Source organism: Argentina anserina, chromosome 3 (assembly GCF_933775445.1).
Source record: "Argentina anserina chromosome 3, drPotAnse1.1, whole genome shotgun sequence".
NCBI lineage: Eukaryota > Viridiplantae > Streptophyta > Magnoliopsida > Rosales > Rosaceae > Argentina > Argentina anserina.
Genome location: NC_065874.1, coordinates 7,881,679 through 7,933,501, shown reverse-complemented (window position 1 = coordinate 7,933,501; position 51,823 = coordinate 7,881,679). Strand labels below are relative to the sequence as shown.

General features: G+C 37.8%; 6 protein-coding genes across 8 annotated transcripts; 4 read left to right on the top strand and 2 right to left on the bottom strand.

Annotated features, from left to right (window-relative positions):
* Positions 1-267: 267 nt before the first annotated feature.
* LOC126786575 (myb family transcription factor IPN2) lies at positions 268-2,502 on the top strand. 2 transcript variants are annotated; one of them, XM_050512429.1, is made up of 6 exons: positions 268-562; positions 675-751; positions 911-971; positions 1,082-1,148; positions 1,390-1,432; positions 1,560-2,502. In XM_050512429.1, the coding sequence occupies exons 1-6, from the start codon at positions 385-387 to the stop codon at positions 2,229-2,231; spliced, it is 1,098 nt and encodes a 365-aa protein (XP_050368386.1). In that variant the 5' UTR covers positions 268-384; the 3' UTR covers positions 2,232-2,502. The 2 variants fall into 2 exon arrangements, with proteins under 2 accessions (XP_050368386.1, XP_050368385.1); XM_050512428.1 differs by having other exon boundaries at positions 269-562; positions 1,542-2,500.
* Positions 2,503-8,395: 5,893 nt separating this feature from the next.
* LOC126788204 (uncharacterized) lies at positions 8,396-11,018 on the bottom strand. Its single transcript, XM_050514178.1, has 3 exons — positions 10,528-11,018; positions 10,098-10,445; positions 8,396-9,052 (listed from the first exon to the last, which is right to left on the bottom strand). The coding sequence occupies exons 1-3, from the start codon at positions 10,858-10,860 to the stop codon at positions 8,549-8,551; spliced, it is 1,185 nt and encodes a 394-aa protein (XP_050370135.1). The 5' UTR covers positions 10,861-11,018; the 3' UTR covers positions 8,396-8,548.
* An 11,485-nt stretch (positions 11,019-22,503) lies between these two features.
* Positions 22,504-24,240, top strand: LOC126785975 (organic cation/carnitine transporter 2-like). Of its 2 annotated transcripts, XM_050511672.1 has the most exons (2): positions 22,504-23,658; positions 23,764-24,240. In XM_050511672.1, exons 1-2 carry the CDS (start codon positions 22,623-22,625, stop codon positions 24,180-24,182), a joined length of 1,455 nt encoding a protein of 484 aa, XP_050367629.1. In that variant the 5' UTR covers positions 22,504-22,622; the 3' UTR covers positions 24,183-24,240. The 2 variants fall into 2 exon arrangements, with proteins under 2 accessions (XP_050367629.1, XP_050367628.1); XM_050511671.1 differs by having other exon boundaries at positions 22,504-24,239.
* Positions 24,241-27,321: 3,081 nt separating this feature from the next.
* On the top strand, positions 27,322-29,676 carry LOC126785976 (malate dehydrogenase, cytoplasmic-like). The gene is made up of 7 exons (XM_050511673.1): positions 27,322-27,499; positions 27,922-28,080; positions 28,212-28,387; positions 28,473-28,738; positions 28,828-28,963; positions 29,065-29,176; positions 29,319-29,676. The coding sequence occupies exons 1-7, from the start codon at positions 27,361-27,363 to the stop codon at positions 29,411-29,413; spliced, it is 1,083 nt and encodes a 360-aa protein (XP_050367630.1). The 5' UTR covers positions 27,322-27,360; the 3' UTR covers positions 29,414-29,676.
* Positions 29,677-33,809: 4,133 nt separating this feature from the next.
* LOC126787713 (organic cation/carnitine transporter 3-like) lies at positions 33,810-35,600 on the top strand. The gene has a single exon (XM_050513611.1). The coding sequence runs from the start codon at positions 33,910-33,912 to the stop codon at positions 35,476-35,478; it is 1,569 nt and encodes a 522-aa protein (XP_050369568.1). The 5' UTR covers positions 33,810-33,909; the 3' UTR covers positions 35,479-35,600.
* Positions 35,601-43,613: 8,013 nt separating this feature from the next.
* Positions 43,614-47,436, bottom strand: LOC126788637 (uncharacterized). The gene is made up of 4 exons (XM_050514646.1): positions 46,495-47,436; positions 46,220-46,369; positions 44,629-44,814; positions 43,614-43,951 (listed from the first exon to the last, which is right to left on the bottom strand). The coding sequence occupies exons 1-4, from the start codon at positions 47,383-47,385 to the stop codon at positions 43,871-43,873; spliced, it is 1,308 nt and encodes a 435-aa protein (XP_050370603.1). The 5' UTR covers positions 47,386-47,436; the 3' UTR covers positions 43,614-43,870.
* Between the last annotated feature and the right edge of the window lie 4,387 nt (positions 47,437-51,823).

Here is a 51,823-nt window from a genome sequence, read left to right as displayed (position 1 = left end):
CTATATTAATACATTTGATAACTGTATCTGCATCCTCTGTAATCTGACATAAGTGTATTTTCTTAGAACTAGTGTAGAGAGTAGTGAGGGAGAGAAAGCTAGAGAGTATCTTTTGGCAAAGTATCTTAAGGACAGCACCACATTGTAGAATAGGTGTGCTTTAATTTTCTTTTACATTAAAACATTTAATTTTTTCTTTAATACATGGTTAGCTTGTCTCCCATACTTTCTCCCTGAGAAACTAATTAAAGCCCACCTCCTCTCCTTCAAAAACGCACCCTATTCTTCCCTATTTGCATCGCATTTGTTCTCCTGAATCTCTCGGTACTATTCCCAGAGCTCTCCTAGAGAGAGAAAGCAATCAAGAGAGAGAAAGAGAATAATATGTTCCAACAGCACAAGAAGCCATCAAGTATGAATTCCCATGAGAGCCACAGACCCATGTGCGTCCAAGGGGACTCCGGCCTTGTCCTCACCACTGATCCTAAGCCTCGTCTCCGGTGGACTGTCGAGCTTCATGAACGATTCGTCGATGCTGTGACTCAACTCGGAGGACCGGACAGTATGTTCTAGCTCATCATCATCGATCAACTTTCACTCGATCATTTCCTGTATCAAATTATATTTTCATGCATATATATGATGTTAATTCGTTACTCCTATGAAATTTTCAGAGGCTACACCAAAGACTATCATGAGGGTTATGGGTGTGAAGGGTCTCACACTTTACCACCTCAAGAGCCACCTCCAGGTTAATTTTTGCTCTCTGCAACATTTTTTCAAACTTCCTTTTCTTTTCTGTTATAGCTGCTCACTTTTACAAACATTCCTATTTTTGGGTCGGCTAGCTTGACGGTATTTCTTTCCTGATCCTTCTCCTTCTTCTCATCATTTTAACCTACCTGAACAGAAATTTAGGCTCGGAAAGCAACCTCACAAGGAATTCAATGATCACTCGATCAAAGATCATGGTATGTGTGAGACGTACTAAGCTCTCACTTTCTAGGGTTTTTAGAAGCTCTCAATTTCAAGATTTTTTTTATAAGTTCTTTTATGTATTAAATATTATATATCGTGGCAGCATCTCCACTTGATCTCCAAAGAAGTAGTGCATCTTCATCTGGGATTATAGGCCGCAGTATGAACGAGTATGTATTCTTTTTCTATCTCCTCAATAGCTTTTACCTTTTATTATAATGTTTATCATGAAATTTTTCCAATTCAGAAGCTATTCGTAATCTTTCTCCTTCGATCTGAATTTTCTCTTTCTCGTTCTCTTCCTCTCTTTCTATGGTTCATGCTTTGTTTGGGGCTGCTGGGGGGTTTGAATTTTGTTGTTAACTGTATGCGAAAAAACAGTAATAATTACCACATCGTTTATGCTATTAGGATGCAAATGGAGGTGCAGAGAAGATTGCATGAACAATTAGAGGTAATATAATTTATACATACACCTTTGCAAAATGTATCGTATTGCACGGATGAGATGCTCTTGTTCTTCCTTTGAGTTAATATAATTATATCATACAAATAATTAACAGGTCCAAAAACATCTTCAGTTGAGGATAGAAGCTCAAGGGAAGTACATGCAAAGCATATTAGAGAAAGCCTGCCAAACCCTTGCTGGTGAAAACAACATGGCAGCTGCTGCAGCTGGAAGCTACAAGGGTAATATTGGAAATAATCAAGGTGTTAATCATGCTGATATGGGAAACCTAAAAGATTTCAATTCTCCTCTCAACTTTCCATCGTTTCAAGACCTGAACATATATGGATCGGGTGATCATCTTGATCAACTTCAACATAACAGCTTGGACAGGCCATCTCTTGATCACCACAGTTTTATGCCAAACAATGATAACATTAATTGCATGGGATCGAAGAAGAGGCCGAGTCCTTATAACAGTGGTAACAGTAGTGGCAAGAGCCCGCTGATTTGGTCTGATGATCTAAGACTCCAAGACTTGGGAACAGCCGCATCATGTCTTGGATCTCAGGAAGATCATCATATTCAAATTGCACCACCATCCATTGAAAGAGGCACTGATCAGATCGAGTCGATTTCAGATATTTATGAAGCAAAACCGATGATTCAGGCAGACGATAAAAAGTTTGAAGCAGGAAATAAGCTCGAGAGGCCTTCACCGCGGAGAGCACCAATGGGATCGGAAAGGATGAACCCCATGACCAACGCAGGTGTTAGACAAGGAAGAAATTCGCCATTCGGGTGAGCTCTTAATTTTGAAGCTTTGAAGTGTGCTGAAAACGATTTAGGGTTTTTGTCATGAAGGTTAGCTGGTTATCACATTACGGTTCTACTTACGTATGATAAAATGCCACTGATGGCAGACTTATTAAGTTACATTGTTTATTTTATCCGTACATCGATCTGTAACTTAGTGTGATCCTTAATTGTAACTTCTCGATACTCAAAACTGCCACATTCCCGCCATGCATTTTCATGGAAAAATTAATCTTGCATTACATGAATAAAAATTTTATATGGCTCATCATCAGTTGCAAGGTGCAACTTGATATATGTATGATCAAGTAGTATTCTTATTTCGGGATGTATGATCAACAATTGATGTGAGAAAGGGAAGGAAATAGGAGTATCCCTTAGTATATATGATAGATATCTTATCATTTACGTACCTGTCCCTAATCTTGAAAATTATATCGATTTAAAAGCCTATATATAGCCTAAAGATACTAATATCATTTAGGCTTATATCAGACCTGGCCTGAACTCTCATTCTAAAAAGTTGGATTTCTAATAATACATAAAAATTTTAACTGCATTACTCCCGAACTTCTTGTGAACTATTGACTCATACGGTCATACTCTATTTTCTTCTTTTTTTTCTGCTTGGCGGGCATATATAATACATATACAGAACATAATAAATTTCTAATGTTTTACTAAATTATTTCTCCTGCTAAACATATGCAATACCAACCTAACTAAATGTAATTGCATATATTTCTAGCTACGAGCCACCACTATTGTAACTTGTCAACAAAATCACTGAGGAAAGTAAATTTGCATGTTGTAGCAGCTTAATTTATGGTATCAACTACGTACTCATTCGATTCACTGCTTACATAAGAGAATTTATGGAACTAAGAGCATGTAGTTACGTATAGTATCAACGACTCACGTTCACCTCTGTTCATTTTGTCACGACCCCGAAATTTCAAGTGTTAAACTTAAAATCGAAACCATAAAAAACTCTAAAACAATCACAATAAATCGAAATCATCTTATAATCACAGTGTATCGTTACTGAGTTTATAGTACATCTCAGTCGAATTGATTATTACAAAACCGATTTATAATTCAAGCATTATATCAAATGGAAATGTAAAATCCGCTCAATCCTCACCACAAAATGAAATAAAGAAACTTCGAAATCTTCAGAGTAGTCTTTCAATTCTGCTAATCCATAGAAAGCACCGGGGGGTGAGGAGCGGTGGAGAGCGACTATTGCCGAGTGCTTGCATTGCCGGAGGCGGAGCTTGGACGGCGGCAAAGCGCAGGAGCTTCCAGTTGTCGATCGAGCTTCATTGCGGCGTGATTCGTCTAAGGGTGGCAGTTGGAGATCGTGCGGTGCCTTTGAGGCAGGCTGTGAGGGCCATAGAGGCCGAAGTCGTGGAGATCGCCGGAGGCGATTTGAGAAGGAGAAAGGGTCGGGGAGAGAGAGAAAGAGAGAGAGTGATAGCTGCGGGGTGAGAGGGAGAGAGAAATGAGGGTTTTTGGAAACCCTAGTTTTCAAAAATTTCCTTTTATACTTTTTCCAAAATCAGAAACTAACTTTCGTCGCTAATAACTTTCACATACGACGTCCGATTAGAACGTTGACGTGTCCACAAATTCGCATCGACGAGCTATAAAACTTTCGTGAATGAAGTTTTCGGAAACGAGCGACGGAGTACAAATCGACTCCCGCGTCGCGGAAACGTAATGTTTTTCCAATTTAAATTTCCGAAGACGATTCCGTTTTCGATTAGACATCGTCATGAAGTGAAAAAATGCGATTCATTAAATTTTCCAAATTTAATAATTTATAAGAATTCATACAATTTAAACCCTAAAAATCGGGTTATTGCACATTTGTTGATTCAACTACTCATTTAATGCTCGTTCTTACGTAAAACATTATCATCATGTTACCTGCGAATTGGAACTCAAATACACTGTTTTAATAAGTACGAACACTTGATCACTGATACGGTTAACAAAATAAGACTACAAAAGGTCACCTTTTGTATAAGAATTTCAACACCATTTGAATAAAATGAAGTAACAAATTACAAACTAGCGTGCATGCATGGGAGATGTTCTTAATTCTCTTGCAATCTTGTAAATTTGTGTTAATATATGTGCTGCAGGCATTACTGCATATATCCTTCTCGATAAGTCGATTATTATTACAGTGAATTGTCTCTTTTTATCAATTTAAAGAGTTAAATCATCAAACAACCATCTGAAACTACTGGTGCTTCTAAAGTCAGTTGCTCCAAGTTAGTTATTGAAGACAAAACCATTGGGATTATCAGAAGAATACCTGTCTAATTGTAAGTTTGTATCAATTCCCCGACAAAGTAAAAAGATCATGGATGTCTTATGAGGACAATACGTACAGAGAACATGTATTAAAGAAAATGAACTATAGTCATTTGGCACAACGATCTAGCTAGAAAGTGATTACCGAGCATAAGCTAACTCTTTTTCGCGATAAGGGAATATAAATTCCTACAAGAGAAGCCGACCAACCGTATCGAGCTATCTTTGCTGCTCTTTTTCCTTGGGTGTCAAACAAAGAGAACAACAAGTGTCCCTGTCAATATTGTTTCTTTACTCCACAAAGCTACATGACCTCATCCCCTTCGCATGTCATGTATATGTTTAATTTAGCACTACCACTTTGGTAAATGGTGAACTATATACTTGATTCGGATCCAAAAAATTTCCTAATGTACTGTTAATTCAGATACTCGAGTTTCATATCTTGTTATATTTATGTAAAAAGATTTTAAAAATTTATATTAAAAAACACTGTGGGTGGTTGAATTTGTAAGAACTTAGGTATTAAATCTCTATATTCAAACTCGAAACCCTCCGTCGCTATTGAAATTTCAATTTATTCTTGGTTGCTAGGCTCTCGGTATTGACTAGTACGTCTCGAAAATCTTTGAGGAAACCGTGTGATCTCAATTAATTAAAAAAAAATGAACCAAGGCAGGTCCGATCCAACTCTAACAATTACTCAGGTCCAACGTACTCTATCTAGACTGGTAACCTCGGCAGCAGCACAAGGGTAGATGCATATATGCAGATCGAGAGAGATTGAAGTTTCTTTTAAATTTTTTGAAGTAGCACTGGAAAAGAAAGCGGTGCCACTACAACCTTTATTGGTTGCAGAGAACACTGCAAGTTGGACAGGAAATCTTCCCCCAGCTACTCTCTATCTCCACAGCGAGACAGTACTACTCGAGAGAAAAATAGATAGAGATATAGTCTTAGATAGCCCGAAATTAAAGAGAGAAAAGATAATAAAGCCTAAAGGGAAGGAAGAATACAACGCACTCCCACGCGTGCACATATCGAGGAAGCTTCTATCTTTATGTCCTCAAAGTTAAAGAGATCAGGGTATACTCCTACCTCTCTTGCATCAAAAGCTGATGACGATGATGATGCATGGCTCGTTTAGCTTGTTTAAATTCTTGTTATAGAGTACTTTGCATGAGACTGTTTTAGAATCATGATCACTCAGTGATGATTATGAAATGGTTTCCATCTGATTAGGAAGTTGTTATATCCGAGGAAGGCACTTCCTTCTATGAAAATGCAAATCATCATTTGCAGTCATACTTTGGATTCTGTACTTTCATTTGCAAACTTTGGGTCTTTGTAGTAAAGATTTTCCTGCTGCAGATTCTTACTCCCGAAGCTTCTTTTGTCCCCCCCCCCCCCCCCCCCCCCCGCTCCCTCTCTCTCTCTCTCTCTCTCTCTCTCTCTCTCTCTCTCTCTCATAGAACTTGAACTTGTTTTAAACAATTACGTACAATATATCAAAAATTATACAGCTGAAGAGAATTAATGACCTCTCGATCTCATCGTTATATGTCAGATCATCTGAAGAAATGTTTGTTTCTCCCATGAAACTAGAAGAGGAATGCACCCAGTGAAAGACATACGTATATGCGGGTCTGTGTGTTCTTTCCTTTTCGAACTTTATTTGAGAAGGAATACGGAGACAGAACTAGAGGCACCTTTGGTGGACAATGTTTTTAAATTCTTTGCATTAGAGTGTTGGTGATGGTAAAATGATATTTTTTTAGCATGATGCTGTTATTGTTGATTCTCATTGGGTTCTCCTAGCAGATTTTATTTCTTTATTCCCTCAAGCAGCAGAAAAAATTGAGCGCATTGCTCTGCCTGATGCAGACACATCTGACTCTCTTTTATGGCCGCACTCCTCCTCAAGAATTCTGATGGCAAAAGAAACTTTTGTTTTCTTCTCAAATCATGGAGAGCATAAAGATTGGGGTAAAGTGATCTGGAGTAAAGCAATTTAACCCTGTAAAACTCTTGTTGTTTGGAAGGCTCTTCATAGGTGTTTACTAACTGATGATGCTTTACAACGGTGAGGTTTTTCACTTTCATCTCGTTGCTCCTTTTGTTGAAGTCATGCGGAATCGAGTACACATCTTCTTTTGCATTACTATGAAATTGTGGCTTTATGGAAATGAGTTTGCCTTCTATTTTCTCATTCATTCTCGCCTTGGGGTACCCTTGATGAAGTGTTTAATGGTGTTGATGTTTCAACATTCCCAAAACCTAAACGCCAACTTTAGTTTCTGGTCTCCTGTAATCTAATTTGGTTTATTTGGATCACTAAGAATCTAGTGCGTTTCGAATGTAATATTTTTAATGTGTTAGAATCCCAACGTCATCTTTTAGAATTGTTCAGAGAGTCTGCTCTGCATTCTTTTCATCATTACAAGAAGCATCACAAGATGTCTATTTTCTCTATTCTTTGTATCTCACAACTGTCTGCCAATGCTACAAGCTTCATCCCGTCATTTGATTAAAGGTTTATTGGCTGAGTGTTTGCTATTTGCTAGAAGTTTTTATATCTATGATTTTGCATGTATGGGTGTACACATGTCGGATTGAGCTTTTGTTTATCCTCTTTGTTAGAGTTTATCGGACACAGGAGATCATATTTTTTGCCTTCTCCTTTGTTAAATAAATATATATAAAAAAGATAGATCAGTGCCTTTGAACTTTGATTTTACTATGAAAGTAACTAGCTATAGCGTGTATATGCAATTAGTATATGGGATTGGCACAATGGCACATACTATACTTCGTAAATATACTTAATCTTGAATCTCCCGCACAAAACATGTCTACAAATAAGACTTTGTTGGACGCAAGATGTAAGGAGGTGCATGTTCATATGTACTGGGTAAAAATAGGTTAATTTGTAGGAAGATGGTTTTTTTGCCCAAACTCGCCAAACAGATCGAAAGTGTCTAAATAGAATTTGCTGCATCAACGCTGACGACCAAGAAATATATATTGGCTCACCTTGGTGTCAAGGTGTTAATGCAGCAGTTATAGGCTGCTGTGAATTGGATGGCCGGCCTCCTACAGATTAAGATTTCGATTCGGGTCTTATTTATCTCTACGACGAAAACAAAGCTTACAGAAAGATCATATCATTTCTGGTTGGAACGATAAATAATACTGAATTAAAGGGGATTCGATCTATAGTCTGGAGTCTGGAGGAGTGGAGGGAAAGGAAATAGTCTGAATTTATTTGTCGTTGTTCACTTGTTCATGACAAAGGCCAGAGATATGGACAGGTGTCTGGAGGGTAGGCCCAGTAACAATCTATTTGGGCCACATGAATCCACATATGAAATGCCCTACCATATTCATACATAACCATCATTCGGACGTGAAAATAAGATGGTGTGTTTGCAACTTTGTACATATTGGTTTTCAAATATCAATGATCATAAGAATAAGGATTTGGAATCATTTACATCTATTATGCATCTTCAAATAATCTAATTCCACCATGTCTTATAGTGGCAATCTCAAAGCTTTGAGGAATATATGGAGGGAGCGGGCAGTCCTACTTTTCAATCTTGAGGTTATCTTTTTTTTTTTTTGAGGTTATCTAATTAGTTAGTAAATCTTCCGCAAATAGTTTGTTGCATGCATGTAGGCAACTTACAGACAGGTTAAATGTAATAAAAATCAGATATATATAGTCAAAACGGTGCAGTTGATCGACTAGAATAAACCATGATCCCTCTTATTTCATCCCATGCATGCGGTTGAGCACGTTATTTTAAGTTCAGTGACTTCATATCATATTATTACAAAACAGAAAAGCTACATGTTACATAATACACTTGAAGATAGGAGGAAATTAAAACCAGAAAAAAAAAACACTCGTGTACCCGCCAATATTTTTGTAGTTAGAAACAAGCTAGCATCCTAATAAGTCCGGTTCGTTAGAGTTAATCAAGGTGATTGTACAGCACTACTACTATCATATATATCAGCAGGAGCAATGAAATAGTCCATGGAAAGCCCCGGCACATTGAACACAACATCATCAATGTTCCAAACCTCTTCCATTCTAGTCCTGGTGTACTCCATCGAAAGCTCCCCACACCGGAAAACGGTGGCGATGGAACGGCCTTGATGAGCGATCATCACACCATCCACATCTCTGTAATCCGCAATGCTGCTTCCTATAGTGGTCTCCCAATACACCGTTTCGTTTTCTGGGGTTTCGACCCTAGTAAGGTGCGAGTCCTCTAAGTAGATGAGGAGTCCACTCTTCTGGCAAAAGTAGCCGTACAATGCATGCCTAATTACCTCTGCAGGGCCTTCGCTTCGTTCCATCACAGCCTCGCGATCTGCTGAGACTTTTAGCACAAAGCAATCATCGTCGCCGATCCTCTTCTCCCCCAAGCATTGTGCCTTGGAAAACAAGCTTGCTGTGCTCTTTGGGTCTAAACCCTGCAGCAAAACACAATCAAAATATCTATTAATCTAATCAAATTTAAAAATCTACATATTGCAGGTTAAGCCATAAACATTAAGCTAATTTACCCTGATAAAATTAGCTGATTTAACTATTTCATGCACATTTTAAGCCAAATTACAAACTAAATCAACTCAAGAATTTCGGTGTATTTCTCTAATCAAAATGAAATCATAATCACCCGCTATCATTCAGTCTAGTGAAAGAAATATCTTATTATAAGTGTGAGTTTATGAGTTCGACTCGTCGACATAAAAATTTGTTATTCTTAATTTAAAAATAATGAAAACGAAGCAAAGCAAAACGTTCAATTGTGCACTCACGTGTGAGTAAGCTTTCTGGGGCATTATAGCTAGAATCAATAGTAACTACTAGCTAGTGTAGATAAAATTGTGATCAAAAAGAAAATATACCCGAAAGAAGAAAGAGAAAGAAGAAGAAAAAGAAAGGGTAAAGGAGGCATAATGCACTAGATCCAGAAGCATTCATTCACTAAAGTGAAAATAAAGAAAAAGCAAAAGCAAAGAAATAAATAGAGAGAGAGAGAGAGAGAGAAGCCACTTTAGTTCAGAGATTATGGTAATCCCAAGACCATGTACACATATGACCATGGATGACGCAAGAAACCTGCAATCACATGCCATTCTTAACCCTCTGAGAGTTTGAGGTGTTCAAAGAAAAGAAAAGACTTGTAGGGTAAAGCATGGGACAGTTTCTCCATTATTGTCAGCCTCATACCATTTTTATTGGGATTGTGATCTTCTTCCCTCCTCAAATCACTATCTTTGTTCGGTAAAGAAATGAGCCAAGTCCTAAAGGCTAACTCTTTCGAATAATTGAACACTACCGTTCTTAAACCTCAGATTGGTATATGCAATCCAAAAACATAGAATCCATGAATGTCTTCAAACCATGTTCGATGTCAAATATGACTTTCATAGACTTGTTATGTTAATAGATGAAAGTGATCGGTTGTCAATGTTACATGTAGAATGAACAGGTTTGGATTTCTGATCTTACCTGGATGATACGGCGTAATGGGCGTTGAGGGCCTTTGGCAGCATGAGTACCGAGCCAAGGGGTGTGCCTCCAAACAGTCTTTCCATCACTTCCGGCCACCACCTTGTTGCCGCCGACTACCAACTCCAGAGACCACATTCCGGGCAACATTTGCCAAAGAACAAAGCACCCACTTTCCCCACTTCGTGTTCCTAAAGTCTTCACATTTCTACCTGCGGACACTTCAGTCTCGCAGCAAACCATCTTCACCATCCCACTCGCGTACATGTTCTTGTTGCACTTCTGCTGCTTCGAGCAACCGCTTGCTGCCAGATACTGTTGTATAATGTAGTGCGCAGTCGATGTTTCCTGAATCACCATTATCATTCGTTAGTAACAGAAAGAGAGAGCAAGATTCAATTAGTTCAAGATGTTTGATGCTAGCTCTTACAAATGGAATGTCTTTGATGTGTGGCATGGGATGATCAACAGGATCACCAGCTTGAGGAATTGGTGCTAGAGGACATCCCAGAACCCCAAGCAAGAGCCTCAAATCTTGTCTCTTTGCCGGAATAGTACCACCATTACTTCCATAAGCTGAAGTTGATAAGTTACTTCCTTGAGGAAGACCACCCTTTTGTGCTCTGAACCATTCACGTATGGCTTCCCAGGAGCTCTCCTTCTTACCTCCTTCTTCTTGAATCTCTGGGTCCGGACCTTCCATGAGTGGCGTCAATGGCTGCGGAGACCACATCTGCTTCTTCCTCCCCTTCGAACCCATCATCCTGCTGGTTTCGGGAAAGATTGCCGGAAAGTTGGTGAAGAAGAAAGATCGAGTGAGTTGTGTTTATGATGAGGTTTAAGGGTTTTTAAGAGAGAGTAGGGAGAGTACGTGAGAGATTCGAAGGCTAGGATTGTGTGAGAGATATGAAATGAGACAAAAGGGACAGCTTATCTGTCCAACGGCGGAGAATGGTATTATGAATTTAAACACATTCGCATGTTGGCCTGTCTATTACTTTATTCTGCTCTCCTTAAGTCTTTCTCTCTCTCTCTCTTGTCGTTTTTTTCTTTCTTTCTTTTTATGTCTATTATTCTCTTGAGCAGCTCAACGTAGCCACCCCAATTGCCTCTTTTTACATGCATGATTCCAATGAATCCAATAGTAAAAGTCCGTAATGCCATTTTGAAAGAAATTTACTCTCAAACTCAATAATTCGTTAGAAACATCATAATAATTCAAAGTAGTCCATGAGTATAAAATTATAAAGCATTTTCCACATCCGTAACTTCGAATAACTCATAACAGGCGAAACTACTCATGAATTGTTGACCGTCTCTATTGCAACAATATGCACACAAAAGCTTGGATTTAAGTATTTAACTTCATTTTACTTCCACAATTCCGCCATTACTAGGTAGTAATTACTAATATTTCGAGTCAAGTGAAACCATACTGTCAATTATAACGAAGGTATATATCATCATGTGTTTTGAGATCAAGATGACAAAAGACGAATAGGTCTCTCGGAACAGGGAAACATAAAGTCATAGAGACAGTATCCTGGAAATTAATTATAAGTTCTACGATTTTGTGCAGATGAAAATAAATTAGGCAAGGTTATTATAGTCAAGTCGAGTATAATGACTGCAGGCTATGCACCCACTACAACATAAGACAAATCTACCAAATCTTGTCTGCATAATTAATTACTCCGAGTCTCTGATCAAATCCAAGAGATCAGCCACGCCTACTTATTTGGTACTTTAGTTCTTCAGATCTTCCTCTCATGTTTGATTCCGATTTCGGTCAAAACAATGAAACACAATCCCCAAGTACATAATACTCTACTAATTAACGAGGTTATACAACACTGATTAAGGAGTTTAATCTGTTCGACTTTGACGAGGATAGTGGAATATGGGGCCTCATTGGAATTAGGGCAAAGAGAAATGAGCAAGTGGGCGGCAATGGGTGGTGGTGGTGGAGGGTCGGCATCGAGAGGGAATAATGAGGTTGAGCGGCGGATTGGGGATGTGGACGGGAAGGTCTGGGTGATCTTTCAAGCCAAGTTCTCTCTGTTTCTATTCATATGTCTATCTGCGTAATGGTCAGATGTGGCTTTCATTGGTTAGGGAGATGAATAGGATTAATCATTTTTATGTTGTACTGCCACATAACTTAGATCCTTAAGCAATTGTGAACATGTGTCGAGTTTATAATAACAACCCTTGTGTTTTATCGTCGGACGGTTGAACCTACAATTTTGAACAATTTGAACAGCACTCCAAGTTTTTTTTTCTTTTCTTTTTTTGATCGAATAACCAAAGTTTCTTAGTTTGATATAGATTATATAGGTACTGAAGTCTTATAACGTAGAAAAAAATGGTGAGTGACTTATATATCAATATCGACCCCTTACACAATTGAGATCAGACAAATAATATTTTGAACCTTGGCATTTCCCATTTTAAGAGATCATTTCATGATAACCAAATGACACAAGTGATTGACTGGCATTTGCAGTATTTGAGCCAAATGATATTAGATGATGTCATTGTCATATGAGAAAAAAAATATGTTTAGAGATGGTTCAACAGTGACTAAGGCCCAAAACTAGAGGATGATGAACTAAATTACTAAGACATTTGGAAACCCATCAGGACATCATGGAAGTTTTAGTACATAAGCAGCCAAGCTGTTTGCTTATATTTGGGCCTACCCAAATTTAACTTTAATTTATATGTTTGCCACACTTGCACACATGAATGGTTATAGTAAAAATTCCACCAACTTGATTGTAACTTGTAAGTTGAATTTGTCACAATTCTAACAGTAACATTGGTATAAATTATAACAAACTACTAATCAGTACCAGATAATAATTTAGTTTACAAAAAACTCACTTTCTATTTTGATAGAACAAAATAGGGCAAAAAATTACAAATAATGACAACATAATGACAAGATGCCACATGTCATATGATATTTTACTTTTTTATCCCTCTTTAGCCCATCACATTTAATAGAATTCAAAATTCATTCTCACTACCACATATCACATCTACATGTGTACATGATACTGCCGATAAAAAAGCTATATGCTACTGTCGATTAAGAAGTTATCTGCTACTATCGACTGAGAAATTAACTAGCTGCTACTGTCGTTTATGAACCTAACTGTTACTATCTAATTAAGCAACATGTTATTGTTGAATATGAAACTAGTTGTTACTGCCGACTGAGAATGTACCTACTACTGTCGATTAGAAAACTAACTCCTATTGTGTTTTCGGTTAGTAAAATTCGAAATTTTAAAATTTCTAAAAAAAATATACAATATGGTACTTAAATGAAAGCTCATGATGTAAGGAACAAATTTATATATTGGCTCACCTCCAAATTGCCGGTAATTTTGCCAAAAAAAAAAACTTAAATTTGCTGGAAAAAAAAAACTAAAAAATGTGGAGAGTAACACTTATTATATCTAGGAGTGGCAGCTAGTAATTTTCGCGAAAATAATGATATTTTGGACATTACTGCATTAATTACTTAATCAGTTTTAGTCCACTTATTTTTGGGTTTGAGCTTATGTCCTAATTTATATAAAAAATATATAAAGTAAGTTTTTAGTTGATTCAAATATTGTCTAATACTACTAAGTAATTATATATATATATATATACAGTCATTATCTAGAGTGAAGCTTCACTTTGAAATTACAGAGTGAAGTTCCAATTTTGGCACACTTTTCGGTCAAATGTTTTCACCATAAGCTATTCAATATTTAGGTATGTTATTCAAGATCATCTCTACAAAGTTTCATCCAATTTGACAATGGTTTGAGCTTTCAAAATTAAGATTTACACGAACGGTTCACGTTGAACAGTTTTAATTCATTCATTGATTTAATCTAATTTCAATACCTTAATGATGTCCGAAATAGATGAAAATGTGTAGAGATGATCTTGAATAGTATACCTAAATATTGAATTAATTATGGCGAAAACATTTGACCGAAAAGTGTGTTAAAATTGGAACTTCACTTTGTAATTTCAGAGTGAAACTTCAATCTGAATAGAGATTTATATATATATATATATAGGCGAAATTGTCAAAATACACCTCAAATTTGGCTGAAATTGTCAATTTGCACCCCGAATTTGTATTTGAATCAATTTACCTCCTAAACTTGGTAAAAATTGCCGATTTGCACCCCATCCGTTAAATTTAATTGTTTCTATCCAATTTTGCGTCACATGTCATGCACATGAGGGGTAATGTTGTCATTTTCTATTTATAATTTTCTTTAAAAAAATAAAAATATTCTTTAAAATGAAGATTATTTTGTTAATCAAATTATTTATTTACATCTTTTTTCTACATACTTAACCCTACTTTGAATTATATTTTTAACATACCCACCCATTCAAATATAATGTGTTGTGTAGAAATATATTTTTACATGTACACATTGTTGGAGGAGGAACAAAACGTAAATAATAACGACGTAATAGAACAGAACGTAACCGTTTATTGATTGATAATGAGGCCAATATATATGCATTACATAACCACAATCCCGTAGGATTCAGAGTCTTAATTTATTACAGAGATGTGAATCTATCTCTAACAGAAAACCTAATAAGGCTAAGACACACACAATGGTAGAATAGTAATTCTCTTGGAACACACATTTATTTTTAATTTTTAATGTATTTATTTATTTATATTTTTCTAATATCTTTTAAAATACAATATCACATAAAATAATAAATATATAAATCAATAACATGTTTCGAAAAAACAAACATTGTAGCAAGTGTTCATCTTAAGTAATTTTATTAATTTATTTCATTATTAAATATAAATAAATATATAATGACAATACTGCCCCTTAAATGCATGACATGTGACTTAAAATTAGATTGAAAATATTAAATTTAATAGATAGGGTGTAAATCGGTAATTTTTACCAAATTTAAGAGGTAAATTGACTCAAATGTAAGTTCGGGGGGGGGGAATTGATAATTAAGACCAAGTTTAAGGTGCAAATTGGTATTTTTGGCTATATATATATATATATTAATTAAGTCAACCGTCCTTATGGAACTGTCAATTTTCTCTTACCGAAATTGCCCTTCTTAGATTAAATTGTTTTAACAGGAGTGCAATTAACAACATGGACACTACCGTAAAACATTAAAAAAAATTGTTGAAGAACGAAGTAAAATAACCGAGAGCACAAATAAAAAGGAAGTTGCATGCAGTTACTTCACTTTGAAACCGATCAACAACCGTCCACATAGAGATGGGTGAAGGTGGGTGATCATCAGGTTACACGTACATGGCTTTGTCAAGCTCTCTCAAATAGAAGTTTGAGAGAAATTCTATTCGGGTAGGTTGGTACAAAAATCTTAGAATGCGGATTCTATTTGAGTATGTTCTTCGATTTTGATTCTTGATCATACTTGCTCTATGTAAAATTTGGGTATATACCGAATTGAATTTAGTTAAACGATCTTTAAATTCCTTATGTATATTCAATTTTCTCATACTTTTCTTCTTTATATATAGCAGATAGGAGAAAGAAAAGGAAGAAATTTCGGGTGCGCACGAGATCTCTGGATGTTAGGAAAACTGCCGCAAGCCCATATCGCATTTTGATTTAAAGTTTTCAACTGTCGGTAGTTCACACGGTATAATTAATAATGATAGGATACCATTTAGTCTCAGCTTGGATTAGTTACGGAAAATTCTAATATACATCAATATATGTTATACATCCCACATCCGACGGACGATATTATTTTGTAAGTGGGTTAGAAAAATAATATTTATTGTCAATCATTGGATGTGAGATGTATAACATACATATGTTATACATTAATATATAGTAGAATAACCCGATAGTTACATCCATTTACTCTTTTAATTAAGGTCATAAGCAGTAGCTTTTTGGAGTTGATTTTGCAGATGAAGGGTTGGTTGTAAGGTTTCGAGGCTGAAACACTGAGCCGAGAAAAAGATTGAGAAGAACACTGAGCAAAAGCAGCAAGAAGATATCTAAACCTAAACTCTGTGTTTTCATTTTGTTCCAAGATTTTTCTTTGTAGGTTCTATAACGTTTTTGGTATAGATGTAAGTTGTAACATGATTCACTAACAATATCTTTGTAGGGCGTGCAGAAAGGCAAGTATGCATGAAACTTTTCAAGCATATACCACATGCACGGAACAAGATAGACAAATTTCTACGTGTTAGAAGAAATGTTCAAAGTATATCCATCGCTTAATTATTTTCCACCATATATGGTTTTAAATTTGCGAGTTAATAAAATTTCTCTCGTGACATTCATTAATGGTATAATTTTTTTTAAGGCACCAGTATAATGTTGTGAACACTATTAATAATATTAGTATGATATTTCGAGATCACTTATATTTAGCTGTGACTTGACCCTATATGATTTTAATGTACGTCTTGGTTTATATCACATTTTTTGAAATATCAAGTCGACTCAATTGTACTTGAGATAGTAGGAGAAAACTGAACAGTAAATACAAATGTGATATTGTACTATAAAAATGTACTAGGAGTACGGCATAGCTCTTAGTCTAAATGTAAAATACTTATAAATGATTGTTTTATGAAATAATATTAAATTCATTTTAGTTATGTAGGAGACAGATACACTTCAACGAGATGGTTTTTTCAGTTATCCCGGAGAACCATGTGGTAATGTCTTAAAATTTAATTAATGTTCCAGGAGAATTACTATTCTACCCTTATGTGTATCTTAGCCTAATAAGTTTCCTGTTAGGAGATAGATTAACATCTCCGTAATAGATTAGGACTCTGAATCCTACGGGATTGTGGTTTTGTAATGCCTATATATAGGCCCCCCATATCATTCAATAATACACAATTATTTCATCCTGAAACACGTTATCAGCACGTTGCCCTAAAACCCTAACTTTTAGAGCCCTAGAAATTTTTTCTCTTCTCCACCGCCGGCCGCCGTCATCTCCGGCCTCCGGCATCTCCTCGTCGGCGCAGCCCCTGCTCGCCGTTGTTGCAGCCCCCCCCCCCCGCTGCTACCCCCGCAGCCCCGCATTCCTGCGCGCAGCCAGCCTTGCTGCCCCTGCAACTTCTGCCTTGCTGCCCTGCACGCAGCCCCTGCAGGCCCTGCTCGCTGCCCCTGCACCCACGCATGCAGCCCCGCACGCAGCCCTGCACACTGCCCTTGCATCACCCCTGCATGCACCCCTGCAGCCCCCGCATCGCAGCCACATGCAGCCCTGCTCGCTGCCCCTGCACGCACCCACGCAGCCCTGCACGCTGCCCCTGCATCACCCCTACATGCACCCCTGCAGCCCCCGCATCGCAGCCGCATGCAGCCCCGCATGCAGCCCCGCACGCAGCCCCTGCAAGCACGCTCGGGACACCTACAGCCTCGCTCGCGACCCTTGAAGCCCCGCTCGCGACACCTGCAGCCGGGCACAATAGCCATTTGGGCTTCATACTATATTTTCTTTTCCTTTTCCTTTTTCCTATTTCATTATTTAAATGTTCATTGGCACGTTTTTATTTCTAACGATATTTCACGTGCTCGTATAGGAAAAATCATTGCTCGTCGTACTATGGTGATGACATTCATGCCGCGATGGATGATACTTTTGCCATCTACATACGATTTCGATCGTATCCTCTCAAGATTTTTATGTCATCGGACGAAGATCGAAAAAGGAATTCAACAAGCAACTTCATGCATGCCGATCGATTTGCAGAGCAATTTACTTATATGCGGTCTATTTGGCAGACCAACAAGTATGTTTTCCTTAAAGTTGCTGCTTTTGAAGATATATATATATATAAATTATCGGGCGCTATTAGCCTTTTTCATGTCTTCTTTTCCGGCCTTTCTTATAACGCCGATGAGACCAAAGAGGGATATGATTCCCTTCTTGGTCGACGTTTTTCGTGTGACGGTCCTGGGGGAGTCACGTTATTATTTAAAAAGGAAGATATCGATTTCGTGTGGTCGCCTGAGTGCACCGCTGTTTTGGGTGCGATCATGAGAATCGCCGATATGCATCGATTATTTTGTGACCATATACATCACAACCTTCTTATTCCGGTTACATACTTGAATAGTTTCGATTATTTGAAACCTATACAACCCTCGTTTCTTATGGATGCGTCGCCATCGCGACTGTTATTTGAATGTTTGAGTTTTCTTAAACTCATGTCTATAAACGATAATCTCAAGGTCTACGTACTCATTTATTTGAGTTGATTCATTATTCTGATGCAGCACTATTTGCTGACAAAAAGATCCCAAAAATAACGAATTCTATGGGACACACTTAAAAGTGATTTAATGAACGTCTATGACGTTGTATTATCAGAGTTGACATTGATGCATACTCCACATCAAAGAAACGCATGCCATTTTTGGCACATGTATCTATTTTTGAGGGAATTTTGGAGATGGAAACGTAACATTCTTCCATTCTCAAGTAAGCACATTTTTTAGCCTCAGGCTAAGGCTCCGCCCAATCCGATATGCAAGATTTTGTTGCTACAGACTTTTGATTAGTCAATCTATTTTGACTATGTCTTCTGCTTACTATTTTTCAAGTATGACGTTGGCATTGCCATGATTATTGCTCGACTTTAGCTTAAGTCGTCTATTGGAATTGGAAGCTTGTTTGTGTTGTATTAAATATTGGCATATTCTATAAAATTTCTCGTATTTCTTGTTTACAAGATTGACTCGTGAGAATTTTATTTGCCTTGGCTTAGCATGCATGGTCAACGTTTGCAACTCACGTGGTTTTTAAATTGGCCGCTTTTGGGTTACATGGGACCCCAATAGCACTACATTGTGATTTTGGACCTTAAAATTTGGAAAACGGACCTCGGAACATCAAAATTGACGTCGTTTTTCCCGGTTACTGTTCCGGCGTTTCCGGAACATTTTCCGGCGTTTTACCGGCGTATTCGCCGCCTTTCGACCATTTTCGGCGTTTCCGGCACCGCCATCCGGTTCCAGACGGCGTTCTTTGTTGGACCTGAAGTTACGGCCTCCATACCAGCCAGCTCCGGCCGCCGCCGGCCAGTTTTTCGGCAATCGGTGCCGCCGGCTTCCTACGAGTTTTTCCGACGATTTTTTTCCCGTCGGTTCTCGTCATCTTTTCCGCATATTTCAGCAGTTCTTGCTGCCACGTTTTCCCAGTCCAAATTTCACCCGGTTTTGAGTTATATTGACATGGTTTTCCGGTTAATTTTCCGGTTTTCTCCAAGTCGTTTCATAGCTCAAATGATTTTATTATTATTGGTGACCACCCGCACCAAATGGAAGGTTTTCCACCGTAATTGTTTGGTATTCAACTGTTCTAATACCATGTTTTTCCAACTCTTAAGTTGAAGAATGTAGTTCTATTGCCATGTGATACATTCAATGGGATTGCCATTTGTTTCAATCCCCTCTCTTACAATATCCTACGGCGTATTGTGTAGAGAAGTTCACCGCGTCGTTGACTCTCTTAATCTTCATTTTGAGAATGTCCCGCCGTGAAATCGAGTGTCTTGCTAATTGCGTAACCACCCACACTGTCCTACGACGCAGGTAGTTGTTTTACGGATCTCGTGCGGAGATTGTGTTGTATATCTTCGTGCCTTGCTAAGTTTTAAAGGCCATTCATGCCAATGATGAATTTTCATCTTGATATTTGTGTTAAGAATGGTGAGGAATAAATCTGTCTGATTTCATTAACAATATCTTTTTCAAGCTTCGACAATAGCTTTGTTAGCTTGCAGACATAGGTTTGCTTGCCTGCAGCAGTAGTTTATGTAACTCAAGATTCTTTGAATCATGAGTTCGGTTTTACTGTCTTCTCGGTTTTGATATGATCATTTTTGGTCATTTTGAACAAGATATGATGATTCGAGTTCTTTGAAATTCACATTATCATCTATTTTTCATGTTCACGAAGCGATTAGAGGACCACCTCACCCATGTTCCACACGGTGAGGCCGAGCCTATCCGTGCCATGCACGGTGTAGCAGTCGACATTGGTAGCGTAGAGGATGCTTACGGTTCCATCTTGGACCAAAATCAGTCCTTCATTGGTCCATTCCCACATTCTTTTCGCGAAAGACACATTAAATGTGACAAATTAGAATCTGTCCAGTTTCGTAGGTCAACTTTAACGAGACCTACATGACAGCTCGCTCGATGAAATATGATGAAATTAGTACCGTTGTAAAGGTCTATGTGTCTACTTTCCAGGGACATCAACCTTTCGTTCATAGCTATCATATTGAGTGAGTTATGGCCGTTTTAGCAAAGTAGGACAGTCCTGTCCGGAAATTTGCAAGTCAGTCAACTTCGACAGAGCATTGTGAACTGCTCCGATCGGATGAGATTCTGAACCTTAGGTCACTGGAAAGCCACGGGTGTCTACTTTTCAGAACATTTTACGGTTCACTGATACCTATTTTGACGAAGAAGTTATGGCCGTTTAAGTGAGTGAATGTCATTCTACCCAAGAATCTGATTTTCATTGCAAACTCTTGTTTTGAGTTGTTATGCAATCTTGTTTCCTAAGATCTAAGTTTGGCTAAGTATAGCATGTATGATCTAAGGATGTGTGGCTAGATTAATGATTAATCATTAGCCCAAGACTACGTTTGAGAAGCATGTCATGAATGTTGTGTACGTTGTTCTTTGTACTCCATGATTATTGCACTAATCAGGAGGAGTTGTTTCGTAGACTTCAGGGGGAGTCTACCTCACATGATGCTATCAAATGTAGACGGTGCGTTGTGCTCTTTTTCCCTTCGATCAAGCTTTTGTTTTTACCCAAGAGGTTTTTATTTTGCTTGACAAGGTTTTTACCGAGGCAACGATGTGTGCACCATGCAACCTAGGCATGCGACACAAGGGGGAGTGTTCCGGAAGAATTACTATTCTACCCTTGTGTGTGTCTTAGCCTAATAGGTTTCCTGTTAGGAGATAGATTAGCATCTCCGTAATAGATTAGGACTCTGAATCCTACGAGATTGTGGTTTTGTAATGCCTATATATATGCCCCCATATCATTCAATAATACACAACTATTTCATCTTGAAACAATTAAAAAATTATATTTAAGTTATTTTATCAAACACTATCTTGAGTTTTTTTTAAAATCGTATACCATACACTATAATACCATAAACTCTAAAAACATATACTCTAAGAGTTTTTTTCACCAACAGTCCCTCAACTCTGGTGTACCTACCAATGTGATACCTCAACTCTTAATCGTACCAATGTGATACCCAGACTCTAGTATTGCTATCATTGAAGTACTTCCGTCAGTTTTTTTCAACTTCTCCGTCATCTTGGTGACGTGGCAAGTACGTGAAGCCCACAAAGAGGGTTAAAAGACAAAATTAACCCCATCTGAGAGAAGTAATGTTTTTCCCACCCTTTACCTTGAGAAAGACACCCAACAATTCCAATTTTGGCGCTAATTTTCCCTCCATACTCCTTAATTTGTGTCTCTTATCTAAACTATCCAAATTGGCGGTAGTTCTTTAGTTTAGATAAGAGACACAAATTAAGGAGTAGGGAGGGAAAGTTAGCGCCAAAATTGGAATTGTTGGGTGTCTTTCTCAAGGTAAAGGGCGGGAAAAACATTACTTCTCTCAAATGGGGTTAATTTTGTCTTTTAACCCTCTTTGTGGGCCTCACGTACTTGCCACGTCACCAAGATGACGGAGAAGTTGAAAAAAACTGACGGAAGTACTTCAATGATAGCAATACTAGAGTCTGGGTATCACATTGGTACGATTAAGAGTTGAGGTATCACATTGGTAGGTACACCAGAGTTGAGGGACTGTTGGTGAAAAAAACTCATACTCTAAACCCTAAACCCTTACTCTAAAACCCTAAACCTTAAACTCTAAACTCTAAATCCGAAATTATAGTTTAAAATTATCAATACATATAAAGGTCATTTCACAAATAATAAAAATATATAAAATTATAATTTTGGTGTAATAAATCTATGTGTCAAAATATAACAGGCGAGGAGAACCACTGGACATTACCACGTGGTTCTCTGAGAGCACTTAAAAAAATTTCCTTCAACGGGTCGATGAATTAACATTGGGTTACAAATTAATAGTCATTCTGTTATAATGTTTTAATGCAAATAATGTAAAACAAATTATGTTGTTTAAATTTAAAGTCCTAAGATCCTTCACCCAACATCCCAATCAGTTTAGTTTGGTTTGGAACGTTTGGTTTACCTTTGCCTTTGGTTGAACCGAAAGGACATACTAAAGAAATCTTGAATTTTCATATGCACCCAAACAAACTTGTTTTTCAGTTCACTTTTATAATTCATGGATCAAGGACAGCAAATTTAAAATGCGATTGTTTCAACCAAAACTAATGGAAAAAGACAAGCAGATCTTTTGCCCCCAATCACTGTCAAATCTTCAAGCTACAACTCAGTAACCCAGAAATCCTGATCTGCTAGCAAACGATGGCTGATCCAACTACTCTTCTGCCTCGACCCAGTAGAGAAGAAGATCCAGAAACTCCAAGAACCAATCTTCACCACTCCTTAGACCAAGTTATTGAGCAGAGTGAAGCCAGTTTTGGTTGGAACCAATTCTTGCAATCCATCCTTGTTTCCTTAGCATCACTCTTTGATGGAACACAAACCTTCATCAGTGTCTACACAGATGCAACACCCACCTGGCACTGCACCAGTGACACCTCAACCTGCAACACAAGCTCAGACATCTGTGATCTGTCTACTTCTGACTGGAGTTGGGATTCAATTTCCTCCAAGACAATCATATCAGATTGGAACCTCCAGTGCTCTAGCTCATTCATCACTGGGCTTCCAGCCTCGTCTTACTTCATGGGTGGTGTTATAGGTGGGTTTCTTCTCGGCACTCTAGCGGATTCCTCACTCGGTCGCAAGAGACTGCTAGTGATCTCATGCATTACAATGTCTGTTGCTGCGTTTGCAACAATCTTCTCTACAAATGTTTGGATTTACTCTGCATTGAGGTTTGTAAGTGGCATTGGCCGTTCTTGTATTAGTACATGTGTACTGGTTTTGTTAATGGAGAGAGTTGGAAGAAAATGGAGGCCTAGAGTTGGAATCATGCAGTTCTTCTTTTTCACTCTTGGATTTTTGTCACTACCAGCTATTGCATATATAAACAGAGCTAATTCATGGAGAGCTTTATATTTATGTACTTCAATTCCTGCAATGCTTTACTGTTTATTGCTGCATTTCTTTGTTAAGGACTCTCCAAGATGGCTCTTCATGAATGGCCGCGGAGAAGAAGCTGTAGCAATACTTAAGAAATCTGCTGCGTCGAAGCCAATAATTGGTGAACTGGACTCAATGTTGTGTGCAGAAGACTTACGCTGTAAGGCAGTGGAATCTACAAAATCCAGTGATCCATATAAGTCAATGAAGGATTTGTTTGCCAGGAAATGGGCTATGAAGAGAACACTAGTAGTTATGGTGCTTGGTTTCGGCATTGGAATGGTTTACTATGGTATGCCACTAGGGGTTGGAAATTTAGGCTTCAATATCTATTTGAGTGTTATGTTCAATGCTTTGTTAGAGATACCTTCATATCCACTCACATTGATCATACTAGAAAAATGGAGCAGGAAATTCTCAGTGCTTTGGTTTTGCTTGGGGAGTGGGATTTGTGGTGTGGTATGTGCTGTGGTCGGTGACAAGCAAAAAGTGATTAGAATTGCTCTGGAGTTGGCTTCTTTCTTTTGCTCAAGAACAGCTTGGAATCTGATATCGATGTTCACAGTGGAGTTGTTCCCAACTTGTGTGAGGAACTCTGCTACATCTTTGTTGAGGCAGTCGTATATTTTGAGTGCTGTGTTTAGTTCAATGTTGGTTTCAGTTGGGAGCAGCAATGGGTTTCTTTCATATGGAGTTTTTGGAGTGGCTATATTTGTGTCTGGTTTTTTTGTGGCTTTTTTACCAGACTCAAGAGGTGGAACACTTTGTGATACCATGGATGAACAAGAAAGAAAAGAGAATATGATTTTGGGATGAGCGATTTGGATTTTTTTTTTTTGCAATTTGGGAATTTGTTTATCAGGAAGATGTGTCACTTTGTTTTTCTTTTGATAATAATCAAAGTAGATCTTCCTATTTTGTTGGGTCTCATTGTATTGAATAATCTAACTATTGTACCCATTTCTCGTCCGGTTGAACTGCTCTTTAGGTTAATCTGTTAAAGCCTCATTTTAGGTAGGGGTGTTAATCGGTTTGAATGGTTCGGTTTATAGGTGATACCGAACACCAAACCGTTCTATTTATTCGGTTTGGTTCGGTTTGGTTTTTCACTTTTTTTTTCAAAAACCAATTGTGTTCGGTTTGGTTCGGTTTGGTTTTTCTCTGGTTTATATCGGTTTTTCTTTCGGTTATTTTGTAAAGAAAATCGGAGTTTCTTTCTTTGTCTATCTACTTGATTCTTAACGAAATAAAAAGAACATGCGGACAAATTTGCAAAATTCTATTTACAAGATATAGTTGCTTCACAAATGCATACAATTGCAAAAAGCCACTAAACAAGTTATACCACATTAGTAGGCATGTTGTCGTTCCAATATCTAAAATTCAAAATATTAAATTTTGACCGTCAGATGTGATCATCATATTTAAATAAGGATATGGTAAAAAATTCATCTAATGTTGATAATATTTGGGTCTCGATCGATGTGGTCAACATTAACTTAATTTCATCTAATTAAGTGAATTTGTTCTTACCCCCTCCTTCTTGACTAGTTTTGGTGGATTTTTTCATGCACACACTCTCACATATATGTGATGTAGCAGCTCATGTAAAATTTTCAAAAATTTTACGTTCCAGGGATAAGGCTACCGATAGGTGATAATAAGCGTAAAAATGGTTGACCGCCTCGATTGGGACACAAACGTTATCGAAAATTTTACCATAACCATATTTTACTATACGTAACGCATCATGCGGACAAATTTGCAAAATTCTATTTATAAGATATAGTTGCTTCACAACTGCATACATTTGCAATAAGACCACTAAACAAGTTATACCACATTAGTAGACATGTTGTGGTTCCAATATCTAAAATTCAAATTATGAAATTTCGACCGTCGGATGTGATCAACATATATAAATACATATATGGTAAAAAATTCACCGAATTTTGATAAAGTTTGGGTCTCGATCGATAACATATTTAATTATGTATATTAAAAATATCTATAAATAATATAATTTCTTTATAATATATATATATTCGGTTTTTCGGTTCGGTTTCGGTTTCCAAACGTCCCAAACCAAAACCACACCAAATCTTTCGGTTTGGTGCGGTTTTTTTTGCGGTTTGGTGCGGTTTTTTTTTTCTTCGGTTTTTTTCGGTTATGGTTCGGTTTTTTTTCGGTTTTCGGTTTTCAATTAACACCCCTAATTTTAGGTACGGATTTGACTCATTTGAGAGAATGTGAGAGGAAAGGAAGATAAAATGCTGGGGAGGGTGATACATATTTCCTAGTAGTACATTTTCTAGGGAAGCTTTTCCAACCTTACCAAACAATGGAATGCAAAGTTCATTTGAATCTTAATCTCTCATCCCTATCTATAAGATATCCGGCCAACTAATAAGACCACCATACTGTCTCATATGATTCACGAACACCTTAGGAATGAACTGATTGTGAAAAAGAATATGCCACAAATTAAAATAGGAGACGGAATTTTCACAATCTAACATCGCAGACTCTATGGTGCTAACTTTGACACTAAACTTCTTATGCTTTTTATAACAAGGGTATAAGTACAAAGAGAGATTTTTAATGAGGATCATCTTGTTAAGAACTAGTTGAAGATTTTCTAAGTACTTATTTATTAGACCTATTTTTCAGTTACATTTTTTTCATCTTAACTGTTTAGATTTTAGGTATATATATATATATATATATATATTAGTAGATTAGATATACACATTTTTAGCAAATTTAATGATCATTAAGGTATTAAAGTAAATCAAATGAATGAACGAACCAAAATTGTCAAGCATAAATTATTCAAGTTCATAATGAGTAAATCACATTTAAGAATGTCTTAACAATTGTCAAATTCAATGAAATTTTACAAGACGATTTACTTGTATATATTTAAAAACTAAACGGTTGAAATATAATATAAGATCTAAAAGTGTGTAAATTGAAAATGTCCTCAACAAGTGCTCAACAAGATAGTCTTTATTGGAAATGACCCCTAAGTACAGATAGCAATGAACTTGTAGTAGATAAAGTCGAGCCTTTCAACTGATTTTTTTTTTTTGGGAAATTAACTAGTAAATATGACATGGTCATGGAGATCATATGAAATGGATAAAGTGGACTCCCGCTAGTGTGATCAATCTGCATGTAATTGTCACTCTTCCTCGTAACTGTGAAAGTCGGCAGTCTCCATTCTCCCCTATTGTCACGCCTAACTCTATCCTCGATTCTTGCTACTCTGATCTTCTTCCCTTCCTCTATCTTCTCCTTCTCTTTCTCAACGCCCTATCGATGAATGCCTATAAGAACACTGCACCTCTCAACAATCTCATCATCATTCTCACCCCTAATCAACGACCATTTTCTCTATCACAAACCATTCTTTGCAACAATGGCGAAAACCCCAGTTCGAGTTCTTGTCACTGGTGCTGCTGGTACCGTCATTCACTCCCAACTCTTTTTCCATCTGCAGTTCTTCTATGTTAGGTTTTTTTTTGGTCAATGCTTCTATGTTAGGCTTGTATATCAAAATTTCGATAAACAGAGGATATTTTGAAATTTGTTGTTCTCATGTGATCTAGTTTTATTCATGATACAGAAATTGATACCCTTTACAAATCAATATCATTGTTAACTGTCTGGGTTGATATATATATATATATATATATATATGCTATATATATATGCATTATGTTGTATTCCTTGGTCCGTAAGGAGACCAAACAGAAAGATTGGTTCTTTTCTTTGGAATAATTGAGGAAATATATATTCTCTGTTTCCGATCGAGTTTCTTCTGGACTTCGTTTTGGCATCTAACTGCCTTGTGCTGGTGGTTTCCGTGCAGATTCTTTGTTAGGGGTTCGTATATTAAAACAGAGGGGATGGATTGGTTTCATTGGGACTAGATTGAGTGCTTTGATTTTAACAGAAATTGTTTTACAATCTGTTTGTCTTTTGAGAAAAGATGGAGCATATTGAACTGGTTGCAAAATTTTTATTGGTTATAATCACTGTTGCTTTCTTCTGGAAGCTTATAACTCACATGTGGAGCTTCTTGGATGTGGAGAAGGATCCTGTGATAGTATTGGTTACTGGGGCTACAGGCACGCTCCATTTTCTTGTTTTTGGCCATGTTTTCAAGTTAGAAAGTGTTCAAGTATCATTTTCATATAATGATATTCCATCTGTAAAAACAAAATGATTTCTTTTCACGATAGCCAACTATATGATTTTCATAAAATTTGAAGCGCATTTGAATGTGAATCCTTAGTAATTTAAATTTCACTGAAGAAATGTGATATGGAACTTTGCTGGCACTCGAAATTGAAAATGACTTGCTAGTGGTAATGTGGTATATTCTTAGAGCTTTGTCGTTGGTTTATCAGTGTCCCAAAATGATTTTGATTTGTTTCTCCTGTTGAGTTTCATCCTACTGTAATGTTGTATGTAGATCATTGATATGTTTTGTTTGTAATATTCATGCACATATAAGTATATAACATGAAATTCTGATTATGCTCAACAGGGCAAATAGGCTATGCTCTCGTTCCGATGATTGCTAGAGGCGCCATGCTTGGTCCTGATCAGCCTGTAATTCTGCATATGCTTGATATTGCACCTGCAGCTGAGTCCTTGAATGGGGTGAAAATGGAATTGATTGATGCAGCCTTCCCTCTTCTCAAAGGTATGCTTATGATTTATAATCACCGAATGCTACTTTAAGGTGTAAATCTGTGTTGAATACAAAGTTTTAGAAGTAGATGATCAATCTTTTCCCTGAAGGAGTCTTAAATTCTAGTGTGTATACGTCTGTAGGTGTTGTGGCTACAACAGATGTTGAGGAAGCTTGTGAGGGTGTCAACATTGCTGTTATGGTTGGTGGATTCCCAAGGAAGGAAGGTATGGAAAGAAAGGATGTGATGTCCAAAAATGTATGCATCTACAAGGCTCAGGCTTCAGCGTTGGAAAAACATGCTGCTCCAGATGTGAAGGTGATACTGTTGTTTTTGTTCATGCCTACATTCTATAGTTGGAGATACTGGTGCTGTGTTTTAAGTTTTTGCTTCTGTCATGCAGGTTCTGGTTATTGCCAACCCAGCAAACACCAATGCACTCATCTTGAAAGAATTTGCCCCTAAAATCCCAGAGAAGAACATCACCTGTCTTACACGGCTTGATCATAACCGAGCATTGGGGCAAATCTCTGAGAAGCTAAATGTTCATGTTGGTGATGTGAAGAATGTCATCATCTGGGGAAATCACTCTTCAACTCAGTATCCTGATGTCAATCATGCAACTGTTGGAGGCAAACCTGTCAGAGAGGCTGTGGGGGATGATCAATGGTAACTCACGGTTGTAAATGGCAATTCTGACATACATCTTTGTTTTGTGTCACTTGTATATATATGTTGTCCTTGTTTTTTTTCTCCAGGTTGAACACCAAGTTCATCAACATTGTTCAGCAGCGTGGCGCGGCCATTATTAGGGCTCGGAAACTATCAAGTGCTTTGTCTGCTGCAAGTTCTGCTTGTGATCACATACGTGATTGGGTTATTGGGACTCCTAAGGTTTTTTCCATTTATTTACATATTTATTTCTGACTAATGATTATCTTAAACTACTCTGTAGAAATTTAATAACTTTATTTCTTGCTGAAAATGTCATTCAGGGGACACATGTTTCCATGGGTGTGTATTCTGATGGTTCTTATGGAATCCAGAAAGGACTCATTTACTCTTTCCCTGTTACCTGTGAGAAAGGGGAATGGAAAATTGTGCAGGGTGAGTTCATAATTTTGTTTTCTCAATTCAGACATAGTTGTGAAAAAAACCAGAGTATTATATATTTTTAACAATATATAACTGGTCATCAGGTTTATTTTTGTGCATTCATCATTTGGAGTTTGCCTATTTCTGAATGTAGGACTCAAGATTGACGAGTTCTCAAGGACAAAGATGGATGCAACTGCACAAGAGCTCATTGAGGAGAAATCGTTGGCTTACCAATGCCTCAAGTGATAATGAACTTCCTTTCCTTCAGATAATAATAGGAAGTTTAGGAACTTAATAATCCATCAAAGAATGGAAGAACACAAATTGTTGTCCTTGTAGGCAAGGCATATGGTTTGTTATCCTAAGTTGATCAGTTCTTGGGCTGAATACAAATGGCGCCCGAGGAAAATTTTATATTAGTTGAAGTTGATCTGATTGATTTTTTACTTTTTGTATTGAGAACTTAGTTTTCTTCCTTGTAATACCCTGAATTTTTTGGTTCAAATTGTATGAATTCTTGGAACTTATTGAACTTGGAAAATTGAATAATTCACATTTTTCGCTTTCTCGACGATGTCAAACAAAACGGAACCGTCTTCGGAAATTTAAATTGGAAAAACGTTACGTTAAATTGAGAGTTAACTTCTATTTTCATCGTTCGTTTCCGAAAACTTCCATCACGAAAGTTGTAGAGCTCGTCGATACGAGTTCATGGACATGTCACACACCTTAATCAGACGTCGTATGTGGAAGTTATTATTGACGGAAGTTGGTTTCCGATTTTGGAAAAAGTATAAAATGGGACTCCACTGCTCCTTACCGGTGCCACCTGCAAGCGGATTGGGACTCGAATCACGCCGCACTTCATCCTCCACGAAATCAAGCACAGTCGGCGATTCGAGCTCCTCCGGCGACTTCCCGACAGTCCTAAAGCCCAATTTAGGTACGAAAATGTCTCACTTCATACGATCTACATGTTTGATGTTGAAATTGTTGTGAATTGATGTGGTTTCAGAGGAGGAGGTGGTGGCGCACGTGTCGCCGTCTGTGGCGGCGCGTGGGAGGTTTTGGAAGTGTAGAGGTAGACCGTGGAAGGGAGGAGGAGAGGAGAAAAGAGAGTTTTGGGCGGTAGTGGGCAAGCCATGCGCGGGTTTTGAGGTGGCCCATGAGCACTACGCGCACCCACTGTGGGCGACGCGTGAGCGCCACGCGCAGTTGCGGGAGGGTGGCGTGGAAACCCCACGCGCTACCACGTGCGGCGGCGAGTGAACAGTGATTCCGAACAATAATTTTTGAGTTTTTTTCACCAACAGTCCCTCAACTCTGGTGTACCTACCAATGTGATACCTCAACTCTTAATCGTACCAATGTGATACCCAGACTCTAGTATTGCTATCATTGAAGTACTTCCGTTAGTTTTTTTTAACTTTTCCGTTATCTTGGTGACGTGGCAGGTACGTGAGGCCCACAAAGAGGGTTAAAAGACAAAATTAACCTCACTGAGAGGAGCAATGTTTTTCCCGCCCTTTACCTTGAGAAAGACACCCAACAATTCCAATTTTGGCGCCAATTTTCCCTCCATACTCCTTAATTTGTGTCTCTTATCTAAACTAAAGAACTACCGCCAACCAGTCGACCACAATCTGATAAAACCTAGATCAATCTCATTTTCTATTTTTACCCTAGCACTTGTTAAACTAACAGAATAAATATAGAAATTTATATGGAACATCTCATTTCCACAATATCATAAGAATATAAAAACACATAACTTAACGAAATTCAAATACATGTTTAAGTACCATTAGTTGCCACCTTTTATGTTGATCTGCCATGATTTTTGCTTGTAAGAACTAATGGTACATGTAGTTGAATTTCGTTAAATTATGTGTTTCTATATTCTTATGAGATTGTGGAAATGAGATGTTCCATATAAATTTCTATATTTATTCTGTTAGTTTAACAAGTGCTAGGGTAAAAATAGAAAATGAGATTGATCTAGGTTTTATCAGATTGTGGTCGACTGGTTGGCGGTAGTTCTTTAGTTTAGATAAGAGACACAAATTAAGGAATAGGGAGGGAAAATTGGCGCCAAAATTGGAATTGTTGAGTGTCTTTCTCAGGGTAAAGGGCGGGAAAAACATTGCTCCTCTCAGATGAGGTTAATTTTGTCTTTTAACCCTCTTTGTGGGCCTCACGTACCTGCCACGTCACCAAGATAACGGAAAAGTTAAAAAAAACTAACGGAAGTACTTCAATGATAGCAATACTAGAGTCTGGGTATCACATTGGTACGATTAAGAGTTGAGGTATCACATTGGTAGGTACACCAGAATTGAGGGACTGTTGGTGAAAAAAACTCATAATTTTTATAAAAGTAATTTCAGTACTGTAAAATTGTAAAAGTTATTTCAGTACTGTAAAATTGTAAAAGTTATTTCAGTACAGTAAATGTAAAAAGTAATTTTACTGTGCAGTAAAAAAAGTAAAAATAATTTATGTATAGTAAATTGTAAAGGTGATTTCTGAACAGTAATTGTAAAAGTAAATTTCTTAATAGTAATTCAGTGATTAGTACTACATGAACAGTAATACACGAACAATAATACGTGAACAATATCCACATGAACAGTAATGCGTGAACAATATTTATGTGAACAGTAATTACGTAAAAACTGTAATTTACTTAACAGTAAACAATAGTACTAATTCGGCATATGAGGTTTTATGTAACGTTTCTAACCACTTTATTATACAACTAAGTGATCGACAAAACAAGTGCATGATTTGCTTTCGGTATTGTGGAAATTAAGCTCAGGAAAATAAGGTGAGTAAATCTCACTATAACGAGTCTACCCTTGGCGGTGATTCATATTTACGTTTTATTTAAAAGACCGAACTACATGTATATGATATAGTGGGTTGTGTATGTATAAATGGTAAATACGATACATATATATGAGTTACTATATTATATACTGTCACATTCTTATTTCCAAATGAGTTTTATTATAGCACAAATATTTATTTTAATTGAGCATGAGTCGCTTGGTCGTTGTACAATAACATGTGAGGATTGTATTATACGTGGTTTTAACTTTGAGTCATGTTAAAACGTTTTTCTATCTTCGGACGTGTTGGCAGTATCGGAACCAAGCCTTGGCCGGGTGACAGTTACGATTCAGTTAGAGATTTAGTCTGTTTGCCGGTGTAGTGCATGAGGGGTAACAGATGGGTTACCTGGGTCTCATGAGTACCCATATTTTTATGATATTGGATAACAGATGGGTTGCCCAGTATCATACGGCTTACTGCATGAGGGGCAACATATGACTGTATTATAATTGTAATTTGGGTAAACATATGGGTTACCCAATGTCTCATGAGTACACATATTTTCAGATATTATTGGACATCCAAATTGGTCGTCATGTGTCTTATGAGTACATTTATATTTAAATGTCATATAAATTTATTTTGTTTATTATGTGTGTTATACTGTTGATTTACTCATACGAGCTACAAAGCTTACCGGGTTTGTGTTTACAATCCCGGTGCACCTATTTGATGATGTAGGAGATAGTTCTGCATGTGTGGATTAGCAGAAGTAGAGGGTTACTCTGAAGATTTCGAAGTTTATTATTTCTATTTGTGGTGAGAATTGTGAGAATTTTACATTTCCATTTGTTATAATGCTTGAATTATAAATTGGTTTTGTAATAATCAAATCAACTGAGATGTATTACGAACTCAGTTATGATGCGCGGTGACTATAAGATGATTTCAATATTTTGAGATTGTTTTAGAGTTTTCATGGTTTCGATTTCGAGTTTATCACTTGAAATTTCGGGGTTGTGACATTCCTACTAATCTTGAGTGACTGCTTTTATAATTATTATTGTTGCAGGTTAGAATTTATGTTGTGACTTGTGATTTTAAGCACCCTAAAGCTCTATAAGTTATGGCAATCGTCTGTTTTATTTTCCAAATTGCATTCGCCTTCGTTTTGGCCTTTGAAAAGTGAAAACTGCGGCAATGAATTCTTGCAACCCATATGAGACTGACTTGATTGCAAAACCGTGACAAATTAATTGTGCTAAGTATTATCTGTAATGTAAGCAATGAGTCATGTAATCAAATACCACCAATTAAGATTGCTGTCCGGCCTCTGGTTCACATGTCAATTGATGTCAACATGAGTCACTCGGATTGCCAGCCAACACGTATAGTAGTTCTTAATTAATAATGATCGAACTGGAATATTTTCCATATTTGCAATCTGTCCAAGTGTCCTCGGTATTTTTCCATGCCATGCTTGTCTAATGTCTATCACTCTATTTCTATCAGCCTATGAAGGAGGCACATCCGTGCATGGAACTAAAACACAAGTGATTAGATGTTTCTTAATTAACTGAGTTTGAGAAATAATTTGATACAGATTATAGGGTGGGAAAAGAGACGAGCCAATTTCTGTAGAACCCACAATTTTTTTTTTCTGGTAGATATTAAACTGAAAAGATAGATGGTTTTCTAGATGGTTTTCTAGTGAACTAATCAAAGTCCCAAACAGAACCTTATACTGTTGTAGTACACGGTCGATATATCTTGACTATAGCTTGAGTTTTGACCATGCCGCGGATATCCTCCATTCCTCCCTCCTATATAAACCTGTATCAGGATTAACATATTCAGCATTCCATATAAACTTTGATCTAGGTGAAATCCTTTGGTTCTGAAACCAAATGGGCGATTCAACTCCTCTTCTCTCCGAATCCAATTCAGCCCAGTCAGAATCCCCTCTGCTACAAAAACACGTTCCCTCCCTGGACTCCACCATCGAACTTTGCATCGGGGATTTCGGGTGGGCTCAGTTCCTCCAAGCCATCCTCGTCTCTTTTTCATGGTTCTTCGACGCCCAGCAAACCTTCATCACCGTCTTCACAGACGCCGAGCCCAAGTGGCACTGTACTCAACAGGTCACTGACAACCCCAGCTCATGCAGCTCATCATTCTCAAACGTTTGCCAACTTCCTAGATCCTCGTGGGACTGGGATCAGCCAAAACACACCTCTGTAATCTCCGAGTGGGCTCTAGAGTGTTCTGGGTCTGTTGTCACCGGCCTTCCGGCCTCCTCCTTCTTCGTGGGGTGCTTGATCGGCGGACTGGCTCTCTCCACACTCGCCGATTCCTCACTCGGTCGGAAAAAGATGCTCTTCCTCTTGTGTCTTATGATGTCTTTCACCACCCTCCTCACCGCCTTCTCCACCAACATATGGATCTATTCCTTCTTGAGATTTGTCACTGGCTTTGCCCGCGCCACCATCGGCACGTCAGCTTTAGTCTTGTCCACCGAGCTGGTGGGCAAGCGGTGGCGCGGCCAGGTGGGTGTAGTAGGTTTCTTTTGCTTCACATTAGGGTTTCTCTCCCTACCAGCTATAGCTTACACCCATCAAACCCGCTCATGGCGAACCCTCTACGTCTGGACTTCAATTCCTACCCTCTTTTACTCCATTGTCGTCTATTTCCTGGTCCGTGAATCGCCCCGATGGCTATTCGTCCAGGGCCGCAAAGAAGACGCCATCTCAACCCTTAAATGCATCTCACCTAGCATAACCATGAGCTTCTCCAGCTTGTCGTTCGAGCAAGAGGCGTGGAATGTAGACCTCTACTCTGCCATCGCGGCTTTGGTAAGGAGAAAATGGGCTTTCCGGAGACTCTCTGCTGTTATGGGAACTGGATTTGGAATCGGAATGGTGTACTACGGCATGCCGTTAGCTTTGGGGAATTTGAACTTCAACCTTTACTTGGGTGTCACGTTAAACGCCTTGTCCGAGCTACCTGCTTCTTTAGTCGCTTTTTTCCTAATTGGGAAACTGAACAGAAGAAGCTCACTCCTAGCTTTCACTATCCTCAGTGGGGTTTGTAGCATTCTGTCAGTGCTAAAAGGTTTTAATCGGTGGGCGGAGTTACAAATCGGGCTAGAGCTAGTGTCTTTCTTTAGTGCTTGCTCAGCTTTCAATGTTTTGCTTATATTTACGATTGAGCTGTTTCCTACGTGCGTGAGGAACTCGGCTCTCTCCATGGTGAGGCAGGCAGTAGTGTTAGGAGGAGTTTTTAGCCCAATGCTCGCAGCGGCGGGGAGGACCAACGGTGGGGTTCTGTCGTACGGAGTGTTTGGGGTTGTGGTGGGAGTCTGTGGATTGTTCGTTGTTTGTTTGCCGGAGACGAGAGGGACAGGGATTTGTGATACAATGGATGAGGAAGAGCACAAAGAGACAGCTAATTGCATGGCGGTAGCTCTCGTCTGTTAGATATGAGTCGATCAGGATCACTAGCTAGCTAGTTTGTCTTGTAAGGCTAGTGTAAATTGATAATAAAGAATACGTACAAATGAGTTGGATCATTTTATGATTAAGAATATCAAGTACTTTAATATTTGTCTTCGTCATTAATTGGAGCTTTGCTCTTCATCTACATACCCATGCCCATTTGTAGCGAGAATTAGCTTGATTCCTTCTATACATACGGATTTATCTATGCTCGAGCACTCCATTAGATAGAGCTCAAAATTCTCACTATTAAATTTAAATTTTTAAAATTTAATGATCATTATTACATTTTAAGGTCAATTTTTAATTGACTTTTTTGTACCAATACTATTTTGTATAGACAATATGGAAGACTCCATAGTATAATTTTCACTATACATACAACTTTGTATTGTATTCCAAAAAAAGAAAGAAATAGTGTGTATTGTTACATGTTATCGACCACTGGTTGGGCAAATCGGATTTAATTCTATAAAATCAAGAAAAACAATCTGAATAATACAAAGTAAGAAGAATCTTAGCTAACTACTAACATCACTAAAGCACTCCAAGACCTGAAAATTGTCATCACTCTTGTCCAGAGTCATTAAATAGAAACTGATGTATATGAGAACGAAATAACACGACGTGCACATACAAAGTTACAAACAGTGACAAGGCTAAACAAGATGTGGTCTTCTTATTATTGTTTCTTCGAAACCTCGGATCATAGGCAATGATCTTATCAAAAGTTTCATATCCAGCAAGTTGAAGGTATGCATAATATATTTAGAGAAAAGCATCTACTAGGGAGTACATGACAATTACGTACGTGATGCATGGAACAACTTTCACTTCGATCCCTATGGGTTGTACAATTATTTAATTACGTGCGTAAATTAATATATGGTTATGACTTATGTACTAATATTTTCTCATCTTATTTATCTGCCGGCCTTCGTGTTCACTAGCTAATCAAGAAAGTTCACATCTGACGAGCTGTTAATTAATCTGATCTATGTTTGTTCACTTGAGGTTTAAAGAGTATAAGTTTTAAAATCAAGATCAGCTTAAGTGGCTATAAAAGCCTGTTAATTTATTATATATCAGCAAGAGATTGTGATACGTAAAATAGACCAAAAGATATTGCCCATATATATTATTGATAGTCATTTGTGGTTTATTAATTGCAGATTTTATGCCAAAGATATTTATTGGTGTTGTGTTGCTGTTCTCTTCCTCTTGCTGTTGTCTGATCTCAGAGTTTTGTTTCATACAGGTTGGCATTCTTTAACTTTTTAATTGTGTCATTGACTTATTGTTTTATATAATCAATTATTTGTTGTTATAATCATGATTGGAGTTTGGACAGCCTATCAAAATGAATTGGGCACAATTTGTTTTGGGAAAAATAACATGCCCACTATCAACCAATGTTTGATCATGTTCCCGTAGTTTTTTGAATATTTTCTACTGAAGGGAAGAACTCTTTATTTTTACTATACGAATTCCTAGATACGGTCACCACATTGATGAAAGCCTCAAATTCCAAAATATTTATTGTTGGCAGCTTGGCAGGTGCATTGGTTATACGTGAAGATGAAATTGAATCGACTTGAAAGTGTAATGAAAGAGATATAAAGTATGTTGATTCTGTTACCTAATTGAAGATTGCTTGCAAGAACTTAAAATTTTGATATTTATTACTATAAAATTGCGTTACCATGACTTGCCATGCATTGATGTTACAAAAGCACAATAAACAAACATCTATATTACCGCGTGTATTAGCTTTCAGTTCGACAAATATCTATGCTAATATTGTACATAATTTCTTACTCTCACTATGATACCATCAAAATCATTACTGGAGACCATCATCAAAGAGAAACATCCAAGTGTCATGACACTTTTGATGCGCACAATACAGGAGGAGGTAATGTTTTGAACAATCCCCCATCAAGAGGCTAATAGTTTTTCAGCATGCATACATGCTGATAAAAACATCATGTATTTTTGAGAATCTATTTGGGCAGCAGTTGTTACCGAGCTAACCTGTATAAGTTTGATATTCTATCTTTTGAAGACTAAGCCATATCTATGTTGGTAGAGATATATAAGTGGGAGAGTGTAGATTTTGAATAGAGGGCTAGTGTGACTACTCTCAAGCTTTTATTGATGAAACTATCGAATATAAAGAGGAACGTGAAACCTAAACCCTTGATACAAAGACCTGAAATAATATAAGTGATCCCTACAAACAAGTATTCAACAAAGTACTAACTAGCAAATAGTACTACTCTAATGACGACTCTATTTGTTTTGAAGATTTGAAACAACGGTGACATAATGGAGAGATCAGTAGATATGAGACATTAATAACAATGAAACAATAGTTGCATATCTTAATATCCAATAAAACAGCTCTCCAACTATGTTGCCGCCAGAAAACAATTATGACTATACTTAGTCTCACCTTGCCACTAGGCGGAAATGACAATTTGATGAAGTAAGGAACTCACCGCCTACTTAGAGCAGACAATGCACATTGAGTGCACACACGGACACGCATCCCGACTAGTCCTACAAAACTATTGCAGGAACTTATTACGCCCCATATGCACAACCTAAATAAAAAACACAAATAAACAAAGACATAAAATAATACTAGCCCGGACTGGGCCTAACAACCAGACCCAAACCCAAGCCCAAGCCCAAGCCTTGTTCCAAGGGAGAGAGAAAACCACTACTGCCCAAGGGTCTACTCCGCCACGCCAAAGTTGTCCGACCACTAGCCACCACATTTGGCCACCACGACCACACCGGATTGAAATCCAATCACGTCACCTTGCATCCCCATGTATTAGCGTTGTACCCGGATTAGATCTTAAATATCTAAACCAGATAGTACTGGGCCGACGTCAAACGAGCCCCCTCCATAACTGGCCAACCATTGCCGCTGATCTGAGCGAAGCCACACCTACAGAACCAGCCCCCAAACCAACCCACTGACCATATCGCCCAATATTAAGCCAAACCCTAGCAGTTGCCATGATTTCCCCTTCCCTTACCTCACAACACACCACCAGAATTCCCCAAGCCGAACAAGAAATGTCGATTGAGAGAAACCGGCACAACCTAGATCTAGGAAAGATTGACAAAGACTTGTTCGACAACGGCAAAAGACTCGCCGCCAGACAGGGTGGAAAACTTCTAACTTTCGCCCTCACGTTTTTTTTTTTTCAGAGTATGCGACTCAAGTGGGAGAGTGTACATTTTGTGCTTCATATGTTCAGTATCATGTATGATTTGGAGATAACAATAAGTGACACTGTACAATTTTTCCATACTTTCAATCTCAGTCCACAAGTTGGAATCAACCCATCCACAATTTAGAAAACCTGCAGCAACGCGCGGACTCTAAATTTAGTGGAATTCAAAAGTTCAAAACTGTGTGCAAAGACTATTACAGTTTTTTATCGTTTGGCAGAGACGACATGCACAACCCTTTATGTGTCATTGTCCTAAATATAAATATACAATGACTCATAATCTTATAATCAGATGAAAAGAAAAATGTATAGGTCTATGCATGCATGTTTCAACAATAATAATAATGAAAAAAAACTCTATGCATGTTGGTCTATTATATTGCTCTAAATTTTGTATTTAGATTTGACAACAAATATGATGTTGTCATTATGAAAATGAGTTGTTTGTGTTTTGTCTTTTTTGTAGCTTCGGTTTTACAAGAGGTAGTAACTCCAGCTACGATCTTTACACAAGTTAGTGAATATGATCGTACGTTGAAGGTGTTGTTATAATTTTGACACAGTTAGTTGACGTGCATAAGTGATATAAAATTGTGAGTGTAATAACCTTGTTTCATTACAGTAGGCCTTCAATATATAGCTTAATATTGACTAGCTTTTGAGGACGAAGATAATCAACTAGATCGATTATTCTTTTCAAGTTCAAGTTTTTGAAGACCCATACTGCATGCATGCACTTTTCTGTTTTAATTGATAAGGACTCAAAATACGACAAGAGTATACACTGATTGCACGAAACCAGAAACTCGAGGACAGATAATATTTTTGTTGAGACACGAATAAGAACTTTGTAGATATTGATCAGACCAAATGTGAAGCTCCACCGATCTGAGCCACAGGGTTACAGATGATGACAGTGATCACAGTTAATTTGGGACAACTGTGCTGTGAGCAAAACGACTTTTAAAGTTGTTACGGGTAAAATAATTTTTGAATCGGCCGTGGGAGAAAACAGTTGAAGGTGTTTGATAAACAATTTTAAAGTTCTATTAGAATGCATGATTACTAAATTAGACATGGATGCTAAATAATATAATTTCCAAATTTCCAACTACTATACATTCAAAATCTATTTCTGGTTGCAATATCTCTTTGTATGGTTAATTTTCTTTTACATGAATTGTTCAAACATAATTCTATTATTTGTTCTTTTTGCTCTTATCTCCCTTCTATCGAATTCCATGCCCTGAACCATTTCAGTTTCCATCCATGTCGATCTATTGCAGATAACCATTGGATAATTTTCATAATTTACTTTCGATATCTTCCATTGGTCAATCTCGTTATCATTTCCAGAAGTGTGCTTACCTGCAATGACATCAAGAACAAACAAAGGGGAAACAGAAGAGAACAACATCAATATCATTAGACATGATGTATATGAATATTAAGCAAGACCAATATCATTAATCGGGAATATATATATACCTCATCAATATCAATATAAGTAGACATGATGTATATGAATATTAAGTCAAACCAGTATCATTAATCGGGAATATACAGCAAGCCTAAGCTTAATTGGTGAAATCTCTTGTATATATATAATTTGCAATACAAATGACTAAGTAATTGTTGAACTCATTAATCATTTCTTTCTTCTGGATTTGTAGTAGACTAGTAGTCCTTAGTGATAAACAATCAAACACAAAATTTATCAAACCCAGAAACAACAATTATCAAGAACATATCATTTGATCATATAAAAGAGTTGTAGGTGAGTTTACCTCTTACAATTGGGGAGACGCCTATGTTGCACGGACACGGACACGGACACGGCGACACGACACGGCGCGACACGGCGACACGGCAAATTTGAAAAACTCTTGTTTCGACACGGCTCCGACACGGCGAATAAAAAATATTTATATATATTTTTAATACATAAAATAAATTAACAATACTATTATAAAATTGTAAAATCTATCAATTGCATAACAATGTTTAAGAAATAACATCAAATAGTCAAAAAATGCAGTTTAACATCATACTACAAAGTATTCATACTGAAAACAGTGAAACCTCATACTTAAATAGAGTTATACCTGCTCACACAAAGCTCCTAATCTGCCCAATGCCAGTCTCCAACTGTGTTTACCGGCCCAAAATTGAGGTACTCCAGTAACTCCACCAAGTAGAATATACAGAATTACTCCAACACTCCAGATATCTATCTCATTAATCCGGTACAGCCTCCCTGAGATGTGGAAAGAACATGCCACTTCAAATAAGAATTATTCCAAGCCAAACAATCATATCAAAATACTTTGAAAGCTATAAAATCATTAGAATTCACTTTGATACATTGTAGATTGATTAGCTAATTAGCTAATAGCTACACTATCAGATATGAAGCTGGCACATTCTAAACATTATTACAGCTTAATTCTCATTGATGTACACAACTTTTCTTCACAAAGATAGCTTCTTGACTTCATAATACCTACAACTAAGTTGCAGCTTAGCTTACAGACAACACTAACAATTTACTTCCAAGCAGTTACACCTCCCTTTACTAAAATCAATGACATTACCATATAACTCTCAGGCCTGAAGCAACTTTGAAGTTTTTACTTTTGTTCGCTTACATTGTTGGCTACCTGCAAGTAAAAGAAGATGAACCAGGAATTCATAATTTATTTACGCAACAACCGCCAAACAGAATATAAAGTCCAGCAAATAACCAGCTGATTAAGAGCGCTCGAGCTTTAAGATGCAAAATTATACGAAATGAAACTACATAGGAAACAGGAGCTGTGCACTACGTTTTAGTAATTCGATCACTCGCCTCTTGAGAAAAACAGTTCAAAGAAAACAAAAGCAAACACTCGTGCTCCAATTTTACAACCAAATAGCCAACACCAATATACCTTCATATAAAATAAGAGCAACACTTCTATGGCAATCTTCTAGCAAAAGGTTGAACAATATGCAACTCTAAACAATGTTTGTGTAATCCTTACTACTAATTACAATGATCAGCCTTGCATCCCGACACCAAAGGCAACTGAGCAACTAAACCATAGCAAACACAATGCAAACTCAAAGACCCAATTTTAAGAGACCCAACATAAGCAGCAAGAATGCCAAACTTGAACAGGCAAAAACACTTATAAAAACATGAACTTGGGTCCAAATGCAGTACAGATAGTTCACCTGGTTCAGTTTCTGATCACTAGAAGAAGAAGAAGAAGCAGCAGCAGCTTTAGTACAACGAGAGCCGGGTACTGGGCCCTTGTTGGGGAAGTATCTGTTCTCAATATGAAAGTGATGAAACCCAGAAGAGTAGGAGAGGAACGGCGGGTCGCGAGGAGAGAGGAGGAGAGGAACGGCGAGTCGCGAGGAGAGAGGAGGAGCGGAACGGCGGGTCGCGAGGAGATCGGAAGAGAGAGGAGGAGAGGAACGGCGAGACGATTATGTTAGATTTTAGGGTTTTTCAGCTTTTTTTATTGTTTAATAATGACGTGGCGTGTCCAGTGCTGACGTGGCGTGTCGTCAACGTATCGAAAAAGTCAACATTTTACGATACGCCACGTGGCGTGTCCGATACGGCGAAAAGGCGTATCGTGTCGTATCGGCGCGTCGGGACGTGTCGGATACAGCGACACGGCTCCGACTGACGTATCGGTGCAACATAGGGAGACGCTCTGCTACCAAGTTTTTGACGAGAATGATTATTCTTGATTGAGTTGATTATAGAAATAAATTTTTTGAGATTTGACGGATGAGGAGAAGGAGAACAATTTTTTGCCATCTGCGATTCTGCGTTGATGAGAGGTCAAGAACGAGAAGAGATAAGGTTGTGGGTAATTTGAAGAAAATAACGAGGACAAAATAGGATTGATGAAAAATTCATTTAAATGGCTCCGTGTTTTTCAGATTTGTGCAAAATCTATTCGCAAAGCAGCCATATAGCAGCTTCTCCTCTAATGGCTTTTGGGACGATAACTTTCGCTAAAATCAGTTTTGTAAGGGTTACCAAACACCTCATAGTAGACCCAAAAGCACTTTTGGTTCCAAAAACAGCTCAAAAAACTGTGCCAAACTAGGCCTCACTCTGCAACTCTCTCTCTCGCTCGTCGTGATAACGATTATGGTAAGCATGGCCATACAGATAACATCATCGATTCTGAGGTGTGTAAGGCATATAACTTTTTATAAGATACAATAGCCTAATAAAATGGTGTTGTATTCCTAGCATCACCGACACTATGACAATTTTTCTCATTTTCCAGACCTTAGAAAGTTGGAAGTTTTAATCAAGTGTCAATGGGACTGAAAGATCCTGGTGACTCTTCTACAAATTTTAATGTGCATGAGACAAATAAAATGCCTTAAAATATGCATGATTATGTTAGACACGGCAACATTTTTTTTTTCCTCAATCAATCATATGATTCATATCGTCATGTAAATGGTGAGTTTTGAATATTAGGTATTCTAAAAATCAAAATAAGTTCAACGAAAGTGAAGCGGCTTGATGGAAGATGACAGATGACTTATCTGTCATCTCCAAAGAATATTCGAAAAAATTGAATGATCGGGATCAAATCTAGCTAAGGGATGTCAATATTGAACTGATACTGATGCAGAGAGTAACTTTAATTAACAAAAGCTGAATCATTACAAGTAAAAAAAAAACTAATAATCTTAATCAGAGAGAAATGAATGTCTTTTTATACGACCAGTCCTATCCTTAGCCAGGAACCAGAATACCAGACATTAAGCTACTATCATGGCACAACTGACGTAATCAGCTCATTCAGTGCAGTTACTTATGGCATTCAATCAAAAAGCACACTAGTGTTGCCTGGAAATGATTTCACTAGTGCCATGGTGCAAAGATAGCAGATTATTACGAACAATTGATATGATTCTTCTTTGATCGTAGCTGAAAACAATTTTAAGAGAACTTATCTATTGTAACAACGGTACAAGCACAAAATGTTGAGGCACAACTTGAACTGAAACGTTTAAAGCATCAACGGCCACTTCTTTTCTGCATTATGAGCTTGGACAATGATCATATTTGATATTACGAATTTGGAGACGAGCATCCATGGTCACTTGTAGTGCTTAGCAACCTTTTGCGTTAGCTTATCCATGAACTGGCATTTCCTGTGAAATCCCCAGCCAGGGTTTCCCTGAAATTTGAAATTGTGTGATGAACAATAATCATGCATATCTTTCTTCCATACAATTTTTTTTCAATTAAAAAGAAAATGGAGACGAGGTTATAATCACAGGAATCCAGGAATTTTAATGTTATATTCACCAATGACTGCATGAAACAAGAGCATCAATGTTGAAATTATGTCATACCATTCTAAAAAGCACTTGTGCACCACCTTTCATCCAGGGGGAGAAACTAGCAGTAAAATTACTGAATGTCTGGATACATGGGGCATGCTATTGAAAGAAAAAACATTTTACCCCAACAATATGAAATAGTTATATATTAAGAAAATCATAGAGTTTTCTATAAATCGGCCTTGGAAATATGTGAACCTGGAAAACAGCATTTCTGCGGACTTCACAACATGAGGAGATAAAAATCATCTAATTATGAGGCTTATGGCACCAGGCCTCAAGAAGCAACTTTGTCTCACAAACTAAGCTGTTTACTGTCAAATATACATGCTACAGAACTCCTATGACATGAATATGCCAAACCGGCCAACATAGTCTAGTAAGTACTTCACAGAAGAAACAGGACAAGACAATGTGATTAAAAATCTAAGCTAAAAGCACCAAGCTAGAAGAAATTAGTTTATTGTCTTTGATGATGAGGTTTTAAAATGCAAAAGGAAAAGACACTAACCTGGAGAGAAAGCACTGCACGATCAGTGAACTGCTTTACAGAATCAGGTACCTTCGCAGGAAGAGTTTTGGCAACCCTTTCCAACTCTTCCTGTTGTTTCGTTGCTGTCACTCTATCTGGTCCGCTGTAGTGATCGATAATTTCCTTCAACAATGGAACTCTTTCCATTGTCTCTTTCATGGCTTCCTGGTAATTACAAGAAAAGATGTCAGAGAAATAGCAAAATGTATGTAACACCCCATTAGAAGAATTGTCATGCTAGAGTTTGAAGAATTCTCCTAGAGTCTGAAGTTCATAAACCACCATTAACCAGCTCTAAGTTTATAATGACCAGGAAAATTAATATTTCAATCTGTCTTTCGGTAGACTACTAAGGACCCATTTGTTACACAGAACTTGGAGATCTTACAAGTTATTGCCTTACATAAGAGGTTTAAGACTAGTATTCCGGACAAGGTTTAATGATCTACAAGAACAGCTGCATTCTTGCTGCCCCTACCTATTCCTTCCTAAGCCGGAGGGAGGGGACAATAATGACAATCTAACTAAAAATGATTTCTCGCTCTCTTTTACCATCATCCATCTCCTTGCTGTAAGTAATAGATTCAAAGTAAGTCACTCTACCTTTATTGGTAGTTATGAATCTTACTGTTCTATTTAGCCAAGAATTCCTTACATTTAAATTTCATTTAGTACAAAGTATTTACTGAAGAATTGGCAAGGGATGAATCCCATTTTATCTATCAGTTAAAATAGCTCCAATTTTGTTTTCCAAATGTCCTACAGATAGATAAATCCTGATGTTCTTCAACTTTCTTTGGTCAACTTGCTTACAATTCTAATTTGAAGTTCGAGGGGTAATAGCTAAGGAGCTCACTTTTTCTTTACTTTTTTCTGGCATATGGATTTCTGATGGAGCAAGTAACTTCTCTGGAATTAGCCTAGGTCTATCGAAGTTGAATCATGCTGAGTTACTTAATTCTAGATAGTAAGAAACTAAAGACTTATTGTAAGGAGTATCCTTCTTATTAAACTAAGATCACATATAAGCACATTTCTGGGGAAAATTAAAAATAAAATCTATGTATTCTTTAGTGTGAAATTGAGTGGCCACTTGGGATCATAAAAAAACAAATATATAGAACATCCTATTTGGTCCCCGACTATACCAAACTTTGGTTAATAATTAGACTAGTTTTGGTTGCTATTTTGGTTTACTCCATAAAACCTGAAGCATTACCTTCCAATGACATGTCCAATGATGTATTCTAGAACAGAGTCTATATATTCATAAAACAAGATGGCATACTGTGAATTAACAGGAAAAAGTAGGTACTACAGCAAGCTAGTACAGGAAAATCAAGACACAGTAGTTGATCAGTAAAAAAAAATTCTGATTTCCGAGTTCTAATCCATAGAAGTTCCTAAATTGAATAATTAACAGGCAACTCCCTATTTGGCTCTAAGTATTCAAAACTCAGAGTTCTACCAAGTAAGCTCCTATGGCATTGGAGTACCGGTGAAAACACATAACTACATGCACATTGGCAAAATCAGTGAAACAAAATGAGACAAGAGTAAACAAATGTACCTCCCACTCCTCTTGACCCTGAATACCCTCATATGTCATCAAGAAAGGTTTCATCTTCTCGAGTGCATCCCTGATTGGAAGAGGCGGCTTTTCATCGATGTCAGGGTTCTGATTAAACTCCCCCATAAGATACTCCGGCTCAAACTCAATCTGCAATTCAAAAACACAACAACAACAAAAAAAAACCAAGTCAAGCCAAAATCAAATAAAAACAACCCCGCAGACAACATCAAAGTTACACATTCTGAAACACTCTACATAAACTAATTCCATACCATACAATTGGTATGCAATGCATCAACATACGCGTCATCCAGAGGCGACGGAAGTACCCTAGTACTCATATCATCAAATGCTTCATTCAACTGATTCATAACTTCAGGACCAACTCTCTGAGCAAACTTCTCCCCATCAGCCTTGTCCCCAAGATAGAGCCCCGTCGCAACGCCGCCGGCCTCTTCCTCTCCCCTTCTCCAATCTCCATCTCCCCTTCCTCTCCCTCTCCCTCTCCCTCTCCCTCTCACTCCTCCTCTCCCTCTCATCCCTCTCTCTCCTCCCCCTCTCCAACCACCGCCGCCATCCTCCGGTCCCTCGCCGCCGCCCTTCTCCAATATCCCCCTCGCCTTATTCACCGCCTCTTCCCGGCTCAATCTCATCCGCGGCGGCTCCCTCGCCGGAGCCCCAATGTGCATCTTCTCCTCCGCCTCTCGCCGCGCCCGGTCCATTACCGGATTCCCCCGCCCGGTTCCGCCCATCGTCGGCGTCAAATCCGCCGGCAAATCTTCCCGTCTGAAGAATACAGGCTTCTTCGGTAAACCCGACGATTCATCTTCCTCACGTGACTCCCCCGGCGGTGGCACGTGACCTCCTTGGCCCCGACTGGCGGAAGCACCGGGGACTGGCGGAGATGGGGGTAGGGGTTGGCCGCGGCCCCGACCGGCGCCGGGGAGAGGTGCGAGGTGGTCGGGGGTTGGGGATTCGGAGTCGGGTTGATCATCAGGGAACTGTTCGGCGAGGTAGTTGAAGAGAGAAGGGGCGGGGCCGCCGCGGCCTCGGCCTCGGCCACTACCGCCGCCGTTGGAGAAAGAAGAAAATGAGGCTAGGGTTTGACGGGAAATGGGATTGGAGAGCTTTCTGCCGATTCCAAAGGCGCTGCCTCCTCTCATTGTTTCGGGGATTTTGAGATGCTTTTTGAGGTTTTTGGGGTTTAAGCTGAATTCACAGTTCTTCGCTGTAATTTTCTTTTCTTTTTTTGGTCTTTTGTTTTTAGGAAAATATACTAACGTTGGGCCCTTTTGGTATATGATAGTAAACGGGCCTGTGGTTCAGAAACCCAATTTCCGAATGGGTTTCTAATGTGATCCTTAAATCGAATACATGACTACTGTCGTGCATGCGAATGTGATTGGTTTAGTTGGAGCATTTCTATTTTCATTGATCCATTCATTTCGATACTAGTGAAGTAAGTGGTAACGCGTAAGTAGCTAGGGCTAATTGGAGAAATATATTTGATGCTCTTGAAGGCTCATGCATCATAACGGAGAAGAATTTCTTACTCGGCCGCTGCCATGCATTATGATGCTCACTTCGGTTTATATTCCGTTTGCATAGAAAGTCAAGGTTCTTAGCCTCCTTCGCAGTTTAGGGTTTTAGGGTATAGAGCTAATTCTTGACATATTCAAATAAGTCTCCACATTCCTAATAAGTTGGTAACCTTGTCAAGAATTAGCTCGATGAATATGTCATATCACTCATATGGGGATCGATCCGCTGCTTACTCTTTATTCAATATCTAGAAATATGGAGACTGCAGACAGTGAAGACATGCACAGTAAACTAATTGATGGGTCGACATTATTGAACAGAAGCGTTTAAGTTAATTTTCAATAGAATATGGATTAGTTAAAAGTGTGTCTCCTTGAAAACCCACTAGTCCACTTCATTGACACTGGTTTCTTCAGCTCAAACCGAATATGATTTTCCTTCTTCAATATAATAACTAATACCCAGAACTTTTGCCAACCTAAAATTTTAGACTTATTTGACACTATATCTGAGATAGGCCTGCCTTAATTCTTCTTTACCAAGATACTTTGTGGATAGAATAAACTAGTCTATGTTTCGTTGAGGAAGGAATTGAATTACATGCCAACTGTGAAGAACATTAACTAGAAGAATTGACATGTTGCTCGTGTTACTGGAAAAAAATAATATCCTACCTAGTGTTTAATAATTGGTGCAAAAAGAGGAAAACATTCACTGAAACTCTGAGTGAGAGAGAAGTGGCGTATAGAAAAGAGCTCGATTTACACAAGCAAGATCAGTGATATGATTTTTCTCTGATCACATCAATTAAAACTTTAAAATAATAAGCATTTCTGGCACCATCAGATTAGAAATGGCGTTGATTATAAAAATCTTAATTGCTAAACACAAAGTCACAAACAATGATCGATCGATCTGATATGACTTTGCTTATATTAGATCAGGCATACCTATTTTCAACACGAAAGACCAAGATCATACACATAGTCATAATTCAAATATATGGATATATTCCTCACCATGAACTTCACTGCAGGTTTTGCATGATAACCTTTGAATTTTCTTTAAGATGATGGGATCGAAACCGATGGTACGTATTAACAATTCTTTAAGAAACTTGAAGTTCAAATAATCTTGGGATCATTAGCTGAATGTTCTATATAAATATTAACAAAGTTTGTTAAGTGACAAGTGATGTCTATGTATAGAAGATTAAGTACGATGCCGGCCGAACAAGACAGTGAGCTGTACGTTTAGTAGTCACCACCAGAAATGATTCTAAAATCTGAACCCTAAGTATATGTAACTGTTTTAAGAGAGTGTATTATGTGCTTCAACGGTGTGTGGGCACCAGCAATCACGTGATGAGGCACGTAATTTTTTTAAAGCAATCGTTAAGTCTCTGTCACTAAGCCCAGACCCGGGACTGACCCGAACCCGAACCTAAAATTCCAAACCCAGTTATTTCTCGACCGCCACCCACCGTCTTTGTTCCGACAGAGGATAGAGCAAGAATTCTAATCGAGAGAAGAGAAATTCAAGTAGTGGTGAAGAACAAAAAGATATAAAAAAAAATTGGATTAGCTCTGATTTGAACAAGTAAAGAGGAAAAAATGCAAAATCCAAGAGGTGGTTGTGAGATTACCAAAGAGGGTCGCCGAAACTCGGACTCGTCGCTGAGAACTTTGAATTCTCAATCTGCCTCAATTTGGTTTTGTTGGAAATTTGCTTAAATCTTACATTGAAGGCATGAGTTTTGAAGACGAGAAGAAGATGAATTAAATGATGGTGGTCGCTAGCCAACAGCGGCAAAGCCGCGACAGTTCGTATGGGTGTAGAGAGAGAAGAGAGAGAGAGCATGTTAGGTTAAACTGATGGGTAATATAAAAAAAAAGTTTTTTTCACCAACAGTCCCTCAACTCTGGTGTACCTACCAATGTGATACCTCAACTCTTAATCGTACCAATGTGATACCCAGACTCTAGTATTGCTATCATTGAAGTACTTCCGTTAGTTTTTTTTAACTTTTCCGTTATCTTGGTGACGTGGCAGTTACGTGAGGCCCACAAAGAGGGTTAAAAGACAAAATTAACCTCATCTGAGAGGAGCAATGTTTTTCCCGCCCTTTACCTTGAGAAAGACACCCAACAATTCTAATTTTGGTGCCAATTTTCCCTCCCTACTCCTTAATTTGTGTCTCTTATCTAAACTAAAGAACTACCGCCAACCAGTCGACCACAATCTGATAAAACCTAGATCAATCTCATTTTCTATTTTTACCCTAGCACTTGTTAAACTAACAGAATAAATATAAAAATTTATATGGAACATCTCATTTCCACAATCTCATAAGAATATAAAAACACATAACTTAACGAAATTCAAATACATGTTTAAGTACCATTAGTTGCCACATTTTATGTTGATCTGCCATGATTTTTGCTTGTAAGAACTTTTAAGTACCATTAGTACAATGCTTTATCTGCTGGTATTATTCCCTCTGGCTTAACGAAATTCAACTACATGTACCATTAGTTCTTACAAGTAAAAATCATGGCAGATCAACATAAAAGGTGGCAACTAATGGTACTTAAACATGTATTTGAATTTCGTTAAGTTATGTGTTTTTATTCTTATGAGATTGTGGAAATGAGATGTTCCATATAAATTTTTATATTTATTCTGTTAGTTTAACAAGTGCTAGGGTAAAAATAGAAAATGAGATTGATCTAGGTTTTATCAGATTGTGGTCGACTGGTTGGCGGTAGTTCTTTAGTTTAGATAAGAGACACAAATTAAGGAGTAGGGAGGGAAAATTGGCGCCAAAATTGGAATTATTGGGTGTCTTTCTCAAGGTAAAGGGCGGGAAAAACATTGCTCCTCTCAGATGAGGTTAATTTTGTCTTTTAACCCTCTTTGTGAGCCTCACGTAACTGCCACGTCACCAAGATAACGGAAAAGTTAAAAAAAACTAACGGAAGTACTTCAATGATAGCAATACTAGAGTCTGGGTATCACATTGGTACGATTAAGAGTTGAGGTATCACATTGGTAGGTACACCAGAGTTGAGGGACTGTTGGTGAAAAAAACTCATAAAAAAACATTTGATGACTAAGATTTGTCCTAATAGATAAACGGCTAAGATTGTCTCGATTATTTGAAGTATTGGACGGTGCTCCAGCACCGTAGTGTATACCATCCGTTTCCTTGTTTTAATTGGTTATAACTCATAAGACAGAACTTGCTCGGATTTGCAACCAAAAGACTTTCCATCGGATCTCTATATATCTACTGACGTTCAATATATATAAGACTTGTAGCAAAGATACTTATGAATTAGATCGATGGTTGAACACAAGAAGAATCCTCAATTAATTGGATCAAATGAAAACTTTTTGCTATTAAAATATGAGCTTGATTGAATATGAAAATGACAATATATTTTAAAGTTTCTGGTTTTGGATAGTATGCCTGGTGCTTTCAGTGGAGGTCCCCTGGGTTGTTAAAATGGTTGGAGTGTCCTAGAGCTTGATCAATTCGAATTGAAATTTCTCTTTACAAGAGGATAGCACATTGTGGTTCTCAAACAATTTAGACAAGGTATCGATCTGAGGAATTTTCTTAGGTATTCTGAAATTCTGAATCATACTTGTGTTTTTCCTTTTTTTTTTTCTTTTTTTTTTTGGTAGATGTAAAATTATGCATTTCTCTCTAAAAGTAAAGAACACTTAAGCTAAAGAAGGGAGTCGTTGGTCTTTAAATTGGAATCTATATAGGGTTACAATGATCTATTGATCGGTCTAGGTAGCTATGACTAGCTCGTTGTTGTTTGACATGAATGATTTAATTATTATTCCATATTGACGCTATTTCGTAGAAGTACTGATCGTTACAAATTCTGACATGAACAATATCTTGGATTTCTGAAAATAGAACGTATGACCACAAGATCAAGTTGGTATTCAGTGAGTCTTAGTATGTTTGATAGGGTAATGAAACAAGTGATGAATGTTAATACTTTGGAAAAAAAAAACGTGATAAATGTTTAAGACCTATTG

Excerpts from the sequence above, each read along its gene's own strand:
- LOC126785976 (XM_050511673.1), top strand. The coding sequence starts at position 27,361 with ATGGAGCATATTGAACTGGTTGCAAAATTTTTATTGGTTATAATCACT. Across the intron at positions 28,964-29,064 it reads GGGTTATTGGGACTCCTAAG|GGGACACATGTTTCCATGGG; the intron begins GTTTTTTCCATT and ends AATGTCATTCAG. Across the intron at positions 29,177-29,318 it reads GGAATGGAAAATTGTGCAGG|GACTCAAGATTGACGAGTTC; the intron begins GTGAGTTCATAA and ends TTCTGAATGTAG.
- LOC126787713 (XM_050513611.1), top strand. The coding sequence starts at position 33,910 with ATGGGCGATTCAACTCCTCTTCTCTCCGAATCCAATTCAGCCCAGTCA.
- LOC126785975 (XM_050511671.1), top strand. The coding sequence starts at position 22,623 with ATGGCTGATCCAACTACTCTTCTGCCTCGACCCAGTAGAGAAGAAGAT.
- LOC126788204 (XM_050514178.1), bottom strand. The coding sequence starts at position 10,860 with ATGATGGGTTCGAAGGGGAGGAAGAAGCAGATGTGGTCTCCGCAGCCA. Across the intron at positions 10,446-10,527 it reads ACATCAAAGACATTCCATTT|GAAACATCGACTGCGCACTA; the intron begins GTAAGAGCTAGC and ends ATGGTGATTCAG. Across the intron at positions 9,053-10,097 it reads CATTACGCCGTATCATCCAG|GGTTTAGACCCAAAGAGCAC; the intron begins GTAAGATCAGAA and ends GTTTTGCTGCAG.
- LOC126788637 (XM_050514646.1), bottom strand. The coding sequence starts at position 47,385 with ATGAGAGGAGGCAGCGCCTTTGGAATCGGCAGAAAGCTCTCCAATCCC. Across the intron at positions 46,370-46,494 it reads CATTGCATACCAATTGTATG|ATTGAGTTTGAGCCGGAGTA; the intron begins GTATGGAATTAG and ends TTTGAATTGCAG. Across the intron at positions 44,815-46,219 it reads AGGGTCAAGAGGAGTGGGAG|GAAGCCATGAAAGAGACAAT; the intron begins GTACATTTGTTT and ends TGTAATTACCAG.
- LOC126786575 (XM_050512428.1), top strand. The coding sequence starts at position 385 with ATGTTCCAACAGCACAAGAAGCCATCAAGTATGAATTCCCATGAGAGC. Across the intron at positions 563-674 it reads TCAACTCGGAGGACCGGACA|AGGCTACACCAAAGACTATC; the intron begins GTATGTTCTAGC and ends TGAAATTTTCAG. Across the intron at positions 1,149-1,389 it reads ATAGGCCGCAGTATGAACGA|GATGCAAATGGAGGTGCAGA; the intron begins GTATGTATTCTT and ends TTATGCTATTAG.